Raw genomic sequence first — 72,089 nt, 5'->3', positions numbered from 1 at the left:
TTGAAGTGTGGTATTAATGATTTTTACTCTTATTGTTAAAGATAGAAATTTTACTGTCTCTTTTAATAATTTTTAACTTAAAGTCTATTTTATCTGCTCCCTTTTAACTACCATTTGCATGCAGTATCTTTTTTCTATTCCTTCATTTTTAGGCTATGTGTGTCTTTAAGTTTGAGAAGAGTCTCATGTAGATATTTATAGGTGGATCTTTTATATTATGCATTTAGCCACCTTACATCTTTTGGTGAGTTTAGTCCATTTACTTTAATAAAGTAATTATTACTTTAAAAAGGGTTGCTAATACCATTACCATTTTTACATGTTGCTTAATGTCTGTTTTGTAAATATTTTGCCCATTTTTTTTTCTCTCTTGTTTGCCTATGTGATTTGATGATTTTTGTTGATATACATTGATATTTTTCTCTGTATCTTTTTATATCTACTGTATTTTTTCTTTGCATAAAAATGTCTACAGGTATAACACACTATGTTAAACTAATAAAATCTAAACTTTGATATACAAAAACTACCCTTTTTAACTTTTATTTTAAGTTCAGTGATACATGTCCAAGTTTGTTATATAGGTAAATTCATGTCACAGAGGCTTGATGTACAGATTATTTAATCACCCAAGTATTATGCCTAGAATCCATTAGTTAGTTTTCCTGATCCTTTTTCTCCTTCTGCCTTCCAGCTTCTGGTAGACCCCAGTGTCTGCCGTTCTCCTCTTTACATCCATATATTCTCCTCATTTAGCTCCCACTTATAAGTGAGAACATGAGGTATTTGGCTTTCTGTTCCTATTTTACTTTGCTAAAGATATTGGCCTCCAGCTCCATGCATGCTCCTGCAAAGGACATAATCTCATTCTTTTTTATGGCTTCATAGTATTCCATGGTCTGTATACACCACATTTTCTTTATCCAATCTGTCATGGTGGGCATTTAGGCTGATTTCATGTTTTTGCTATTGTGAATAGTGCTGCAATGAACACTCTTATGCATGTGTCTTTATGGTAGAAGATTTTATATTTATATACCCAGTAATGGGATTGCTGAGTCAAAGGGTATTTCTGGTTTTAGGTCTTTGAGGAATCACCACACTGTCTTCCACAATAGTTGAATTAATTTATACTCCCACAAACAGTGTATAAGTATCTCTTTTTCTGTACAAACTCCCCAGCATTTTTTATTTTTGACTTTTTAATAATTTCCAATCTGAGTGGAGTGAGATGGTATCTCATTGTGGTTTTGATTTACATTTCTCTAATGATCAGTGATGTTGAGCTTTTTTTCATAGGATTGTTAACCGATTGTATATCTTCCTTGAAAAATATCTGTTCCCATCCTTTGCCCACTTCTTAATGTTTTGTTTTTTTGTTTTGTTTTGTTTTGTTTTCTTCTACATTTGTTTAAGTTTCTTATAGATGCTGGATATTAGACCTTAGCCAGATGTATAGTTTGAAAATATTCCCTCCCATTATGTAGGTGGTCTGTTTACTATGTTGATAGTTTCTTTTGCTGTGCAGAAGCTCTTTAGTTTAATTTGCTTCCACTTGTCAATTTTCGTTTTTGTTGTGATTGCTTTTGGTGTCTTTGTCATGAAATCTTTGCCCATTCCTATGTCCAGGATGGTATTGCCTAGGTTGTCTTCCATGGTTTTTATAGATTTGGGTTTTACATTTAAGTCTTTAATCTCACTTGTGTTAATTTTTGTATATGGTGTAATGAAGGGGTCCAGTTTCAATCTTCTGCTAGCCAGTTTTCTCAGCATCATGTACTGAATGAGGAGTCCTTTCCTCATTGCTTGTTTTTGTCAGGTTTGTCAAAGATAAGATAGTTGTCAGTGAATGGCTTTATTTCTGGGCTTTCTATTCTGTTCCATTGGTCTGTGTCTACTTTTGTGCCATTGCCTTGCTCTTTTGGTTACTGTAGCTGTGTAGTATAGTTTGAAGTTGGGTAGCATGATATCCTTAGCTTTGTTCTTTTTGTTTAGGATTGCCTTGGCTATTCAGGCTCTTTTTGCTACCATATAAATTTAAAAATATTTTTTTCTAAAAACCTCTAAGTTTACATTTCTCCTCCCACTTTATGTCACTGTTATCTTAATTCACTTCTTTTTATATTGTGTACCCTAACAAAAGTTTTTACTTACAGTTATTTTTAATATCTTTGGCTTGTAATTTTATATTATTATTAAAATGATTTATGAATTACCATGACTGTATTATATTACTATATGCCTATATATTTACTTATACCAGTGAGATTTATAATTGCATGCTTTTGTGTAGCTGTTTAACATCATTTTATTTCAAGTTTAAGAACTACCTTTAAAATTGTTTGTAAGTCATGTCTAGTGCTGATAAATTCCCTCAATTGTTTGTCTGGAAATATATCTTGGTTAGTAGGTATTTTTTTAAATTAGGCACTTTGAATATATCACCCTACATCCTTCAGGGCTTCCAAATTTCTGATGAAAAAATGCTTATTGTCTTCTGGAGATTTCTGTTTACATGTCAAATTGGTTTAATGTTGCCATTTTTTAAATATTTTGGCTTTTCTGGCAATGCAAGGATAGTTCAATGTACACAAATCAACAAATGTGATTCACTACATAAACAAAAACAACAACAAAACTATATGATCATCTCAATAGACTCAGAAAAAGCATTCAATAACATTCAACATCCCTTCATGATAACAGCCCTCAAAAACCTAGACATCAAAAGAACATGCTTCAAAATAATAAAAGTCATCTACATAAAACCTATAGCCAATATCATACTTAATAGAAAAAAAATGGAAATATTTTCCCCTAAAAAGTTGTACAAGACCAAGATTTTTACTTTTTCCACTTCTATTCAACGTAGTCCTGGAAGTCCTAGCCAGAGCAATCAACAAGAGAAAGAAATGAGAAATTCAGATTATCTCTGTTCACGGACAACATGATTTTATACCTAGAAACCCTAAAGACTCCCCTGAAAGACTCTTTGATTTGATAAATGATTTCACTAAATTTTCAGGATACAAAATAAAAATAAAAAATCAATAGCATTTCTGTACAGCAATACATAACCATCAAGAAGAGAACAAAATTAAGAACTTAATCTCATTTATAATAGCTACCTGAATAATACCTAAAAATGAAATTTACCAAGGAGGTGAAAGAACTCTATGAGGAGAACTACAAAACACTGATGAAAGAAATTATAGATGATACAAATGGAAAAACATCCTGTGCTAATGGATTGGAAAAATCAATATTGTTAAAATGGCCACACTGCCAAAAGTGATCTACCGATTTGATGAAATTCCTATCTAGTTAGATATATCGTTTTTCACAGAATTAGGAAGACACAATCCTAAAGTATAGATGGAATCAAGAACAAATATAAAATTGTCAAAGCAATTATAAAAAAAGGTATCTGGAGACATCACATTACCTGACTTCAAATTATACAATGAAGCTACAATAATAAAAGTAGCATGATACTAGCATAAACATATATACATAGGTTTATAGAACAGAATACAGAGCCCAGAAATAAAGCCACATATTTAAAACCAACTGATCTTTGACAAAGTTGGAAAAATCATACACTGAGGAAAAGATACCACATTCAATAAACTGTGTTATCTCTCCCAACATATAAAATTAAGTCAAAATGAATTAAGCACTTAAATGTAAGACCTGAAATTATTAAAATTCTAGAAGAAAACTATTCTGGACATTAGCCAAGGCATATAACTTATGACAAATTCCTCAAAAGCAAGCACAACAAAAATAAAATTAGACAAATGGGATATAATTAAAGTAAAATGTTCTATGGAAGATGAAATTTAGATAATTATGAAATAAATAGGCAAATATGAAAATATTAAAATTGTAATATTTTGTGAACTTGCAAAGATTGTCATAATTTACATTCCTTTCAAATTGATAATGGTGGCCTGGGATGTTGTGTTGTATCCAGGCATAATTTCAGATGAAATATAATTGTTAGTATAATTTTTTTTTATTAACTGAGAGGCTGTGTGATTATTATAAATACTCATATTTGGAACTGTTAGAGGGCTTACTCTTATTCTTCCAGGAATATATAAAAAGTAATGGTTGTCCATTGCTTAGTGAGTAGGTGACATAAAGAAAAAATATTTTCAAGAATTCTTTTTACAGAAGGTCTTTTTCTGAGTAGATTCACCAAATATTGCTTATTGGGATGCATATATAATATTCCTTCTAACCATGGTTCTCAATATTCATTGAACATAAAAACCTTTGGGAACTTGTTAGAGTGCTGATTTCTAGACTTTTTCTTTCAGAAATTGATTCTACACTTGTGAAATTCCTTCCTATGCTGCTAGGAGAGCTTACCTTTGAAATTTCTCACGAAAACAAGTCACATGAGGAAAAATACATTATTTAAAGACTATACTTAACTTTTTAAAAGCTATACTTAAAATTCAAGTGAATTTTAAAAGAGTTGTACTTTTATGATATTTTAAAACAATTATACAAATTATACAAATTTCTTGATCATCTCTTCCTCAGGAGAATTGTTCTAGTATCTGCAATTATCAACTGAAATATATTTAGAGTTTCATAGACCAGTTTATCACAACTTTTGCTTTTGTTGTTAAAAAAAGACATAATCACGACGATTTAAATATTGATTTTAATGAAGTGAAGTAAGACAAACATGAGTTTAGTAAGCTAACCTTTTAAATCAGAACCTTTACAATTCTGTTAAAGTTTAACTGTCTCTTTAAGTCTCGAGACTGGATAGAAAATCAAGCATGCACTCGTCCTGTCAACCTTCCACAGTCCTACCTAAGAAATTTGTCCAACAGTACCTTAAAAACAATATCAAAACTAGCCAACAATTGACTATGCTTATGAATTGATTGTGATTCACTGAAGACCTCCCAGAATTTAACTGAGAGTGAGATGATTGTTTACAACTCATTATTTTACTGAAGTTTTATTAGCCTAGAAAACATTGACATTTCTTTAGCAAAATAACATGGAAGCATATAGAGTAATCACAGTGCTTGAAATAAAGTAGTGATTTTGTTTTGTTTTGCTTTATTTTTAGTATATCACCACATTTTTCTGGTTATATAATAAGAAAGTAGTTGTAATTAGAACACCATGTCAGAACCATAACTCTAATTTCTTCATGCCTCCCTTTTGTCAGCTTTTGAGATATTTACTGTTTAATACTTGTCCGCTTTTGTGATAAAATAACAACAATAATTTTTGTTCATTAGAATTATTATATAGTCATTTTATTGTTGTACGTTTTGTCAAGTTCTTTTCTTTTGGCATTGTGCACACACTACAAAAGCAAAATTTAGTCCTTTCAAAGAGTTGAAAAGAAGCAATCTCTTATATGACAAATCCAACATTATCATATGTAAACCTCATTTGCTATGGAATGTCTCCCTGTTTCCAGCTCATTAATTGAATGAAACCTATTTTCACATTCTAGTAGGCAGCACTCTTCTTGAACTAATGGAATGATGTCTTTAGAAAAACAGAAAAGAAAGCAGGAATATATAATGTGATTAAATAATTCCCCAAAGGAATAGAATGAAAATATCCTGCTAGAAATATCGAAACCACAATATTATGCTAAATTAGGAAAGATAAAATTAGGATGAGGAAGTTGGTATTCTTAAGATACAAAATTATTTGCTTACTAAAATCTACCAAATATTGAATAGGCAATCAAGATGGTTTTTCTCTACTTAATTAAATTGCACCAACATGAATAAAGAAATGGTTTTATATTGAAATTATATAACCAACTGCAATACTGTTTCTTTTTTTTCTGTTGTGTGTTAAGAAACTAAAGCCTAAATCCTTTTGTTCTTTACAAGAGAAGTACCTGCCCATCTGTAATTGAGTGACTATTTTTAAAGATGTAGCTATCTAACAATGAGGCACTGTGGTGCCTCATCCAGATTTACATCCGTATATTTTATTCTAAGCCTTCCTAACAAAGGCCAAGTAGCCCTTTGTGTATAATGAGAATGCCTAAGAACTCTTGGGTAGCTTAAATTCAAAAAGACAGATAACGAAGTATTATCTCCATTTGCCCACATTGATAGTACTTCTTTACTGAAGGCTCTTTAAAAAATCTTCTAAAACCTATTAAAAACATAACAAAAACAAAACCAACAAAATCAAAACTGATTTCCAGGAGAATGAGCAAGAACACACACAGAGAGAATAATGATGAGTAGAGCAAGAGGTTTTGGTTCCACCACTTGATGATGACGATTATAATAATAATACCGTACATTTGAATAGCACACAATGCTTTTGCATATATTATCTCAATTGCTACACAACCAGAAACCACTCCATACCTTTTCTATTCCAAGACTGACCTGTTTGTGAAAAAGAGCTAGCTGAAATAATAAACTATATTAACCATACTAACATAGCAAGCACATATTGAGTTAGATACTATATCTACATAGTCTACTGTCCCTAAGAGTGATAGCAAAAGCTTTGTGAGAATGGAACAAGGCCACCAGTGTATACCAAACAGCCTAGATTTTCTTTGATATTCTATTATGGCTTTGTCATCCATAGATTTACTTAAACCATTTATGAAGCCAGTTACCTTTTAATTCCACATACTTACTTGGCATCCCAATGTACATTTCCCACTTACTTGGCATCCCAATGTACATTTCCCACTGGATATAGAAATAGTTTTTGTATTTGTCTTTTTTTGTAATTGGTAGTGCATTCACATGGTTCAAATTCAAAAGATACAAAAAAGAATATAGAGTGAAAAGAAGACTTCCTCCTTCCCACCTCCTACGCTGCAGCCACCTATATCTTCTCCTCCAAGGGAATCAGAGTTATAAATTTCTTGTGTATCTTTAGGGATAGTCTGTGTATATTTAACCAAATGCACATGCACACATTTTTAAATAAATGATAGCAGGCTTACTGCTCTGATTCTTGAGTTTTCTACTTAACAATATATATTTGAGTTAATACTCTGTAAGTAGAAAAAATTACCTATTCTTTTTTAGTATATGTATAGTGCCCCAGTGCAGAACTTCACTGCCCAGTATGGCAGTCGATAGACACATGTGGCTACTAAGCACTCGGAATAGGGCTTGTATGAACTGAGTTGTTCTTTAAGTATAAAATAAACTAGATTTCAAAGATTTTGCATAAAAATGCAAAATATTTCCAAATTTTTATGCTCATTACACTTTGAAATAATAATATATTGGACAAGTTTGGTCAATACAATACACTATTAAATCTTGTTTCACTTGTTTTTTGTTGTTGCTGTTCTTTATTATTTATTATTATTATTACTATTATTATTATTATTTTGAGATGGAGTTTTGCTCTTGTTACCCAGGTTTGAGTGCAATGGCGTGATCTTGGCTCACTGAAACCTCAGACTACTGGGTTCAAGCGATTCTTCTGCCTCAGCCTCTCGAATAGCTGAGATTACAGGTGCCTGCCAACAGGCCTGGCTAATTTTTTTTTTTTTTTTTTTTTTTTTTTTTTTTGTATTTTTAGTAGAGATGGGGTTTCATCATGTTGAACAGGCTGGTCTCAAACTTCTCACCTCAAGTGATCTGTCCACCTTAGCCTCCCAAAGTGCTGGGATTTCAGGCATGAGCTACCACCCCTGGCCTTTTTTATTCTTTTAATGTGACTATGGAAAATTTTTTAAATTAAACATATTTTTGCATTGCATTTTGATTTGACATAGCTGATATAGATGAGCTATCATTTATTTAACTAGATTTTTATTCTATTCATTTGGTATTACAAAAAATACTAAGATTAATAACATTTAAAATCGTTATGGATTGGGCAGATGGGATTCCTGGAACAAAATAAAAGCATTATATATTTTGATAAGTATAGTTAAACTGTCCCAAATTGTGTTCATATTAATTTACATCCCAAACGTCAATGTGTGAGAACGTGTTTTTTCTACACTCTAACAAAAATTATTTCAACAAATATTTTTCATCTTTGCCTGTTTAATGGGTGACATTTGATTTTCTGTTACAGTAATTTTTATTTTTCTTATTTTCAGTGAGGTAGAACATTTTTATAAGTTTTAGGGTCCTTTATATTTTATTTTCTGTATGTTCGTTCATTCATCAAATATTTATTCAGTTTATAGAATATGCCAGGTTTTTTCTAAAGTTTTGGGACACATCAACAAACAAAACACTGTTATCTCCCTTGCGTTGTTTGCATTCTAGTGAGGAAAAACCGTGTGTGTGTGTGTGTGTGTGTGTGTGTGTGTGTGTAGATAGATAGGTAGATAGATAGACATACTACTATATATAGTAATATCTTTAGTAAAAGTAGATATCTATACTATACCTAGTTCATAGTATTTATATATTTGTATAGATATGTGGATATAGTATCTTAGAAGGAGATAAAAACATGAAAAAATAAAACATACATAGGGCAGAGAAAAAGAAATTGGAAGTATAGAGTTGCAGTGGAATATAAACTGCCTATTAATTTACTTTTTTATTTTAAAAATTTTTTAGAGATGGAGTTTTGCTGTGTTGGCAAGGCTATAAAGCAGTGGCTATTCACAGGCATGATCAAAGTGCACTGCAGCCTCAAACTCTGGGGCTGAAGCAATCCTCCCACCTTAGCCTCCAAATAGCTGGGACTACAAGTTTGTGCCACTGCATCCTGTTCACTATTTTTATTTTTAAATATCTTTCTCTTAAGTTTTTAAAATTACTTTTTCTAGCATTACCCTGTCAGAAGCACACACATATACATGCATAAATTCCCCTCTTCAACATATGTGCCCTTGTAATACAGTGATTAAGAGTATGAGCTATGATATCAAACAGATCCGCATTTAAATTCAGACTCTTCCTATGACTGTGAGACTATTTGCAACTTATTTAGACCCATTGAGCCTAAATACCCTAGTAACAAAAATGGGTAATAGTAATTATACCATAGAAATGTTGTAAATATTAAATGATATAATGCATGTTAAATGTTCAACACCATGCCTTGTACATTACAAAAAACGATAAACATTTGAGAACTATTAGCTATTATCTGAAGAAGTTTGTAAATCCAAGATCTGTCTGTTTTACCACCTCTTTCACAAAATACAGACTGTAACTCTTCCCTTATGGAATAAGGAACTCTAAACTTTTAAGTATTTTTTATATAGTAGACACCATTCCATTGATCATTTTATTTGTCCTCCTCTGGTATATAAGTTGTATTATTGATGCCTGGGCCTCCAGTAATAGTTCATATTTATGTATTTTCCTCTTTAGTACTTGTAATGCCTAATGTATTTTTAGTTGTTACAAATTTCAGACAAAAATTTCCAGATCAATTATGTATGTAGGCAAAAAAAGCTTATATGCACATTCACCTGTACATTTATAGAAATACATCAATTAAAATACATATATATCTATGTCCATATTTATGTGCACACACACACACCTTTCACATTATTTAGATTAATTAACTTTCTTAAGAAAAAATCTTAGTGATTAATAGCTTAACTCACATCACTATACTATCTTTGCTTCACTGTTAAATTATCTTTTCTGGAGTTGTTTGACTTTCTCAGCTTTCCACCTTGGAAAAATAATATGCATATATTATAGCTTTAATTTTTATGTTCATTATAGCATCTAAATTTTGCCAGAAAAATTTACCAATTGAACGTATTTCCCCAAAAACAACTATGTCAGCTGGTTTGCTTGAAGTATGAGTTATTTTATTTCCTTACTACTTTCACAGACATTCCAATGTACTTGTAGCAAATGCACGTCACTCTTTTAACCCAAATTTGAGAGATTCAATAAGGGCTTGATATATTTGAATGGAGTTTACAGTATTTGTAATGTCCTATGCAGCCTTGTTAATTTTGCATTTGTTCAAATATTTGAGTGCCCAATATTAGGCATTGTGTAATATTCTGAGTATAGTATAGTGAAAAAGACAAACATACAAAAATATAAATAAAATAGCTTCCAGAGAAAAGTTGTGTTTTCTTTATCTCTTTAACTAGACAGCCATTCTCCCATTAATACCTTACAAATTTCCTGACTTAAAAGTGCTCTGCTTATTATATACACAAGAATAATCTTTGCCACGATTAACAACTATCAACTATAATATAAAATAATCTTTTAAGTGAGAAATATATTGAATCACATTAGCTTCCAGAGCTAGCAAAATTAGTTACTTAATTAACTTTTGTATCTTCCATTTTCATGTTGTCAATTTTAGCAGTAGAGAATCTTTACTCCTGTTTCTAGTTAATGTTATTATTCTTGGTAGAGTCAAAGAATTCATTGTCTATAAATTTTTATATCCTTCTCAATGCTTCCCAAATGTCTCACATGCAATAAATAGAAATATCTATGTTTGTTGTATATGACGATTTAGAATGAGTGCAAATACTTTACTATCATCAAAATATTAAAGATGCTTGTGATTATTATATGTTGAATCAGGCAATGGTGTTTTGGAAAATAGTGGAATAACATAATTTAGTATGATAGTGGTAAAGATATAATATTTATTTTAATTCAAAATAGATTGAGGTCACCACCACCAGATTGCTTCCCACCTGTGGAACCCCCACTGAACAATCCTCCCCCACAGTGCCACCACTGGAGCACTTCACGCTTGTGATACCCCACTGGAGTGCTTCCTAATTCTCCCACCCCCATCAGAATGCTTCTTGCCTGCAATGATGTTCCACAGCTGCCTCAGTGCTTCTCACCCCCACCTACACCTCCAGAGCCCTTCCTCCCCACCACAACCTCACTGAAATACTTTCTACATATGGCACCCACCTGCAGAAGCACCCCCATCTGTAACATCCTTATTGTCTCAGCCTGAGTGTCTTCTGCCCACCATGCCCACTCCTGGAGAACCTATCATTGCTAGCACCACATGCAGGATTTTTACCCACCTGTGATGCTCCCCACCTGAGTGCCTCCCACCTGTGATGCTTATGCTGCCCCCACTAGAGTACTCTCACCTGTGGTAACCCCTGCCAGAGTGCTTCCTACCCACAGCATCTCCTGCCAGAGTGCCTCCCACTGACAGCACCCCGTCACTCCTGCTAGAGCACTTTCCACACACAGTGCCTCCCACTAAAACACCCACACCAATGGCCCCCTGCCATCTGCTATAGAGTGCTGCTGTCAGCAGTCTGGGAGTATCGGGTTTCCTCCAGCACAGACAAGGCTTGATCTCAAGGAACCAGAGGTTAAAACCACTGTAACAGTTCCAGTCCCCCAGAGTTAGGACATGCAGCCCAAGAGTGTGGAGCTGAACCTTTCTCTCTAAGAGCATCCAGAAACAAAACCATTCAACTGTACCCAACAATAAAGATTATAAAAAGCAAAAAGCCATATCCAAAGGAAAGTAACTTCAAAAGATAAAATCTCATCAGATCTCATAAATGAGAAATAACCAGCACAAGAACTCTAGCGACTGTAATAGCTGGAGTGTCTTCTCACTTCCAAATAATCACACTAGCTTCCTAGCAATGAATCCTAACCAGATTGAAATGCCTAAAATGTCAGATGTAGAATTCAGAATCTTGATGGTAAAGAAGCTGTTTGATATATAAGAGAATGTTGAAATCCAATCCAAGGAAAACAGTAAAATAACTCAAGAGTTGAAAAATGGCATAACCATTTTAATAAAGAATCAAACTGAACTTATAGAAATAAAAAATTCCCTACAAATATTTCAAAATGCAATTGGAAGTATTAACAACATAATAGACCAAGCAAAGGAAAGAATCTGAAAGCTCTAAGACCACTCCTTTAAAATAACCCAGGCAAACAAAAACAAAGAAATATGAATTTAAAAATGCATAGAAGTCTGAGAAATATGGAACTATATAAAGAGACTACACCTCGACTTATTGACATTCTAGAAAGAGGAGAGAACAAGAAACTTGAAAACATAATTGAAGTTATAGTTAATGACAATTGTTCCAATCTCTAGATTGCCATGCAAATTCAAGAAATTCTGAGAACCCTGTAAGGTACTATGCGAGATGGCCAGCCCCAAGAAAAATAGATGTCATTTTTGCCAAGGTCAACACAAAAGAAAAATATCTTAAAGTCAGTTAGAGAAAAGGAGCAGGTCGCTTACAAAGGAAACTCCTTAATGCTAACAGTGGACCTTTCAGCAGAAACCTCACAAGTCAGAAGACGTTGGGGCCCTAGTTTCAAAATCCTTAAAAAAAAAAAAAAAAAAAAAAAAAAAGACTCCAAACAAGACATTCATATTTCATCAAAGTAAGCTTCATCGATGAAGGAGAAATATTTTTTTTTTCAGACAAGCAAAAGCTAAGGTAATATTTTGACACTAGACCTGCCTTGCAAGAGCTTCCAAAGGGAGTCATAAACATGGAAATGAAAAAATGATACATGCCACTACAAAAACACATTTCCCATTTACACTACAAAGCCATACTATAATCAAGTTTACATAACAACCAGCTAACAGTATGATGTCAGTGTCAAAGTATCACATACCATTATTGACCCTGAATGTAAATGAGTTAAATGTTCCAGTAAAAGGACATGGTATGGCAAGCTGGATAAAGACACAGGAAGAAACTGTGTGCTGTCTTCAAGAGACCCATCTCACAAATAATGACAACAATAGGCTAAAAGTAGAGGTTGAAAAAAAATCTACAGGCAGGGCATGGTGGCTCATGCCTGTAATCCCAGCACTTTGGGAGGCTGAGGTGGACAGACACGAGGTCAAGAGATCGAGACCATCCTGGCTAACATGGTAAAATCCTATCTCCACAAAATACAAAAAATTAGCCAGATGTGGCGGCAGGAACCTGTAGTCCCAGCTACTTGGGAGGCTGAGGCAGGAGAACGGCGTGAACCTGGGAGGCAGAGCTTACAGTAAGTCGAGATCATGCCACTGCACTCCAGTCTGGGTGACAGAGTGAGACTCCATCTCAAAAAAAAAAAAAAAAAAAAAAATATCTGTCAAGCAAATCAAAAACAAATAAAGAGCAAAGTAGCTAGACTTAGATAAAACAAAATATAAAACAACAACAGAAAAAGAGGATGAAGATATGCACTACGTACTGATAAATGGTTCAACCCAAAAGAAGACTTAAGTTATCCTAAATATACACACACGCAACATTGGAGCATCCAGAATAATAAAGTAAGATCTTCTAGATTTATGAATATTTTTAGACAACCACATAATACTTGGGAACTAACACCACGCTGACAGCATGAAACAGATCATCAAGGAAGAAAATTAACAAAGATATTGTAGACTTAACACTTTACCAATTGGGCCTAACAGATTCTATAGCATACTTTACCTAAAAACAACAGAATATACATTCCTCTCATTTACACACAACACATACTCAAAGTTCAACCAAGTGCTCAGCCATAAATCAATTATTAACAAATTAAAAAACCCACAATTCACACCAACCACACTCTTGGACCATGTGTAATAAAATTAGAAATCAATACCAAAAAGAATCTCGAAAACCATACAAATTAATAGAAGTTAAACAAACTGCTCCTGAATAACTATTGGGTAAATAAAAAATTAAGGCAGAAATAAAAAGTTATATGAAACAGATAAAAACAGAGAAACAACATAACAGAATATTTGGGAAACAACTAAAGCAGTGTTAAGAGGAAAATTTATATCACTAAATGTGAACATCAAAAATTTAGAAATATCTCAAGTTAACTTAACATTGCAGTTAGAGGAACCAGAAAAACAAGAGAAAACCACCCGCAAAGCTAGAAGAAGAAAAGAAATTAACAAAATCAGAGCTGAACTGAACAAAATTTAAATGAGAAAATCGACATAAAAGATCAAAAAGGTCAGTTCTTTGAAAGATTCAATAAGATTAATAGACTGCTAGCTAGATTAACAAAGAGAGAAGATTCAAATAAACACAATCAGAAACTACAAAGATGATGCTACAACTGAACACACAAAAATACAAAAATATCATCAGAGACTATTACAAACACCTCTAGGCACAAAACTAGAAATTCCAGAAGAAATAGATGAATTCCTGGAAACATACAGCCTTGCAAGATTTAACCAAGAAGATATTTAAACCTGGAACAAATTAATAACAAGATCTGAAGTTTAATCAGTAATGAAAGACTACCAACCAGAAAAAGCTCTGGACCAGATAAATTTCAAGCTAAATTCTACCAGACACAAAGAAAAGGTAGTAGCAATACTACTGAAATTATTCCAAAAAAGTAAAAAGGAGGGACTCCTCCCAGACTCATTCTGCAAAGCCAGCTTCATTCTGATACTAAAGTCCAGCAGAGACACAATGAATAAAGAAAACTTCAGGCCAATATGCCTGATGAACATAGACACAAAAATCCTTAACAAAATACTGGCAAAACGAATCCAGTAGAATATCAAAAATTAATTCACCACAATAAAGTACGCTTTATTCCTGGAATAAAAGGTTGGCTTAACATATGCACATCAATAAATGTGATTCACTACATAAACAATGTTAATAACAAAAACCACATGATCATTTCAACAGATGCAGAAAAGACTTGCAAAAAAATTCAACATCGCTTCATGTCAGAATTCCTGAAATTAGGCATTGAAATAACATATTTGAAAATATGAACCATAAATGATGAACCCACAGCCAACACCATTCTGAATTAGCAAAAGGTGGAAGTATTTTCTTTGAGAACAGGAACAAGACAAGAATGCCCACACTCTCACCATTTCTATTCAGCGTATTACTGAAAGTCCTAGCCAGAGCAATCAGGCAAGAGAAAAAAATAAAAGGCACCCAAATAGGAAGAGAGGAAGTCAAACCATCTCTCCTCACAGACAATGTGATTCAACACCTAGCAAACCCCATAGACTCCACCAGAAGGCTTCTAGAACTGAAACACCAATTAAGTAAAGTTTCAGGACACAAAGTCTGTGCAAAAAACCAGCATCATATCTAACCACCAATAACATACAATCTGGAAGCCAAATCAGTAACACAGTCCTATTTTCAATAGCTATGAAAATAACAAAATACCAAGGAATAAAACTTACCAAGAAGGTGAAAGAACTACACAAAGATAATTGCAAAACACTTCTCAACAAAATCAGAGATGACACAAACAAATAGAAAAACATTCCATGCTCATGGACAAGAAAAATCCATATTGTTAAAATTACCATACTGCCAAAAGCAATTACAGACTCAATGTTATTCCTATGAATCTTCCAATGTCATTTTTCAAAGAATTAGAAAAAAAATTCTAAAATTCATATGGAACCAAATAAGTGCCCAAATAGACAAAACAATCATAAGTAAAAATAATGAAGTCACAAGTATCATATTACCTGATATCAAACTGCACTATAAGGCTAGAGTAATTAAAATAGCATGGTATTAGTACAAAAACAGACACATAGACCAATGGAACAAAAAAGAGAACCTGGGGCCAGGTGCAGTGGCTCACACCTGTAATCCCAGCACTGTGGGAGGCTGAGGTGGGTGGATCAACTGAGGTCAGGAGTTCGAAACCAGAGTGGCCAACATGGTGAAACCCCATCTCTACTAAAAATACATGAATTAGCTCGGCATGGTGGTGCACACCTATAGTCCCAGCTACTCGGGAAACTGAGGCAGGAGAATTGCATGAACCTGGGAGGCAGAGGTTGTAGTTAGCTGAGATCATCCCACTACACTCCAGCCTGGGCAACACAGCAAGAGTCCTTCAAAAAAAAGAGAGAGAGAGAGAGAGCAAGAACATGGAAATAAAATCATACATGTAAAACCACCTGATCTTTGAAAAAGTTGACAATAACAAACAATAGAGAAAGGACTCACCATTAAATAAATGGTTCTTGGATAACTGGTCAGTGACGTGCAAGAAGATTGAAACTGGCACCCTTCCTTTTACCATCTACATAAATTTTTTCTGGACATCAGCCTTGGAGATGCATTTATGATTGGGTTCCCAAAAGCAATTGCAACACACAAAAAAATTGTGACAAATATGGATATAATTAATCTAAAGAGCTTCCGAAAAGCAAAAGGAACTATAAACAAAGCAAACAGGAAGTCTATAGAGTGGGATAAGTTATTTGCAAGCTATGAACCTAACAAAAGTCTAATTATCCAGACTGTGTAAGCTACTTAAATCACCAAGCAAAAACCAAATAAACCCATTTAAAAATGGGCAAAGAATATGAAAAGACCATTCTGAAAACGATATACATGTGGTCCACAAATATATGAAAAACTGCTCATCATCACAAATCCTCACAGAAATGCCAATCAAAATCGCAATGAGATATCATCTCAAACCCTTCAGAATGATTATTATTTAAAAGTCAAAGACAACTGATACTGGCAAAGATTTAGATAAAAGGGAATCTTTATACACTGCCAGTGGGAATGTAAATTAGTTCAGCCACAGTAGATAGCAATGTGGTGATTTCTCAAAGAACCTAAAACAGGACTACCATTCAACTCAGAAATCCAACTACTATGTATATACTCAAAGAAAAATAAATTGTTCTACCAAAGAGAATAACGCACATATATGTTCATTCCTACGCTATTCACAATACCAACAACATGCCATCAACCAAGATGCCTATCAACAGTGGACTGGGTAAAGAAAATGTGCTCCATATACATCACAGAAGATGACATAGCAATAAAAAGAAATGCAATCATGTTCTTTGAGGCAATATGGATGGAGCTGTAGGCCATTATCCTAACCAAAGTAATGTAGAAACAGAAAACCAAATACTTTGTGTTCTCACTTTAAAGTGAGAGCTACATATTGAATACACATGAACAAAAAGAAGAGAACAATAAGTCACTGGAGGTTGCTTGAGAAGGGAGTGTGGAGAAAGGGGTATGAGTTGGAAGGATTCCTATTGGGCAATATGCTTATTACCTTGGTGACAGGATCATTCATACACAAAGCCATAGTGACACTCAGTTTTCCCATGTAACAAGCCTGCATACGCACTCCCTCAGCTTAAATTAAAAAAAAAAAAAAAATACTGATTACCTAGAATAAACCCTAATGAATTAAGTGTTTTGATGAGAATAAAAAATATTTAGGGCAAATACATATATATTTGTATATATATTATAATATTGTATATTATTGTATTATACTATTATTTACATTATTATAATATTATGTATAACATTATACATAATATTATTATGTACTATATATTATAAAGTATTATGTCTATTATAATGTATTAATATATACAAGTATATATCATTTATATTTACATATGTATATAATGTGTGTATACATATATATACACACACACACACACACAGTGGAATACTATACTACTCATCCATAAAAAAGTATAAATTAATGGCATTTGCAGCAACCTGGATGGGATTGGAGACTATTATTGTAAGTAACTCAGGAATGGAAAATCAAACATCGTATGTTCTTAATCATAAGTGGGAGCTAAGCTATGAGTATGCAAAGGCATAAAAACATTACAATGAGCCAGGTGCGGTGGCTCACTCCTGTAATTTCAGCACTTTGAGAGGCTGAGGCGGGCAGATCACCTGAGGTCAGGAGTTTGAGACCAGCCTGGCCAACATGGTGAAACCCTGTCTCTACTAAAAATACCAAAATTAGCTGAGAGTGGTGGTGGTCACCTTTAATCCCAGCTACTTGGGAGGCAGAGGCAGGAGAATTGCTTGAACCTGGGCGGCAGAGGTTGCAGTGACCCAAGATCACACCATTGTACTCCAGCCTGGGCAACAAGAGCGAAATTCTGTCTAAAATAAAAGAATGATGTAATGGATTTTGGAGACTCAGGGGAAAGAGTAGGACAGGAGTGAGCGATAAAAGGCTATAAATTGGGTTCAATGGGATGTATTCTGCTTGGGTGATGGATGCATCAAAATGTCAAAAATCGCCACTAAAGAGCTTACACATGAGCATGTAACCAAATAACACCTGTTCCCTGAAAACCTATGGAAATTAAAACAAACAAACAAGTAAATAAATGAAATAGATATTTTGGGGCTAAAAAGCTCCTACTCCGCTTTAGGTAGAACTTCTTGAGTATTCTATAAAATGAATGCAATATCTCTACCAACTTTAACTATGAGAGTGGAATTTTTTTTCTGGTAATAAATGTATCTATAAAATATATTTTCCAAAATATTGGAGGAAAGATGTATTTGGAGCAAATAATGTATAAAATAATTTGAATTGCAATGACTAAAATGTTAAATGTACAAAGCCCTTTCAAAGAATGTAGAGATTAAACCTAAATTAGATTTTTAATGTACTGTCTTTCTCTTCTGATATTTCCTCAACTTTTATTTTGCAAAGTTGACTTATCATTTGAATTATGAAGTAAATAAGATATATTCTTTTTTTCTAACATTTGTTCATACTCGAATTTTTGTGGTATTCTGCATTCAATTTATTAGGTTCTTCTTGCCGAGTATGTTTAGTGAAGCCTACCTATCAATATTTAATGAGCTTCTGACGAAAAAAAAGGTGCGGAACAACTAACAGTGACTTTGTTGGGCCCTCTAATCAAAATGACTAATTCAACTTGTTCTATCATTGAAACCAGTCCTACATAAAGTGAAATAAACCTTTTCTATATTTGTGATTTGTTGGCCCTAGAATATTTTAGTCCCATTACACTTCCTCCACTTGCCTAAAACAGAACATGAATTCCACTTTTCCTCTCTGGGCCACTATTATAGAAGCTGTGAAGCTAAGTCAAATTCTTTCTGGCTGTCGTAGTCTGTAATTTCCATTAACCTTTTCATCTAAGCTATGAACTCGGGAGATAAAATCAGGATTGGATAAGTCAAGTATAGTGAGGAAAGGTGGAAGAAACACTTTGAGTCAGTGACTAAGACTTCAACACACCTATGGGAGAAAACTTGGGATACATTGTCGGAAAGACACATTATTGAAGTGAATGTCTTAATGTAGCTGTGCATCAGTTAAGGCATGGATCTGATGGGTAAATTCCTGGATCAAGCTATCTAAGAAACAGCATATAGCTAGGAAATAGTATCTTGTTTTGTAGACAGCGTCAAGCCATTGCCTTTTATTTTTAAACTCATTTTTTTTCTTCTCTTACCTGCTTCATCTTTTCCTAGGGTTACAAATCTTTGGGAATATTTTTCGTAACTCTGAAGTAAAGACAAGGATCTCAATAATATAAAATATTTGTTCTAAAATTGCAAACAATAGTGATTATGTAAGCTTTTATCTCACGGTCATATGTTACTATAGACACAGATAGTGTATTCTGTTCATCAAAGAAGTTGACTCCTAAGCCATTTATATCATCATATTCAGGAGTTCAAATGTGATTAGGTGAAGCATATTGTGAATGTAGTTTCCATCCAAATTCCTTACTCCCAAAGGCATGCTTTATGCATCTGTTCTTTATTTTAGTATTTTATAATTAATACATTGAAATTTCTTTACCATTTTTTCCTAAATGCAAGTGAAATTGCTTTCTGAATTGGAATTCATTATGGTGGAATATCACATTAAATAAAATATATAAGCGTGCATTTAAATCATATGCTGCTCTCCTTTTTTTTGCTCTAATCGTGAATTGTGATTTTGTGTTCATAATTTAGACATAAAAATAATTTTCAAGGGACTTTACATAATTCAGAGCTCTATGTCTGTGTCTATGTTTTGCATATGAATGGACCCATACAGATATGCATGTTTGCAAGAGAGGAACAGGGAGAGAGAGAGAGAGAGAGAGAGAGAGAGAGAGAGAGAGAGAGAGAAAACTATGAAAAAAGCAAAAGCAATGAATGTATGTTTACTTGACTTGCGTTACCTAATTTATTTTTACCTCCAAATTTAATATGCATGATATTGTTCTCTTTAAGTTAGAGACAGAAAACCTGAATAATAAGAAGTTTTTGTAACATAGTAAAGGTTAAGTAGTTAGAAATTAACAGTCAAGATTTGAACCCAGGCAGTGTCAGTCCAGGGTTCCTCAGCATTTCTCTCTTACCCACTTCTTTTCTGTTATTGGAATTTACAGATTTTCTTTAAGTTTGGGGGGTTGTTTTTGTACAAGTGCAGACACTTTCAATGCTATTTTTTGTTAATGGTTAACTTACATTTTTACTTGAGCATTTTGCTTAAGAAAGCTCAAATCGATTCAGCTCTCAATTCTCATTTTCAGTACAAGGGATTTAGAACACTTTATTCTGATGATCTTTTTCCTGAAATCTCCCATGTTGTAGTTGTTCAGTATTTTTGTATCATTTTATTTTTAAATATCCCATAGTAGTCACGGTTATTTTATAGCCAATATTTATATAGATTTAGGCACATATTTTAATAACTTACTTTGTCTCAATTGCTTCTTTTTAAAAAATGTGTCTACAGAAATGTAATTCAAATACCATATAATTAATCAATTTAATGTGTGTAATAGTGGTTTTTGGTATTTCACAAGTTATTGCTATTATCACCACAAACTTATCCAAAAATATTTCTGACATATTGAAAAAGTACATAATAAATATTGATTTACATGTTTCGTTCTATGACTTCTGACTCCTCAAACCTAAGCAACCACTAATCTACATTTCATCTCTATCTATTTACTGACTGGATACTTCTAATAAACAGAATAATACAGTATGTAGTTCATGAAAGTTTCTTTTACTTAGCAGAATAGTTTCAATGTGCATTCACGTTATAGTATGTATCATTACTTCATTCACTTTTATTGCTAAACAATATTCCTAGATAGATATGCTAATTTTTATTTACTCAGTTAGCAGTTGAGGATCGTTTAAGGTGTTGCCACTTTGGGATACTGTGAATAATGCTACTATGAGTATTTACATACAAATTTTTGAATAAATATATGCTTTTCTTTCTCCTTGGTAGATAAGGGAAATTTTGGTCATGTGGTAGCTCTATGTTAAACTTTTGAGGAACAACTAAAACAGATTTCCAAAGTGTTTGCACCATTTGCATTCTTGCCTACAAAGCATAAGTGTTCCTTTGCCAACATTTGATCTTGTCTTATTTTTAAAATACATCCTAGTGAGTAAGAAGTAGCTTCTGTTGTGGTTTCTATTTACATTTCTATTTACATTCGCCTAATGACTAATGGCATTAAACATCTTTTTCTGTGCTTATGGGCCATTTGTATGTCTTCCTTGGAGAAATATTTATTTAGACTTTTAATCATTTTCTGAGTTAGTTTTTTTTTTTAATTATTGTATTGTCAGAGTTTTTTCAGACTTATTAAGGTACAATTGACCAATACAATTTGCATATATTCAAAGTGTATGATGAAATGTTTTGTAAAATGATTTCCCATATCAGTCTAATTCCCATATCCATCACCTAACATACTTACCTTTTTTTTGGTGGTGCAAATATGGAAAATCTATTCTCTTAGTAAATTTCAAGTATAAAACACATTATTAACTATAGTCACCATGCTGTACATTAGGTCTTCAGAATTTATTTATCTTATCTCTAGAAGTTTGTAGAGTTTGAGCAACATTTTCCCATTTCCCTCACCTTCCCAACTCTGCTAAGTTTATTTTTATTGTTTTGTTATGAGTTTGACTTTTTGATTCCACATGTAAGTCTGATCATGCAGTATTCATCTTTTTGTGTCTGGCTTATTCCCTTAGCATAATACCATCCAAGTTCATACACGTTGTCACAAATTGCAGGATTTACCTTTATAGAGGACAGAAAACATTCCCTTTTATATACATGCCATATATATGTCATATATATATATCTTTTATGCATTCATCCACTGACACACATGTGGGTTGTTTTAGATCTTGGCTATTCTGAATAATGCTGCCATGACTATTTGACATACAGCTTCATACTGATATTTTTAGATGTACTGATTTTATTCCCTTGTAGCTGTATACTGAGAAGTGGGATTGTTGAATCATAAGAGACTTTTATTTTTAATTATTTAATAAGCTGTCATGTTGTTTTCAATAATGGTTTGTATTAGTTTTCATATTCCCCAAACTGGGAACAAAAAGAGGTTTAATTGAACTTATAGTTCCACATGGCTAAGGAGGCATCAGAATCATGGCGGAAGGTAAAAGGCACTTCTTACATGGCAGCAGCAAGAGAAAAATGAGGAAGAAAGAAAGAAGGAAACCACTGATAAACCCATCAGATCTCATGAATCTTATTTACTATCATGAGAAGAGCATGGAAAAGACCAGCCCCCATGATTCAATTACCTTCCACTAGATCCCTCCCACAACATGTAAGAATTCTCATAGATACAATTCAAGTTGAGATTTGGGTGGAGACACAGCCAAACCATATCATTTCACCCCTGGACCCTCTAAATCTCATGTTCTCACATTTCAAATCCAATCATGCCTTCCCAACAGTTCCTGAAAATCTTAACTCATTTCAGCATTAACCCAAAAGTCCACAGTCCAAAGTCTCATCTGAGTCAAGGCAAGTACCTTCTGCCTATGAGCTTGTAAAATTAAAAGAAAGCTAATTACTTCCTAGATACAATGGGGGTGCAGGTATTGGGTAAATATGGCTGTTATAAATGGGAGAAATTGGCCAAAACAAAGGGGTTACAGGGCCCATGCAAGTCCAAAATTCAGTGGGGCAGTCAGGTTTCAAAGCTCAAAAAATGATCTCCTTTGACTCTAGGTCTCAAATCCAGGTCACATGGATGCAAAATGTTGGTTCCCATGGTCTTGGGCAGTTCATCTCCTGTGGCTTATGAGGGTACAGGCTCCCTCCTAGCTACTGTCATGGGCTGGCACTGACTTTCTGCAGCTTTTCCAGATGCTATAAATGAAGATACCATTCTGGGGTCTGAAAGATGGTGGTCCTCTTCTCATAGCTTTATTAGATGGTGCCCCAGTAGGAACTCTGTATGGGGGCTCCCAACCCACATTTCCCTTCTGCACTGCCCTAGCAGCTGTTCTCCATGAGTACACCACCCCTTCAGCAAACATTTGCCTGGGAATCCAGGCATTTGCATACATCTCCTGAAATCTAGGCAGAGGTTTCCAAGTCTCAATTCTTGACTTCTGTGCACCTTCATACTCAACACCTCATGGAATCTGCCAAGGCTTTGGACTTCTACCCTCTGAAGCCACAGCCCGAGCTCTACATTGGCCCCTTTAAGCCACAGCTGGAGCAGATGGGACACAGGGCACCCAGTCCCTAGGCTGCACAGCACAAAGACCCTGGGCCTGGCCTATAAAACCATTTTTTCCTCCTGTGCCTCCAGGCCTGTGATGGGAGGAGCGGCTGTGAAGGTCTCTGACATGGCCTGGAGACATTTCCCTCATGATCTTGGGGATTAACATTAGGCTCCTTACTACTTATGCAAATTTCAGCAGCGATTTTGGATTTCACTTTGAAGTGTCTGTGGTGAAATTGCTCATGGAACAGTCATAGAGTTACATTCTGGAATGGGCATGGCTGAAGTTAGTGGAAGCCATCCTGAGGTTGAACAACAATGGTTCCTTCTTGGTGCTAGAGGAGCAGAGTATCTCCCTCTCTTGAGTATTGAAGGCAGTGATGGCATGGTCATTTCAGTTACAAAAGCTGCCAGTGTGAGGATCATAGTGCCTTCACAGCATTACAAATACTTTACTGTTCTTTGTTTTTAAACATCTCCCAAAATTGTTGGAGTTTCTTTTATAGTGTAGATACAGTTGCCTTATCAGATATATAATTTGTGTATTCTCTCCCATTCTGTGGGTTATCTTTTCACTTTATTGATTGTGTCCTTTGAAAAACAAAACTGTTAATTTTGATTATGTCCAATTTATCTATTTAGCTTTTTGTTGCTTAGGTTTCTGGTGTCATATCTAAAAACATTACCTGATCTAAAGTCAGAAAGTCTCTTCTTAGATTGTAATAATTTTAGTTATCAGTTATTACGTTTATGTCTTTGATCTATTGTAAATTAAATTTTGTATATGGTGTTAGTGTAGGGTCCAACTTCATTATGTGTATGTAGGTAGATATTCAGTTATCCTGGTGTCTTTTGTTGTAAAGACTATTATTTCCCCCATTGAATTTTCTTGACACTCTCCTCCAACTTTGATCTTCTTCAAGATTGTTTTGGGTAGTGTGAGTATAATAAATTTCATACCAATTTTAGGATCAAGTTTTCAATTTTGGGAAAGAGTGAACTGAGATTTTTCATAAGGATTGTATTGAATATTTAGATCAACTTGGGAAGTGTTGTTATTCTTATGTTAAGCCTTATATTCATGAACTTCAGATATCTTTCTATTTTTGTGGTCTTTTTAAATGTATTTCAACAATTCTTTAAAAACTTTCATGACAAAAGTTTTCATATCTTGAGACACTAATTTCTTTTTTTTTCTATTATACTTTATGTTCTAGGGTACATGTGCACAATGTGCAGGTTTGTACATATGTATACATGTGCCATGTTGGTGTGCTGCACACATTAACTCATCATTTACATTAGGTATAAATCCTAATGCTATCCCTCCCCCTTTCTCCAACCCTACAACAGACCTCAGTGTGTGATGTTCCCCTTCCTGTGTCCAAGTGTTCTCATTGTTCAGTTCCCACCTATGAGTGAAAACATGCGATGTTTGGTTTTCTGTTCTTGCGATAGTCTGTTGAGAATGATGTTTTCTAGCTGCATCCATGTCCCTACAAAGGACATGAACTCATCCTTTTTTATGGCTGCATAGTATTCCATGGTGTATATGTGCCACATTTTCTTAATCCACTCTGTCATTGATGGACATTTGGGTTGGTTCCAAGTCTTTCCTATTGTGAATAGTGCTGCAATAAACATACGTGTGCATGTGTCTTTGTAGCAGCATGATTTATAATCCTTTGGGTATATACCCAGTAATGGGATGGCTGCATCAATTGGAATTTCTAGCTCTAGATCCTTGAGGAATTGCCACACTGTCTTCCACAATGGTCGAAGTAGTTTACGGTCCAACCAACAGTGTAAATGTGTTCCTATTTCTCCATACCCTCTCCAGCACCTGTTGTTTCCCGACTTTTTAATGATTGCCATTCTAACTGGTGTGAGATGGTATCTATTGTGGTTTTGATTTGCATCTCTCTGATGGCCAGTGATGACGAGCATTTTTTCATGTGTCTGTTGGCTGTATGAATGTCTTCTTTTGAGAAATGTCTGTTCACATCCTTTGCCCATTTTTTGATAGGGTTGTTCGTTTTTTTCTTGTAAATTTGTTTGAGTTCTTTGTAAGTTCTGGATGCTAGCCCTTTGTCAGATGAGTAGATTGCAAAATTTTTCTCCTGTTCTGTAGGTTGCCTGTTCACTCTGACGGTAGTTTCTTTTGCTGTGCAGAAGCTCTTCAGTTTAATTAGATCCCATTTGTCAATTTTGGCTTTTGTTGCCATTGCTTTTGGTGTTCTAGACATGAAGTCCTTGCCCATGCCTATGTCCTGAATGGTATTGCCTAGGTTTTCTTCTAGGGTTTTTATGGTTTTGGGTCTAATATTTAAGTCTCTAATCCATCTTGAATTAATTTTTTATGAGTAAAGAAGGGATCCAGTTTCAGCTTTCTACTTACGGCTAGCCAGTTTTCCCAGCACCATTTATTAAGTAGGGAATCCTTTCCCCATTTCCTGTTTTTGTCAGACTTGTCAAAGATCAGATGGTTGTAGATGTGTGGTATTATTTCTGAGGGCTTTGTTGTGTTCCATTGGTCTATATCTCTGTTTTGGTACCAGTAGCATGTTATTTTGGTTACTGTAGCCTTGTAATATAGTTTGAAGTCAGGTAGCATAATGCCTATAGCTTTGTGCTTTTGGCTTAGGATTTTCTTGGCAATGAGGGCTCTTTTTTTGGTTCATTATTAACTTTAAAGTAGTTTTTTTCCAATTCTGTGAAGAAAGTCATTGGTAGCTTAATGGGGATGGCATTTAATCCATAAATTACCTTGGGCAGTCTGGCCATTTTCACGATATTGATTCTTCCTATCCATAAGCATGGAGTGTTCTTCCATTTGTTTGTGTCCTCTTTTATTTCATTGAGGAGTGGTTTGTAGTTATCCTTGAAGAGGTCCTTCAGGTCCCTTGGAAGTTGGATTCCAAGGTATTTTATTCTCTTTGAAGCAATTGTGAATGGGAGTTCATTCATGATTTTGCTCTCTGTTTGTCTGTTATTGGTATATAAGAATGCTTGTCAATTTTGCACATTGATTTTGTATCCTGAGACTTTGCTGAAGTTGCTTATCTGCTTAAGGAGATTTTGGGCTGAGATGATGGGATTTTCTAAAGATACAATCATGTCATCTCCAAACAGGGACAATTTGAGTCCCTTTTTCCTAATTGAATACCCTTTATTTCTTTCTCTTGCCTGATTGCCCTGGCCAGAACTTCCAACACTATGTTGAATAGGAGTGGTGAGAGAGGGCATCCCTGTCTTGTGCCAGTTTTCAAAGGGAAATGCTTCCAGTTTTTGTCCATTCAGTATGATATTGGCTGTGGGTTTGTCATAAATAGCTCTTATTATTTTGAGATACATTCCATCAATACCGAATTTATTGAGAGTTTTTAGCATGAAGGGCTGTTGAATTTTGTCAAAGGCCTTTTCTGCATCTATTGAGATAATCATGTGGTTTTTGTCTTTGGTTCTGTTTATATGCTGGATTACGGTTATTGATTTGTGTATGTTGAATCAGCCTTGCATCCCAGGGATGAAGCCCACTTGATCATGGTGAATAAGCTTTTTGATGTGCTGCTGGATTCAGTTTGCCAGTATTTTATTGAGGATTTTTGCATCAATGTTTATCAGGGATATTGGTAGAAAATTCTCTTTTTTTTTTAATTGTGTCTCTTCCAGGCTTTAGAATCAGGATGATGTTGGCCTCATAAAATGAGTTGGGGAGAATTCCCTCTTTTTCTATTTATTAGAATATTTTCAGAAGGAATGGTACCAACTCCACTTTGTACCTCTGGTAGAATTTAGCTGTGAATCCATCTGGTCCTGGACTTTTTTTGGTTGGTAGGCTATTAATGAATGCCTCCATTTCAGAGACTGTTATTGGTCTATTCAGAGATTCAACTTCTTTCTGGTTTAGTCTTGGGATAGTGTATGTGTCCAGAAATTTATCCATTTTTTCTAGACTTTCTAGTTTATTAGCATAGAGGTATTAATAGTATTTTGTGAAGGTAGTTTGTATTTCTGTGGGGTCAGTGGTGATATCCCCTTTATCATTTTTTATTGAGTCTTTTTTATTTTTCTCTCTTTTCTTCTTTATTAGTCTTGCTAGTGGTCTATCCATTTTGTTGAACTTTTCAAAAAACCAGCTCCTGGATTCACTGATTTTTTGAAAGGTTTTTTGTGTCTCTATCTCCTTCAGTTCTGCTCTGATCTTAGTTATTTCTTGCCTTCTGCTAGCTTTCGAATGTGTTTACTCTTGCTTCTCTAGTTCTTTTCATTGTGATGTTAGGATGTCAATTTTAGATCTTTCCAGCTTTCTCTTGTGGGGATTTAGTGCTATAAATTTGCCTCTACACATTGCTTTAAATATGTCCCAGATATTCTGGTATGTTGTATCTTTGTTCTCATTGATTTCAAAGAACATCTTTATTTCTGCCTTCATTTCATTATATACCCAGTAGTCATTCAGGAGCAGGTTGTTCAGTTTCCATGTAGTTGAGCGGTTTGAGCGAGTTTCTAAATCCTGGGTTCTAGTTTGATTGCACTGTGGTCTGAGAGACAGTTTGTTATAATTTCTGTCCTTTTACATTTGTTGAGGAGTGCTTTATTTCCAACTATGTGGTCAATTTTGGAATAAGTGCAATGTGGTGTTGAGAAGAATGTATGTTCTGTTGATTTGGGGTGGAGAGTTCTGTAGATGTCTATTAGGTCTGCTTGGTGCAGAGATGAGTTCAATTCCTGGATATCCTTGTTAACTTTCTGTCTCGTTGATCTGTCTAATGTTGACAGTGGGGTGTTGAAGTCTCCCATTATTATTGTGTTGGAGTCTAAGTCTCTTTGTAAGTCTCTAAGGACTTGCTTTATGGATTGTGTGTTCCTGTTTTGGATGCATATATATTTAGGATAGTTAGCTCTTCCTGTTGAATTGATCCCTTTACCATTATGTAATGGCTTTCTTTGTCTCTTTTGATCTTTGATGTTTAAAATCTGTTTTATCAGAGACTAGGATTGCAACCCCTGCAGTTTTTGTTTTCCATTTGCTTGGTAGATCTTCCTCCATCCTTTTATTTTGAGCCTATGTGTGTCTCTACACATGAGATGTGTCTCCTGAATACTGCAAACTGATGGATCTTGAATATTTATCCAATTTGCCAGTCTGTGCCCTTTAATTGGAGTATTTAGCACATTTACATTTAAGGTTAATGTTATGTGTGAACTTGATCCTGTCATTATGATGTTAGCTGATTGTTTTTCTCATTAGTTGATGCAGTTTCTTCCTAGCATCGATGTTCTTTACATTTTGGCATGTTTTTGCAGTGTTTGGTACTGGTTGTACCTTTCCATGTTTAGTGCTTCCTTCAGGATCTCTTGTAGGGCAGGCCTGGTGGTGACAAAATCTCTCAGCATTTGCTTGTCTTTAAAGGATTTTATTTCTCCTTCACATATGAAACTTAGTTTGGCTAGATATGAAATTCTGGGTTGAAAATTCTTTTCTTTAAGAAAGTTGAATATTGGCCCCCAGTCTCTTCTGGCTTGGAGAGTTTCTGCCGAGAGATCTGCTGTTAGTCTGATGGGCTTCCCTTTGTGGGTAACCCGACGTTCCTCTCTGGCTGCCCTTAACATTTTTTCCTTCATTTCAACTTTGGTGAATCTGACAATTACGTGTCTTGGAGTTGCTCTTCTCGAGGAGTATCTTTGTTGTGTTCTCTGTATTTCCTGAATTTGAATGTTGGCCTGCCTTACTAGGTTGTGGAAGTTCTCCTGGATAATATCCTGCAGTGTGTTTTTCAACTTGGTTCCATTCTCCCTATCACTTTCAGGTACACCAATCAAACATAGATTTGGTCTTTTCACATAGTCCCATATTTCTTGGATGCTTTGTTCATTTTTCTTTACTCTTTTTTGTCTAAACTTCTCTTCTCCCTTCATTTCATTCATTTGATCTTCAATCGCTGATACCCTTTCTTCCAATTGATTGAGTCAGTTACTGAAGCTTACGCATTTGTCACATAGTTCTTGTGTCATGGTTTTCATCTCTATCAGTTCATTTAAGGACTTTTCTGCATTGGTTATTCTAGTTAGCCATTTGTCAAATCTTTTTTTTAAGGTTTTTAGTTTCTTTGCGCTGGGTTCTTACTTCCCCTTTTAGCTCGGATAAGCTTGGTCATCTGAACCCTTCTTTTCTCAACTTTTCAAAGTCATTCTCCATCCAGCTTTGTTCCATTGCTGGCTAGGAGCTGTGTTCCTTTGGAGAAGGAGCGGTGCTCTGATTTTTTGAATTTTCAGCTTTTCTGCATTGCTTTTTCCCCTTCTTTGTGGTTTTATCTACCTTTGGTCTTTAGTGATGGTGACATACAGATGGGGTTTTGTTGTGGATGTCCTTTCTGTTTGTTAGTGTTCCTTCTAACAGTCAGGACCCTCAGCTGCAGGTCTGTTGGATTTTGCTTGAGATCCACTCCAGACCCTGTTTGCCTGGGTATCAGCAGCTGAGGCTGCAGAAGAGTGAATATTGCTGAACAGAAAATGCTGCTATCTAATCATTCCTCTGGAAACTTCATCTCAGAGGTATACTCAGCTGTGTGAGGTGTGAGGTGTCAGTCTGCCCCTAGTGGGGGATGATGTCTCCCAGTTAGACTACTCAGGGGTCAGGGACCCACTTGAGCAGGCAGTCTGTCCATTCTCAGATCTCAAACTCCATGCTGGGAGAACCACTACTATCTTCAAAGCTGTCAGACAGGGACATTTACATCCGCAGAGATTTCTGCTGTCTTTTGTTTGACTATGCCCTGACCCCAGAGGTGGAGTCTACAGAGGCAAGCAGGCCTCCTTAAGCTGTGGTGGGCTCCACCCAATTCGAGCTTCTCGGCCACTTTGTTTACCTACTTAAACCTCAACAATTGCAGGCACCCCTACCCCAACATTGCTGCTGCCTTGCAGTTAGATCTCAGACTGCTGTGCTAGGAATGAGGGAAGTTCCATGGCCCTGGGACCCTCTGAGCCAGGTGCGGGATATAATCTCCTGTGTGCCATTTGCTAAGACCCTTGGTAAAGTACAGTATTAGGGTGGGAGTGACTACAGTATTAGGGTGGGAGTGACCCGATTTTCCAGGTGTTCTGTGTCACGGTTTTCCTTGTCTAGGAAAGGGAATTGCTTTCCCCTTTGCGCTTCCCAGGTAAGGTGATGCCTCGCCCTGCTTTGGCTCTCATTTGTTGGGCTGCACCCACTGTCCTGCACTTGCTGTCTGACACACCCCAGTGAGATGAACCTCGTACCTCAGTTGGAAATGCAGAAATCACCCATCTTCTGTGTCAGTCACGCTGGGAGCTGGAGGCTGGAGCTGTTCCTATTCATCCATCTTGTCACCACCCTATACACTCATTTCTAACTATTATGTTCTCTTTGATTTCTTTTCCAGATTATACATATTCATTTGTGAATACACAACTGAATTTTATGTGTTAATTTGTATCCTGCAACTTTGCTTAATTCATTATTAAATCTGTTTTTTGTAGATGCTATACAGTTTCTAGTATATAAGTTCATGTGATCTTAAAACAAAAAGAATTTTATTTCTTCCTTTAAAATATAGAGATATTGTTTATTTAATTTCTTGTCTAATTACTCTGGTTAGAATATCCAGTACAATGTGAAATATATGTGGGTAAAGCACTTATCATTTTCTAGTTTTAGATATTAGGGTATCAGTTATCAACAATTCTACTAGCTGTGAGATTTTTTTATATGTACATTATCAGTTTAAGAAAGTTCCCTTATATTCTGAGTGTGTTGAGTTTTAATATAAAATGGTGTGGCACATTGTCAAATGCCTTTTTTTGTCTCTGTTATAAAAATGCAGATATTATCTTCAATTCCGTTAATATTGATAATTACAATACTTAATTTTTGTGTTAAACAAACCTTATGCTTCTTGGATTAATATCACTTAATCATGGTGTTTAATGTTTTTAACCTGCTGCTTGATTCAGTTTGCTAATGTTTTTTCTGCAATATCAACATCTATATTCAGAAGATAGATTCTCTAGTTATCTTATGATATCTTTATCTGGATTTGATGTCACAGATATTCATCTCATAAAATAAGTTGGGAGGTGTTTTCTATTTCTTTGAAGAGATTGTGAAGAGTTGATATTAGTTATTCCTTCAACATTTGGTAGAATTCAACAGTAAAGGTATCTGAGCCTTCATGTGTAGTTTTTTAAATTACTAATTAAATCTCTTTATTTAGTGTAGATCTTCTTGATATTATGCTTCTCCTTGGCAAGTTTCATTATTTTTGTTTCTTTGTAGAGATTTGTCAATTCCCTGAAAGTTATCTAATTTGTCATACAGCTGTTTATGGTACTCAGTTATAATCCTTTTGGACTGTACAATTGGTAGTGATGCTAACTATTTTGCTCTAGATTTTAGTAATATTGCTTTTCTCTTTTATTTCCTGGACAGTCTATTAAAGTTTTGTTGCTTTATTAATTATTACTGAGAATAAAATTTTGGTTTTATTAATTTCCTTTATTGTTTTTCTAGTAGATATTTAATTTATTCTGACTATAGTCTTCATTGTTTTCTTCCTTCTGTTTGCTTTGGGTTTAGTATTTGTTTATTTTTCACTGTGTTTGAATGAAAATTATAGTTTATTATTTGATATCTGTCTTTATTGTTAGAGCAAGCTATAACTGTTTAAATGAATATGTTTGTTTTCCCTTAAGCACTACTTTAGCTGTATCCCATAAATTTTTAAAATTTTGTTTAGTTTTACTTACTTTTATTGCTACTTATTAGATATACGTATTTCAGGGGTACATGTGATAATTTTATGTATTCAATAAACAAATTAAAGTAATCAGGATAATTTGGATATCCATCAAATCAAATATTTATTTTTTCTTTAAGTTAGTAACATTTGAATGATTCTCTTTTAGCTATTTTGAAATCTGCAATCAATTAATTTTCACAATAGTCACTTTACCAATCTACCAAACATCAGGCCTTATTTCTTCCAGCTAACAACATATTTGTCCCCAGTAATTGACTTCTCTTCCCCTCCTCCACTTATACTTCCTGGTCTCTTATAAAACGTAGTCTCCTCTGGGCTGTCATGAGATTGACTTTTTAATGTTCCACATATGAAGGCCACTGAATATGAGATTTTTGTATTTCTGTACTTTGTTTCACTTAATGACCTCCAGTTTCATCCATGTTGTTTCAAGTCACAGAACTGTATTTCCTTTTATAGCTGAATAATATTACATTTTCTATATATGCCATATTTTCTATATTAACTTATCCACTGATACACATGTAGGTTGATTTCATATTTTGGCTATTGTCAGTAGTGCTGCAATAAATGTAGAAATGCAAATATATTTTGTATGTATTGATTCTCTTTCATTGGATCTATACTCAGGAGTAGAATTGCTGGAACATATGGTAGGTTTATTTTTACTTTTTTGAGACACCTGTACACTTTTTTCCATAGTGACTGTAATAATTTACATTCACACAAATAGTGTAGGAGAGTTCTCCTTTACCCACATACATGCCAGCAGCAGTTATTCCCTGTATTCTTGATAAAATTTATTCGAACTGGAGTGAGATGATACCTCACTGTGGTTTGATTTGCATTTTTCTGATGATTAGAGTTGTTGAACAGTTTTTCATATACCTGTCAGCCATATTTATGTATTCTTTTGAGACATGTTTATTCAGATTTTTTGCCCATTTTAAAATTGGATTATTTGATTTTTTTCTGTTAAGTTATTTGAGCACCTTATATATTCTGATTTTTAATCCTTTGTCAGTTGGATAGTTTGCAAATATGTTTTTTTCTCATTCTTTGTGTTTTTTCTTCACTTTCTTGATTGTTTTATTTGCCTTGCAGAAGGTTTTTAGACTGATATAACCCCACTTATCTATTTTTGCTTTGGCTACCTGTGCTTTTGAGGTCTTACACACAAAAATCTTTGGACAGAATAATGTTCTGCAACATTTTCCCCAAATTTTCTTCTAGTAGTTTCATAGTTTCAGTTATTAGATGTAGCTCTTTAATCCATTTTTATTTTTGTATATAGTGATAAATAATGATCTAGTTTCATTCTTCTGCATATGTTTATCCACTTTTTCTAGAAGCATCTATCAAATACACTGTTCTTTCCCCTTGTATGTTCCTGGTGCCTTTGCCAAAATGAATTGGCTATAAATGCGTAGATTTATACCTGTGATTTTTATTCTGTTCCATTGGTCTACATGTCTGTTTTAATGTCAGTACCATGCTGACTTTAAAGCTTTCCATTACAATTTTGAACAAGAAAATAATGCCCACTTTTACTAATTTTATTCATCACAATACTGGAAGTCCTAGCCAGAGCAATTAGTCATGAGGAAGAAATAAAGGGCATTCAAATGGGAAAGGAAGATGTCAAAATAGCCTTGTATGCACGTGATATAATCTTATATGTAGAAAATCCTGAACACTTCACCAAAAAACTGTTAAAACTGGTAAACAAATTCAACAAAGTTACACAATACAAAATGAACATACCAAAACCAGTAAAATTTATATATGTCAGCAGCAAGCAATCTGAAAAATAAATTAAAAAATAATCACACTTGCAGTAGCTACAAAGAATATATAATACCTGGGGTCAGTTTAACTAGAGGTGTGAAAGACCTATGCAAGGAAATCAATATAACATTGATGAAATAAATCAAAAAGGATTTCACAAAAATAGAAGAATATCCTTCACTCATGGATTAGAAAAATTAATTTTATTAAAATTATAATTCTACACAAAGCAATTATAGACTTAATGCAATCCTTATCAAAATACCAATGACATCCTTTAAATAAATAGAAAAAAAATCTAAAGTGTATATGGAACCACAAAAGATCTGAATAGTCAAAGCAATCCTGAGCAAAAATCTGGAAGGCATCATACCACCTGACATCAAAATATAATACAAAGCTACAGTAATTGTATGTTTCTGTATGTTGTGTCTACCTTTTAAATTGTTTCAATGTATTTTAAAATTTTTCTCATTTTTTTGACCCATTGGTTATTCAGAAGCATGTTGCTTATTTTCAATATGTTTGTGATTTTCCAAGGTGTTTGAGGCTGCGGTAAGATATGATTGCACCACTATACTAAAGATATGATTGCACCACTATACTAAAGCCCTGGTGACTGAGTGAGACCTTGTCACACACACACACACACACACACACACACACACACACCCAGCACCAAAACTTACCACAATTACCAGTGAATTTGAAATAGCCTGGAGCTCCTTCAATTTAGTAAAGAACATCTACAACAAAACAAACAACAAAAAAGCAAACAAAAATAAGTCTGGAATATCAAAAGATTTTTGTAGAAGGAAAGAAAAAGTTGATGGGCTCATATTACTTGATTTTAAGATTTACTGTAAAGCTACACTCTTCAAAGCAGCATGGTAGTAGATAAAGATAGACTAAAAGCTAAATTGAACAGAATGTTGTCCAAAATAGATCTATACAAATATGTTTATCTGAATTTAACAAGAGTACAAAACAAATTTAATAAAGAAGGATACATTTCTTGACAAACAGTTTTGGAACAACTGGACATTTATATGCAAAATAAAAAAAATTGATGAAAACCTCACACCTTATCAAAAATTAACTGATAATAGCTCATAGATCTACATATGAAACATAAGCCTACAAAACTGATACAAGAAAATATAGGCGCAAATATTTGTGACTCGAGGTTAAGAGTTCATAGGTAATAACAAAAATAGTGACTAAAGAAAAAACTGATAAATCTTCACACGACAAACATTAAAAATGTTTGCTCTATAAATACAACTGTGAAGTGAATGAAAAGACAAACAATAGACTGGGAGAAAATATTTATAAGACACTTATCCAGTAAAGTTTTAATACCTAGAAGAATAAAGAACTCTGAGAATAACAAGAAGCAAACAAACAAGACATAATCATAATATGGGTAAAAAGCTGAAGCAAACCTTCACATATTTGTACATCAAAGAAAAAAAAGGTGATTTATATATACATATATTTAAATAAGGATATTATACCATGAGGTAGTTATTTTCATCTTCCTATTTGCAGAATGGGCAACTGAGGCCCAGAGAGGAAAGTCATTTCTTTGGAGACAGCAAGATTCAATTTCAACTCTCTCTGACTATACCAAGCTAGACTGGCTCATTCTTTATCAATCCCATCACCATGCCCTTGCCGTGAGGAGCTCATTAAAAGTGAAGTTGACTTGGGTTAGATGTAAGTTGAAGTGAGGCAGGTCTGGCCAAGTAGGAACAGACTTCAGGCCTCTTTGAGAGAACTTAGTTTCTGCCTGCCCCTTGATGGAGATCAGAGATGCCTCTATAAATTGGATTTCGGTGATAGGTGTGAGGGAGACCTAACATCAGAGCTGAGATGAGGGTGGGTTAAAGAAGTGGAATTCTGAGGTGAGTGAGAGGGTAATAGAGGGAGAAAGGGGGTAGGACATTTTACAGGATAAATGAGTGGCAGAGGTTTTAGGAGTCTAGTTTGGGTGTCTGTGTTACAATGCACAAAAGGTAGAAAATTGGGACGGTCATAGCCCATAAATTGAGGAGCAGAGCTCTGTGTTCTAGTCTGTGATGATGATGGGACTGGAAAAGATTAAAATGCACATCTAATCTTCAATAATTTGCTTATAAAGTTCTGGCTCCAGTACCTAGCTCTCTAGATGGGAGAGCGCTTCAGAGTTAGATCAGGTTTTGGAGTATGGTGGAGTAGGGAGTGTAATGGATTATACAATGGCTATCATTGAAACAAGTAAATAAGAGGCAGGGGAATGCTTTGCATAGAGGAGAATCAGTCATTCTATAGAGTAAAGACAAGGAGAGATGAAGGGCTTACAGCTGTAAGTCAGAAATAGTGAAAATTTTAAATAAATTATAACAAATTAAAACAAACACAGAAAAATGAAGCCCACTAATGACTGAAATTTAAGATGTTATCCCATCCTATTGAATTTGTACTTTTAGCTGTAGTACAATTAGCATCCTTATATTACACAAAAATAGCAGTATATGTGAATATATTTATGTAAATTTATTGTTAATATTGAAACAAGGTATATACTTTATTGACATATGGTAATATCTGAAAATTTAGAAAAACTTTAGGTACCCTTCAGCTTTGCTTTTTAGCAAATGTTCTTATCCATTTTTATATATCCCCGACTATATTTGAAATAGGTTCATGATTTGTATTTCTTTGCCTTATCTTTCTTGCTAAAGAGTAACTTACTTAGGTGGCAGAGCATCACCCCTCTCTGATCCTCTTCAATGCCTCACATACACTGTGGACTGAATAAACATTTGTGAAATGTATGAATGACTGATGTATTGAATATGTGACCTCTCATTTCCTTTCATGTTGGAAGTACTCACCAACACATGGTATTTGATATATTGTTAAACATTTACTATTTTATTATATAACATGTTTAGATACATGATCTGTAATTTCCAAAGACACTAGCAGAAGCTGCTGCTTTGGGGTGATATGAGGTGGGGGGTGGTATCTTATAGGAGCCAAGAAAGATTTTAGTTCAGCTGAGCTCTCATCGTACTGTTTGATATGGACATTCAAACTATTTTACACTTGTATTTTATGACTCAGCTACTATTATATTTCATTTGAAAATTTTCTTCTATACATTTATGTGATTTTAACAGAAATGTGATGTTTTTTTACGTACACACTCACCTTTGGTGAGGGAGGAGTTTGAACTCTCCTTGATTCTAATTGTACACCCTTTTAATCTCCCACCTTAATCAGTGATTGCCCTCATCTTTATCATGCTTATCTAGGCTCAAATTTTTTATGACTGTATTCCTGTTAAAGTAGCATTCTCAGTGATCATTTTAACTTCATTTATTTACCTCCAACCCATCATAAATTGCATGCCAGTAGCAATTATTATTGTAAAGTATTTTTAACATATCCTGCTCAATTTCAGGTGTAATATTTGTTTCCATATAATTGTTTCCAAGGGCCAATGAATCTAATTTAACCTACAAAACAAGTATCTTAAGAAATCTCCCTAATATTCCTTTATCACACCTGAAATAATTACTTTCCATTCACAACTTAAGATTAACACCTTTTGGTGTTTCTTGGGCTTATTCAAACTCCCTTTCGTAAAAAGCACAGTGATAGATAGAGGAGGGAAATAAAGTTGTGAAGACCTTGTAGAGTTGTGGTAGCCACAGTACCACCTGGATCTACCTCAAATAAATACTTTACTGTACATATACAAGGAGTGAAGTTAGCTATCAACTTCAGCTTTCATCTCTGCTTTACAAACAAGTTTGTGTCCTTCCTAGACAGTCTCAGGCAATGACTGAGCATGACAGAAGTACCTAATTTGGAATTATCTAACAAATTATTTTGCTCTGAGTTTGCCTATTGGATTGATGAAGATGCCAACTCTGTATGATGATAGGATGATACTCCTGTCCAAACATATTCCTTCCCCTTTTTATTTCACAGGTGTCAGATGAGACTAAAGACTCCCTCCTCATTTTGTCTTTCATAAGCAGTGTGCCAAATAAAACTCTGACATTACTGGCTTCATGTCAACATCTACTTTCTTGAGGTTCCAATTGACACAGGATGCAAATAAAGATTTGATTATAAAAACAACGTGTGCTAAAGAAAGGAGAGTAAGAAGAGATTTTAGTCAAATCCAAGAGCCACACTGTTAAGTAATTGTCTTTTGAGGAAAATCATTTTGACTTGGGAACAATGAGAGATAATCTAAGATTCCAACAAAAAATGAGCCTCTGTTTATAGGGCCTGTAGTTGTTGATCAAGTTTAGTGTGAATGTGGGAGTTATTAGTATTATCTGTAACAGTAACAATTATTACTAAGAGAATGACTTATTAAAAAAATAAAAAGAACAATAAAATGTCGTGAATCTGATTATTTGTTTTTCTTTATCATTAATATAAGGAGTACTGGCAGTGAAAAGTTTCCAAGGCAAGTAAAAGTCCATACCTGGCTTAGGAAAATTTAAGAAGCCGGGAATATAATTATAGTAGAGAAAATATCAAAGTATGAGTCAGAAATCTTGTGTTACTACCTCCATATGGCATCTGGAACAAGTTAGCCTCTGTCAGCTTTGTTTCCTCATCTGCAAAATTATGCAACAATCTTGTATATATTAGGATAACATAAAATCAAATATATACACATATGTATAAATGTTTATATCATGGGATTGCTGTGATGATCAAATGAAATCATGAATATCAACATATTCTGCAAACCCTAAAGCAGTGATAGTATTATCTGACTGCTGCATGGGTTGTTCTTTTTGGTCATGATTATGTTCTATAAATCTGCCTTGTTCTTATAAATCTCTTAGCTATTTTCTTCTTATCTGAGTAGTAGTTTTAATTTATAGACTTTGTAAATTAAAACAAAGTATGACATTGAAGACAATCACTGCTTTGGAAACATTAAGGAGTTGAAAATATCATAGTTTTAAATGACTATTGGTGATATGTTAGTACATAGGCAGCTATTTACATACGTGCTTTGAAGGACACTAAAGAGCTTGCCCTTATGCTAACTATTTTCCACACTAGTTTGCTTCCTTTAAAATATTTTCATGTTTTAAACATTGAAACTCTATAAAATTGTAATTGTTCAATTACAATTATTTTACTTCCATCTATCACAGTACTATATAGTACTCAAATAAGTTTATCAAATTAGTAGAGATTGGTTCAGAAAGAAAGAGGACATAGAGCAGATGAAATTCGATTGAAGTGGGGCAATTGAAACAGTGAAATGTCCAGAATGCAAATTGTTTAGTAAAAAGAGAAAGCTTAGGTGACTGGACCATGAGAAGTCCTGGACAGCTGGAAAGCAGAATGAAAGTTTTAAGTTCTTGGTGGGTGGGTTGATGGGGATTGAGAAAAGGCATAAAGGAGCACTGAAGGAAGGGTTGTAAGCCACTGAAAACAAAAGTTTTCTATTCACAAATTTGCTCATGGTAAACCTGCTTCAGAAATCCCTGAAAGTAGACATTTGCATCAATAAGGCTTTTATTAGGCAGAGATGTTATATTCTGTGTTCAATCTATTGAGAAAATCCAGCAAGTTCTCTACCTACAAAGGTTCTTTAAATGTAGTGCTTTCCTGCTAGCCTAATCTGATCGTGCAACATTAGCTGGAAATTGCAAGGAGAAAAAGCTAATAAAACTACTCTTGTAAACCCAACAATACAGGATCCACTTAAGGTAGTGCTGATCTCATAACCTACAAATTTCCATTTCATTAGTCTACTAGGTAAAACAGTGCTAAAGTGCCCTTTCAGTGACACTGGAGCTGTGAGAGGTTTTCTGACTTGATTGCAGTCCTTTCTGTTAATTATTAGTAAAGAGATCTCCTCACAAAGGCTGTTGTCTAGCTTTCCAGGCTGAGGGGCTTAGGCAGTTTGGATCCAAGAGCCCTTACTCATTGGAACCACTTAATTCAAATATCTTCTTTCAAGGTTTTGAATTCTATTGTTGGTAGGTAGGAAGAGTCTCTGAGATCAATGTGGAAAAACTATCATTAACACAAGGGCATAGGATTTTTTTAGTTAAAGCTTGGGGATTCCATCTGGCTCACATCTGAGTGGGTATGTTTTTTAATCCTCCCTGTATCTTTCAACATCAGCTCAGTAATATATTTTCATTTATAATGATGTATTTCATCTATCACACATTTGTCCTTATTTTACTATACTGTTAGAATGATAGCTAAAGTAAAACTTTATACAATTTATTTTTATTCAACACAATTTAGAAGATGTAACGCACCTAGCTGAAAAATATAAATTTTTCCAACATATTTTCAGTTTGAGTGTGAGAAACTATCTTCCATGGGTCCATTCCCCCGCCGCCCCAGATATTATTCTTTTAATTCATATAAATTGCCACTAAGTGAACAGCGATATCTGGAGCTGTGGCTCAAACTCTGAATAGCTATGTTTTCCATAGTTTTATTTTATTTGAAAACCTTAACGAGTATGTCATTGCCAGTGGACAGTTTTCAAAACAAAATACACATATTTAGAGACCTAAATATGTATTTGCTGTTGGCAAATAATTTAATTTTACAAGGTGATTTTAGCTTCTTTATATGATGAGATGGAGGTTTACTATAAAACAATAGATGTCTTCTACATCTTAAAATTTTCATTTTTACCCAGGAATTTTGTTACTTTCTTTTTCAGCAAGGTAAACTTGTTCCTATTGGTCTGCTATTTTGCTTTATAGAGTAATTCTTTTTTCTTAGGTAAAAGTGACTTTTGAGAAAGGCACTCATGCCTCACTCTAAAGGGCTTCCTGTTGTCAGGAGACCTGCTAAAAGTGAAAAAAAAAAAACAAAAAACAAAAAACAAAAAACGCATCATTCAATTATTTTAGGCCCCATTGGAACTGGTGGAAAATTGATTTGCTTGATGCTAGAGTTAGATCTTTAGAAAACAATTTTTAAGAATAAAAAAAAAAAAAAAACAGGGTATACCCAATGTATCTTCTCTGAGAAACAGTAAGGTATAATTTATTTTTGGGCTTTCTACACACTCTTTAGTGAAATATCTCTTCATGACTCTTGCTTATTTTGTAATTGGATTGTTTGTTTTAAATTGTTGAGTTTTGAGGCTTTTTAAATACTCTAGATAATCATTCTTTGTTGGATATGTGATTTCCAAATATTTTCTCCCAGTTTGTATCTTGTCTTTTCATCCTCTTCATAAAGTCTTTTACAGAACAAGTGTTTTTAATTTTTATGGGATAAAATATAACTTTTATTAATAGGATTTTACTTTTGGTATTAAGTCAAAGAACTATTCTCCTAAGCATTAAAAATTTCAGTTTACCTCATTTTTTTCAAAATAAGTTTTATAGTATTATATTCATGTGTGATCTATTTTTAGTTCTTTTTGGTTAAAAATGTGAGACTTAGGTCAAAGTTTATGACTTTTTGTTTGTTTGTTTGTTTTGCCTATGGATGGCCAACTGCTTCAGTCCCATTTGTTGAAAAGTCTACTGTTTCTCCATTGTGTTGATTCTAAACCATTGCCACAAATCAGTTCAGAATATTTCTACTAATCTATTTCTGGGTTTTTTACTCTGTTCCATTGATATCTCTGTTTCATTGATTTTTATGACTATTTCTCCACCAATATTGCACTATCTTAATTAGCCTGACTATATAGAAGTACTTGCTGTCTAGTGGAGTGATTCTTCTGACTATATTGTTCTTTTTAAAAATGTTTTTGGCGCTCTTTCCCTAAGCGGCCTGAGGTAATCTGTGAAAATGGTTCACTATTCACTTGACCCGGAGAACCCCACGAAATCATGCAAATCAAGAGGTTCCAATCTTCGTGTTCACTTTAAGAACACTCGTGAAACTGTCCAGGCCATCAAGGGTATGCATATTCGAAAAGCCACGAAGTATCTGAAAGATGTCACTTTACAGAAACAGTGCGTACCATTCCGACGTTACAATGGTGGAGTTGGCAGGTGTGCCCAGGCCAGGCAATGGGGCTGGACACAAGGTCGGTGGCCCAAAAAGAGTGCTGAATTTTTGTTGCACATGCTTAAAAATGCAGAGAGTAATGCTGAACTTAAGGGTTTAGATGTAGATTCTCTGGTCATCGAGCATATCCAAGTGAACAAAGCACCTAAGATGCGCAGGGACCTACAGAGCTCATGGTCAGATTAACCCATACATGAGCTCTCCCTGCCACATTGAGATGATCCTTACTGAAAAGGAACAGATTGTTCCTAAATCAGAAGAGGAGGTTGCCCAGAAGAAAAAGATATCCCAGAAGAAACTGAAGAAACAAAAACTTATGGCACGGGAGTAAATTCAGCATTAAAATAAATGTAATTAAAAGGGAAAAAAAAATGTTTTGGCTATTCTAGTGCCTAAAACTTTTCTTATAAATGTTAGAAGTTTGTCTATGTCTACAAAAGTCTTTGCTAGTTTTGATGAGAATTTAATTAAGCCTGTGAATCAATTTGAGAAGAATTGGCATGATATATTATATGAATGGTACTCTATTGTGTATTAGTACCACACTTTCTTTACCCATTCATTTGTTGATGGCCACTTAGGTTGCTCCTGAATCTTGGCTGTTGTGAAGAGCAGTGCAACAAACATGAGAGTGCAGACATCTCTTTGATATACTGATTTCCTTTCTTTTGGGTATATACCCAGCAGTGAGATTACTGAATCACATAGTAACTCAATTTTTAGTTTTTTGAGGAACCTCGCAACTATTCTCCATAGAGGTTGTACTAATTCACATTTGCATCAACAGTGTATGAGGGTTCCCTTTTTCTCCATATCCTTGCCAGAATTTCTTATTGCCTGTCTTTTGGATATAAGCCATTTTAAACGAGATGATATCGCACTGTAGTTTTGATTTGCATTTATCTGATGGTGAGCGACTTTAATCACTTTTTCATGTGCCTGTTTATCTTCTTTTGAGAAATACCTATTCAGATATTTTGTTCATTTTTAATTACATTATTAGATTTATTTCCATAGATTTGTTTGAGCTTCTTATATACTCTGGTCATTAGTCCTTTGTCAGATAGGTAATTTGCATTTTTTTTTCAAATTCTGTTGGTTTTTTCTTCATTTTGTTGATTGCTTCATTTGCTGTGCAGAAGCTTTCTAACTTCATGTGATTCCAGTTATCTTTTTTTTTTTTTTTTTTTTGATTGCCTGTGCTTGTGGAGTAATACTCAAGAAACTTTTACCCAGACCGATTCTTAGAGAGTTTGTCCCATGATTTCTTTTAATAGTTTCACAGTTTGACATCTTATATTTAAGTCTTTAATTCATTTTGACTTGATTTTTGTATATGGCAAAGGATAAGGGTCTAATTTCATAAATCTGCATATGGATATTCAGTTTTCCCAGAACCACTGATTGAAAAGATTGTCTTTTTCCCAGTGTGTGTTCTTGACACCTTTTTTGAAAATAAGTTCACTCTAGGTGTGTGAACTTGTTTCTGGGCTTTCTATTTTGTTTAACTGGCCTATGCGTCTGTATTTTATGCCAGTACTGTGCTGTTTTTGTTGTTGTTGTTGTTGTTGTTTGTTTGTTTTCCTATAGATCTGTGGTATAATTTGAAGTCAGGTAATGTAATTCTGCCCATTTTGTTCTCTTTGATTAAGATACCCTTGGCTACTGTGGGTCTGTTGTGGTGCCATATAAATTTTAGGATTGTTTTTCTATTTCTGTGAGAAACATCATTTGTATTTTGATGGGGATTGCATTGAGTCTTTAGATTGCTTCCAATCTGTGAACATGGAATATCTTTACAGTTTTTTATGAGCTCTCTTCAAATTATATTATCAATGTTTTATAGTTTTTATTGTAGATATATTTCACTCTCTTGGTTAAGATATTTCCTAGGTATTTTACTTTATTTGTGACTATTGTAAATGAGATTACTTTTTTAATTTGTTTCTCAGATTGTTTGCTGTTGACAGAAGCACTGATGATTTTTGTATGTTGCTATTTTATACTGTAACTTCACTGAATTTGTTTATGAGTTCTAATAGTTTTTTGTGGAGTCTTTAGTTTTTTTCAAATATAAGATTATATCATCTGAAAACAAGAAAAATTTCACTTATTTGTTCCAATTTGGATGCCCAATGTTACTTTCTTTTGCTTAATTGTTCTAGCTAGGACTTGCAGTACTATGTTGGATAACAGTAGTGAAAGTAGGAATTCTTGGCGAGTTCCAGATCTTAGAGTAAAAGCTGTCAGTTTATTCCCACTTAGCATCATACTAGCTGTGGCTCTGTCATATATGGCTTTTATTATGTTGAGGTATATTTCTTTTATGCCCAGAATTTTTTTTAGAGTTTTTTCATGAAGTGATGTTAAATTTTATCAAATACTTTTACAGCATCATTGAAATGATCACATAGGTTTTGTCCTTAATTCTGCTGGTATTAAGTATCGCATTGATTGATTTGCATATGCCCAACCATCCTTGCATCACAGGTATAAATCTCATTTGGTCATGATCAATAATCTTTTTAATTTGTTTTTTTGAATTTGGTTTGCTACTATTTTGTTGAGGACTTTTGCATCAATATTAATCAGGGAGAGGATTTTTGCATCAATATTAATCAGGTATATTGGCCTGTAACTTTTTTGATGTGTTTTTGTCTGATTTTGTTATCAAGATAATACTGGCTTAATGGAATAGGTTTTGAAATACTCCCTCCTCTTCTACTTTTCAGAATAGTTTTAGTAGGATTGGTATTTTCTCTTCTTTAAAAATTTGGTGTAATTCAGTAGTGAAGCCATCAGGTCCCAGACTTCATTTTGCTGGGGCACTTTCAATTACATCTTAGATCTGTTTACTTATTCTTGATCTGTTCAAGTTTTGGATTTCTTCATGGTTCAAACTTGGTAGGTTATATTTGTCTAAAAATTTATCCATTTCCTCTAGATTTTACAACTTATTGGCATATAGTTGCTCATAGTAACCACTAATGATCCTTTGAATTTCTCTAGTATCAGTTGTAATATCTCCTTTCTTGTTTCTGATTTTATTTACTTGGATCTCCTCCCCTATTGTCTTCATTAGTCTAGCTAAGGGTTTGTCAATTTTGTTTTCAAAACACCAACTTTATGCCTAATTAACCTTTTGTATTTTTTTCTTCATTTCAAATATATTTATTTCTGCTCTGATCTTTGTTATTTACTTTATTCTACTAATTCTGGGTTAGTTTTGCTCTTGCTTTTCTAGTTCTTTAAGATTTATCATTAAGTTGTTTATTTATAGTTTTCCTTCTTTCTTGATGTAGGTTCTTATAGCAATATATTTTTCTGTTAATCTGCCTTTACTGTATTCCATAAACTTTAGTATATTGTGATTCTATTATCATTTGTTTCAAGAACTTTTTCAATTTCATTTTTACTTTCTTAGTTGACCCGCAGTTCACTGAAGGGCACATTGTTTAATTTCCATGTGTTTGTATAGTTACCAAAATTTTTCCTGTTATTGATTTACAGTTTTATTCCACAGTGATCAGAGAAGATGCTTGATATTATCTTAATTTTTTAATATCTTAAGACTTGTCTGTGACCAAACATGTGGTCTATCATTGAGAATGATCCACGTAATGAGAAGAATGTATATTCTGCAGCAATTGGATTACATGTTCTATAAATGTTTATTAGATCAATTTGTTCTATAGTTCAGGTTAAGTCAAATGTTTCTTTGTTGAGTTTCTGTCTCAAAGATCTGTTCAATGCTGATAGGGGGTTGTTGACATCTCCAGCTATTATTGAACTAACATCTCTCTCTCTCTTTAGCTCTAATAATACTTGCTTTAAAATAAACTAGAAAATCTGGAAGAAATGGATAAATTTCTAGACACACACATCCTCTCAAGACAAAACCAGGAAGAAATCAAATCCCTGAATAGATGAATAACAAGTTCTGAAATAGAGGCAATAATTAATAGCCTACCAACCCAAAGAAGCCCAGGACCAGATGGATTTGCAGCCAAATTCTACCAGGGGTACAAAGAGGATCTGGTACCATTCATTCAAAGAATTTAAAAGGAGGAACTCCTACCTGACTCATTTTATGAGTCCAGCATCATCCTGATACCAAAACCCGGCAGAGACACAACAACAAAAGAAAACTTCCGGCCAATATTTCTGATGATCATTGATGAGAAAATCCTCAATAGAATACTGGCAAATCAAATCCTGCAGCACATCAGAAAGCTTATCCATCACAATCAAGTCAGCTTCATCCTGGGGTGCAAAGCTGTTTCAACATACACAATTCAATAAACATAATATGTCACATAAGTAGAAAAAAAATGACAAAAACCACACGATTATCTCAATAGATGCAGAAAAGGCTTTTGATAAAACTCAACATCCCTTCATGTTAAAATATCTCCATAAACTAGGTATTGGTTGAACATATCTCTAAATTATAAGAGCTATTTATAACAAACCCATGGGCAATATCATACTGAATGTGCAAAAGCTGGAAGCATTCCCTTTGAAAACTGGCATAAGACAAGGATACCCTCTCTCACCACTCCTATTAACATAGCATTGGAAGTTCTGGCCAGTGGAATCAGGCAAGAGAAGGAAATAAAGTGTATTCAGATAGGAAGAGAGAAAGTCAAATTGTCTCTGTTTGCAGATGAGATGATTTTATATTTAGAAAACCCCATCATCTCAGCCTAAAAACTCCTTAAGCTGATTAACAACTTCGGCAAAGTCTCAGGATACAAAATCAATGTGCAAAAAGCACAAGCATTCCTATACACCAATGATAGACAAGAAAAGAGCCAAATCATGAATTAACTTCCATTCACAATTGCTACAAAGAGAATAAACTGCCTAGGAATACAATTTACAAGAGATATGAAGGACTTCTTCGAGGTAAACTACAAACCACTGTGCAAGGAAATAAGAGAGGACACAAACAAATGAAAAAACATTCCATGCTCATGGATAAGAATCAATATTGTGAAAATGGCCTTACCACCTGAAGTAATTTATAGATTAAATACTATTGCCATCAAACTACCATTGATATTCTTCACAGATTTAGAATAAACTACTTTAAATTCCATATAGAACAAAAAAGAGCGCATAGAGCCAAGACAATCCTAAGCAACAAGAACAAAGTTGGAGGCATCACACTACCTGAATTCAAACTATACTACAGTGCTACAGTAACCAAAACAGCATGATGCTGGTACCAAAACAGACATATAGACGAATGGAACAGAACAGAAAACTCGGGAATGACACCACACATCTACAACCATGTGATCTTCAACAAACCTGACAAAAACAAGAAAAGGAGAAAGGATTTCCTATTTAATAAATGGTGCTGAGAAAACTGGCTAGCTATATGGAGAAAACTGAAACTGTACCCCTTCATTACAACCTATACCAAAATTAACTTAAGATGGATTAAAGACTTAAATGTAAAACCCAAAACCATAAGAACCTTAAAAGAAAACGTAGGCAATACCATTCTGGACATAGGCATGGGCAAAGACTTCATGACAAAAACACCAAAAGCAATTTCAACAAAAGCCAAAATTGACAGATGGGATCTAACTGAACTAAAGAGCTTCTGCAAAACAAAAGAAACAATCATCAGAGTGAACAGGCAACTTACAAAATGGGAGAAAATTTTTGCAATCTACTCATGCGACAAAGGACTAATTTCCAGAATCTACAAGGATCTTAAAGAAATTTACAAGACAAAAAAAAAAAATCCCATTAAAAAGTGGGCAAATAATATGAACAGACACTTCTCAAAAGAAGACATTTATGTGGCCAACTAACATTTTTAAAAAAGCTCATCACCACTGATTATTAGAGAAATGCAAATCAAAACCACAGTGAGATACCATCTTATGCCAGTCAAATGATGTATATTAAGGTTAAGAAACAATAGATGCTGGTGATGCTGTGGAGAAACAGGAACACTTTTACACTGTTGGTGGGAATGTAAATTAGTTCAACTATTGTGGAAGACAGTGTGAAAATTTGTCAAGGATCTAGAACCCAAAATATCATTTGACCCAGCAATCCCATTATTGGGTACATATCCAAATGAATATAAATCATTCTGCTATGAAGACACATGCACATGTATGTTTATTGCAGCACTGCTTACAATAGCAAAGGCATGGAACCAACCCAAATGTCCATCGATCATAGACTAGGTAAAGAAAATGTACATATACACCATGGAATTCTATGCAGCTATTAAAAAGATGAGATAATGTACTTTGTAGAGACATGGATGAAGTTGGAAGCCATCATCCTTAGCAAACTAACACAGGAACAGAAAACTAAACACCACATATTCTCACTCATAGGTGGGAGTTGAACAATGAGAACATATGGACATAGGGAGGAGAATAGCACACACTGAGGCCTGTTGGGGAGTTGAGGGGTAAGGGGTGGGAGAGCATTAGGACAAATACCTAATGGATGTGGGACTTAAAACCTAAGTGATAGGTTGATAGGTGCAGCAAACCACCATGGCACAAGTATACCTATGTAACACACCTGCATATATATATATATATGCACACACACACACACACACACACACATAGTTACTCTAATTAACTCTTTCATAGATATGCTATTCTAGAGTACTATTTTTTCCTTAGGATTTTAAATATGTCATGCCACTCTCTCCTGACCTGTATGGTTTCCACTCAAATGTCTGCTGCCAGGCGTATTGGAGCTCCATTGTATGTTGTTTTTCTTGCTGATTTTAGGATTTTTTTAATCCTTGATTTTTTAGTGTTTGACTATTAAATTTCTTGAGGGAGTTTTATTTGGGTTAAATTTGCTCAGTGTTCTATAACCTCCTCATACTGGAATATTGGTAGCATTCTCTAAGTTTGAGAAGTTGTTTATTATTATCTTTTTGAATAAACTTTCTACTCCTATCTCTCTACCTCCTCTTTAAGGCCAATAACTCTTAGATTTGCCCTTTTGAGGCTATTTCCTAGAACGTGTAGGCATCCTTCATTGTTTTGTTTTTCTTTTGCCCTATCTAACTGCATCTTTCCAAATAGACTGTCTTCAAACTAACTAATTCTTTCCTCTGCTTGATCAATTCTGCTATTAAAAGACTGATGCATTCTTCAATATGTCAATTGCATTTCTCAACTCCGGAATTTCTGCTTGATTCTTTATAATATTTCTATCTTTGTTAAATTTATCTGATGGAATTCTGAATTCCTTTTCTGTGTTGTCTTGAATTTCTTTGAGTTTCCTCAAAATAGTTATTTTGAATTCTCTGTCTGATAGGTCACATATCTGTTTCTCCAGGACTTTTCCCTGGTTTGGTGAGGCTCTGTTTTCCTGGATAGTGTTTATGCTTGTAGATGTTCATCGATATTTGGGCATTGAAGAGTTACATATTTATTGTATTATTTGCAATCTGGATTTTTTGGTGCCCGTACTTTTTGAGAAGACTTTCTGAGTAGTTGAAAGTACTTGGACCCCAAGCCCAATAACACTATGGTTTTGATAGACTTGTAGAGGTACTGCCTTTGTTGTCTTTAATATGATATGGAAGAATTCTCTAGATTACCAAGCAGAGACTTTTGATCCTTCCAATTACTTTCTCCAAAAGAAATGGATTTTTTTTTCTCTGTGTTGAGCCACATAGAACTGAGAATGTGGTGATGCAAGCACCCCTGTGGTTACCACCACTAGCACTTTGCTGAGTCAGACCTGAAACCAGAATAGCACTGGGTCTTGCCTAAGGCCTGCTATAACCACTAGTTGGCTATCAGCTATGTTCACTCAAGGTCCTAGGACCCTACAGTCTTCAGGTGGTGAAGCCAGCCAAGTTTGTGTCCTTACTTTCAGGAAAAAAGGAGTTTCCACAAACCTGGGAAGGTCCAGAGATGCTGTCTGGGAACCAGGGGTTGTAGTCAAAAGCCTTAGAAATTTGTCCAACGTTGTACTCCATAAGAGCTAAGCTGGCACTTGAATCACAAGACAAAGTCGTTCCTTTTTTTTTTGTCATGAAAAAAATTGTTTTATCCCATGAAAATATTCTCAACAGAGAACCCTATCTTTAAATGAAGGATTTAACATTAAGAAATCAACATGTGCACGAAAAGAGTAAAAATTACCAAAAAATTAAAGATTTTTTGGGATAATTCACATGTTCAAAATTTAAGAATGATTTAAACTGTGCAAGTATAAATGTATTTCCTATTATAATAGCCCATATACAGATTGCACTATTCCATGTCAAGGAACTTGCCTCCTACGGAAGTAAATCCTGCTTTTAGAAAAACATCCTTCTTACTCTTTCCTCCCCTTTCCACAGGCAAATAATCCTCTCGCTGTGGGCATCACAATCACCACACTGCTGTGAGTTCTGCCAGGTTACTACCAATGCTCACTTAAAGCCGAAGGTCTCTTCAGTCAGCTTGTGGTGAATGTTGCCAGGCCTGGGACTCACCCTTTAGAGCAGTAGCCTCCCCTCTGGCCCGGGGCAGGTCCAGAAATGCTGTAAAGAGCCTCAGCCAAGACTCAGAGACCCAAGAGCCTGCTTGTTGCTCTACCCAACTGTAACTGAGCTGGTACCTAACGTGCAACACCAAGTTCTCCATACATTTCCCTCTGCTTTTCATAAACAGGAGTGTTTCACCACATTCACTAGAACTGGGAATGTGCTGGAGCACACCTAATGTGAGCATGTCTTAAAGCCCAAGGTCCGCTTCGTACTATCTGGATATCACTTCTAGTTATTCAGAAAGCAAAGGTTCTTTCGTCAGCAGGTGATGACTCCTACCAGGACAGGTTCCTTCCCTTCAAGGCAATGAGTTCCCTTTTGCCCAGGGCATGTCTAGAAATGTCATCCATGATCTAGGTCCTGGAAGGGGTTCTTCACGACTATGCCTGGTGCCCTATTCTACTGTGGCTGTGTTGGTATCTAAGATGCAAGACAAAGCCCTGTTTACTTTCTATATTAAATAAAAGCTAGGACCATGAGAGAGTACAGAGTCAATCACAGCCATTTCACTTATACAGAAGAGTCTGAAACATTCTTAGTTTGAGGTTGTGTTTTGTATATCTGGGGTTATTACATGAGTGATGCAGTTCTCTATTATTTGTTGAAAATCTGCAGTGACATGGTCACTCCTAATCCTCATATTATCTAATTCTATATTGTATCACACTTTATGAATTTCCAAATTTGTTGGCTTTTACAGGTACATTGTATTAAGGCCAAGATTTGCTTTACTGTTTCACCTAGAAATCTTATTATTAATAATATAACATTTTCTAATAGAATAATTTGATAAATTTAACTACATATTAAGTAAATAATAATGATCATGACTTGCATATACTGAAAAATTTTTGATTATGGGATTTCAATGACTGAATTTTGGAAAACACTGCTCTAGTGTGTGAAAAAATGTATTCTAAAATTTTAAAGCATATGTGGACAAATCTTCACTATCTAAAACTATTACACAACTAGAAGAAATACTGGCAATTCAAGGTAGTCTGGTGAATTTTCGTATGTTTGCTTGACACAACATTTTCTCTTCTCTCTCTTTCAGTTGTGATGATTGTGGTTATTGCTTTATTTCTTCTGGTCTTCTTTGGCAATTCCTATTCAATCTGATAAGAGAATCACTAACGATTTCTTCCTCTTTGCTGATCATGATTCACATGATCTTTCACTTTTTCTCCCCAGTATATGGAATGGATTCAACCTGCAACCATATAAAACTAATAGTGGGAATAGACAATATAAAGAATAAAATAAAATAAACCCAAATTACTGATTATTGTGTTACATGTTTAGGTATGAATGTGCATATGTGTAAATCACATTACCATTGAAATGGGAGAAAAAAAGAATATTAAAATGAATTATTAGCAATATCCCCTGGTTAAGATGGTTATCATTATGAAAGTATAAAACAAGATAATTAGTTGGACTCGGGGCCACACACACTTACAACTTGGTGAGAACTTTGATAATTATTTCCTGGATTTACTTGGGCATGAAAGTGACATTTACATTTACAGTATATTCATTTCCATGGTCATTTTTTTTAGTGAAAATTACTGAGCTTAAAACCTATAAATTTAAACGTAAGTTTAAGCATTAAAAGAGATAGTGGTTTCGTTCACAATGACAGCCATCATAATAATACTAAGTGTTGTACTACAAAGATAATATCTTCTTTTTCATTTATTCTCTGCCTGCTTTATTCCACCTTTCTGGTACCTAATTATTCTTGGTATCGCATATGATACAAAGCATCTCTGAAAATTTCTTTAAAGATGCAAATGTAAATGTTTAATTCTACAAATTATTGTTCACAGAACTATGCATTTCTCTTCTGAAGGATTCCTCTAATAATTTGGCAGAGACTAAAAACCCAGGAAGACTATGATCTAGTATGAGCTGACACGAGTTATAAGTGTAGCATAGCAAAAATTATTTGTAAAGACAAGTAAATTTAAGTACTAGTTTTAGTCGCTGTGTGACCTTGGGCAACTTTTAAACCTCTTTGGTCTATAGATAGCATTGAATATTGTAACTGAAAATCACTTTGGAAATTATGCAGTAACTATTAACTTCTAAATGAAAGATCCTGATTATAATAATGTTGGAGGTTTCAGAAGTTTTGAAAAGGTATTTTTATTTTCCCAAATATTTCAACAAATGGGTCATATTTAGTGTTAATAAATTACTCAGGCCAAATTATTTTTTTAATTTGACTTTTTACTAGAATTCAATTAATCTGGTAGATATGTCTTAAGTTAGAAACTGAATACAAAACTTTTACCAGCAAAACATTTCAGGATAAAGGATCAATGGGGTAAAATGCAATAAAAAATCATTATTGGTGGTAAAATATTAAACATAAGGATTTAAATTAATCTAGTGGCAATATTGTGTAGTGGTACAGAGTCAAGGTTTTCTAGTTAGATTTCCCTGGGCTTAGATCCTGACTGTCCTTGAGTGAGCCACTAAATTCCTGTAAGTCCCAGTATTGTGAAAATAACACTATTAATGTGTGCTAGGGATTAATTTAAAATATATATATATATATATATATATATATATATATATATAAAGGATGTTTTATACAATATAAAATACTACATAAATGTAATCACGATTATTGTTCTCTTTCATAAGGTTTCTCCATAACTCTGAATCTTCTGTATACATACAACACCAGAACTTTTTTTATTTGCCTTCATCTTGCATGACAAGGGACTTTATCCTTTGATATTGCTGGAAGTCATAATCCTTCTAAAGCTGGCAGTTTAGAAAGAAACTTACCTACAGTAGGTTTGTTCTTTTACATGTTTTATTTTGTTGTTTGAACACTGTCATTTTTATTTAATTTGTATTTGAAACTAGCTAACAGAATTCGGCTTTATTTTACAAGTAATTTTCCCCAAGGTTCTTTAATCTCTTTTATAGAAGTTGCTAGTTTCTTTGTAAAAATGGCTCTTTCATTCAGGAGCTTTGATTGAAAACAATCTTTACAGAAGCCCAGTAGAATTTAGTAGTATAAAGGATTAGGTCCCTTTTACAGGCCTGAAGTGGCTGTAAGAATTGTTTGTATCTATTTCAACTGTGGTTTGCCCACATTATCTGAAGAAGATTTTGCAATTTGGTTTGGTTGATCAAAAATTCCTTGATGCTCTAATTGTTAATTGTCAAAGTTCACAGTCAATGCTGATAAGGATGTAAATATAACCAGGCTTTGATAGCTCTGCCACTTCATGGCCAGGGAATTTTATCATTACTAGTAGACAAACAAAGGCTGAATCTGAGAGCAAGTAGGACAGAATGGGCAAGGGTGTTAGGGGCACAATGATGGAAGCCTAACCTCCCAACCCCATAGTATCACAGACATGATTTGTCATAGACAGGGGAGATTTGAAAACATGTGCATTTCCACTTCTATGTATAGGATATACTGACATTGTACAAGACAAGAAAATAAAGTTACAAGGATTAGAAAATAAAAAAAAAAGAAAACATGTGCATTTGTGCTTATTAAAATGAACAAAAAAATATTGGAAATATATTTACCAAAATGTTAGCAGGGGTTATGTCTGCATAATGAGGTTTGGATAACTTTTGTTTTATTTTTACTGTTTTCCTGAATACTTTATACATTCTGTGTAAAGTATGAATTATTTTTAAAATGGGGTAGAAATAAAGAATACTAAATTTTAAATGGGAAAGGATATATAAGACTAGCTTTTCTGCTCATTTTTGTAAGCCTCAAAATGAGGAGTTTTACTACCAATTGTAGGTTATATAGGAAATTTAGATGACATTTTGCAGTTGATATTTTCTTCCTGAATTAAATAATGATATAGACCTCCTGCCTTTGTCACCATAATTCAAAAGGAATTTAAATGGGTAGTGAAAATTGCTTGATTGTATAATGATCTGCTTGGCAGCCTGTTCACACAGCCCAGTAACCTTCCTAGCTAGAGCCACATAACTATCAACCGGGACCCAAGCTAAAGTTCGGCCTCTAGTGAGTAGTGGGGTGGGGATTCTCAGATGCCCTAGGTAGTGTGAAAGAAAAATAAATCTTGGGGCCCCCAAATCTCTAAGTTAAAAGAAAAATTCAACCTGGGAATGGCTTAGGGCAAGCCTGCCTCCCTTCCTATTCAAAGTCATTCCTCTGCTCACTGAGATAAATGCATATCTCGTTGCCTCCTTTGGAACGCCTACTCAGAAATTCAAAATAATGCAAACATTTGTCGCTCATCTACCTGTGACTTGGGAGGCCCCTCTTTGTTTCAAGCTGTCCTGAGTTCCAGAGGGAACCAATGTACATCTTACTTATATTGATGGATTTCTCGTGTCTCCCTAAAATATATAAAATCAAGCTGTGCCCAACCACCTTGGGCTCATGTCATCAGGACCTCCTGAGGCTGTTGTGGGTGTGCGGTCCCTAACTTTGGTAAAATAAACTTCCTAAATTGACTGAGACTTGTCTCAAGTATTTGGGGCTCACAGTAAATAGCTCACTGTCTCATCAAGTCTGACACTGCAAGTACTGCTTCTCTCTTGATGGGGTGCTCTATGTAGTAGAGCTTTGAAAGCAGAAAAGCTTAGTTTCATAAATCTAGCTTCCCTGTTTTCTTAGCTGTTTGAACTTGAGTAAGCCACTTTAAAATTCTAGACTGCAGTATTTTCCCCTGAAAAATAAAGACAGTAATGACACTTATCTTATTGGGTTTTAAGCATTTAATGGAACAACATTGACATTGTGTTTTGCCTGGTCCTTCCTACGTAGTAGGTGCTTAGTAAATGGTAGCTTTTAATGTAAAATATTTAAACTGATTGATAATGGTGATATTTATGATTATCATAATTAGTATTATCCTCATACTGTAAGGATATATACCATTAATATTTAGAGGCTTAATTTTCTCTGTTGAAACTGGTGAAAGGTATTTTCTTTTTCTCCCTTTTCTCTGAGCATTTACCTTAGAAAACTTGTGAATATTGTCTGATCTCCTTCAAATGCAAGCACATTGAGAGCCATGTTCTTGAAGTGTAAACAAGAGAGATGGCTCTCTACCTCCCGTTTTCTGTGGGAAGGTTAAATCCTAACTTTGGTGAATGTCTTGCTATAATTTGCAAACTACCTTACGTTATAAAGACACATGAAATTCATTTTTTCTTTGGATAAAGCCAGTAAGCTAATGTAGATGGTCATTCCAATTACCATGTGAAATTAAGATGAACTATTTATGAAAGAGGGTGCTGTCAAGTCTTCTTGCTTGAAGAGTATTGTTTATTTCAAAAACATATATGTAGTACATATCTGCTTGGAAATATAAGAGAGTTTCTTTTCTGTCTTTGCAATCACCTAACAAAATGCCTGTAATGTGCATCACAGTCTGGATTAATGCATATTCAATAACAAAAGTGGTTTTTTTCTCTACCACTTTTGTGAAGAGGATTTCTGGATTGAGAGAATGTTTTTTCTTTCCCTGAGGCTAAAGGAATTCCTGTCTGACTTGTTCTGCTACTGCCTGAACCAAGCTTGTCTAACCCGTCGCCCATGGGCTGCATGTCACCCAGGACAGCTTTGAATTTGGCCCAACACAAATTTGTGAACTTTCTTAAAATATTATGAGGTGTTTTTTTGTTTGTTTTTGTTTTTTTGTTTTTGTTTTTTTTTGGTTGTGTGTGTGTGTGTGCGCGCGTGACTTTTTAGCTCATCAGTTATTGTTAGTGTTAGTCTATTTTATTTGTTGTCCAAGACAATTATTCTTCTTCCATTGTGGCCCAGGGTAGCCAAAATATTGGACACCCCTGAAACCAATGCTCCTTAGAATAATTTTTTCTTGAGCTTTTACTGCAACTTTTGAATATCTTTTTGTCTTCTTAATATATTTCAATAAACCAACCCATGCAGTTGTCTTCCAGTCACTTATTATTTTTTATAACCCACTGATAGAGTCAGGAGGCTGACAAATCCTAGGCAGACATGGGTAGGTCCCTAGTGAAATTCATCTTCAAGCTAAAGACACTTTAAAGCCTGAAAGCCAAGCTACAAGTCAAATCAATGGACTGGACTGAGAACATCTCTTTCCATCTGCTGAACTTTCCTCTGATTGATCCCAACCCTTTACCTATTTTATATAGACCTACCCTTCCCTAAATGTTTTTTTACACTGTTGTGCCCATCTCTGAATGGTGCCTTAGCTTCAACATTTATTGCATACTCACAAACCAATCAGCATACACTCCCCCATTCTGAGCCCATAAAGCCCCCGACCCAGCCACACTGAGAGAGAGACCACCCAACTTTGTGTGGGGTACAACCCTTGCTTTTCCTCTCTGCTGAGAGTCATTCTGTTGCTCAATAAAATTATTCTTCACCCTCTTCACCCTGAGATTGTCAGTGTAACTTCATTCTTCCTAGGTGCAGGACAAGAATTCGGGAGCTGCTGAAAGCAAGTACAAGCCATAACACAGGTGGGCTGGGGCATGCCCAGATGGCAGAAGTGGCCAAAAAAAATTCTGCATAACCACAAAAAACAATTCAACCACTCTACCACCCATTTTCCACCCTTTGGTGCTTACTTTCATTCCTATTTTTTAGTTGTTTCACCATTCTCATTTTCACCCTCCAAGAGATATATTCTTTTCGTTAGACAAATATGAACATTTGTGGATATATGTAAGTTCTAAGATATATGTTCTAAATATTAGGTATGTACTGAGTGATGGTATACCTCAGAGACAGGAGAAAGATTCAACCAGTTGGTGCATCAGATTCACATGGTAAGTTTCCCTTTACTCAACTTTTTATTTTGAGTGAAAAGTCTATAGGAAAACAGAAATAAATAATGGAACAATGAGCACTATATACCCATCAACAAGATTAATCCATTTTTAACATTTTGATTCATTTGTCTTCTCTCTCTCCCTGCTTTCTGCTTCCTTCCCTCTCTCCATCTTTCTTTTGCTGTGTCCACATATACATGCAAACACATACACATTTTTGTTTATTTATTTTAAATGAAGTACTTTAGAATTTTGACATTTCCCCCTAGACACTTCATAGGATAATTATTGCACCTGAAATATTAACATTTATTTCCCACATATTTCTAAAACATATTTTATAGTGTGTGTGTGTGTGTGTGTGTGTGTGTGTATGTGTGTACATTTTAAATTGAGGTTCTAATCAGATTTCTTTCATTGAATTTAGTTTTTTTTTTTTTTTTTTAGTGTCTTTTTTATTTTTATTATTTTTTTGTGAGACAGAGTCTCATTCTGTCACCCAGGCTGGAGTGCAGTGGTATGATCTCAGCTCACTGCAACCTCTGCTTCGCAGGTTCAAGTGATTCTTCTGCCTCAGTCTCCTGAATAGCTTGGATTACAGGTACATGCCACTACACCTGGCTAATTTTTGCATGTTTAGTAGAAACAGGGTTTCACCATGTTGGTCAGCTTGGTCTCAAACTCCTGACCTCATGATCCGCCTGCCTCAGTCTCCCAAAGTGCTGGGATTACAGCAGTGAGCCACCACACCAGGCCAATGTAAGCAAGCACTTCTTTTAAATTTTTCTAGTTTATAAATTTGTCTTCTATGGTATTTATGTTTAAGAGACCAGAATAGTTGGGCAGAAATATCCAACATTCTGATCTTGATAACTTATTTGAGATTAGATTCAGGTTAAACATTTTTGTGAAATACGTAAATGATTGATCATATCAGAAAACATATTATATCACATTATACCAGCTTTTCCCAGTTTTGGTACTGCTAAGTTTGATCATTTGATTAAATTGGTCTCTACCATATCTATCCATTTCGTAGATACATTTTTTTCTTTTGTATCTAGTAGGCAATCTTTGAGGATGGAAAGCTTTTATAAATACAGATTCCCATGTATCACACTTGGAAATGATTCTGCAATTGTGAGGTAGTCTTGGCAATCTGTAATTTTACAAAGCTATTCAAGATTTTTGATGATCATCCAATTTGGGGAATTCCTAATGCTGTAATGGTGACGTAATATCAGATGAAACTGGGATTAATTAGCACCTCAGTCATTCATTTGCTTTGGGAAATTTTACAAGTTATTTAGATTCGTTGAGCATTAGTTTTCTTGTAAAATTATGGTGATAGTATTGCCTATTACTTATAATTATTGTGACAATAAATTAAATTAGACAATACACCAAGACAGTTTTGTCTATTACTTGAAATATAAAAAATATTTAAATGCCAACTGTCATTAATTGTATACTTGTGGTTGGCTCTGCATGAATGATAGCCATGATGACTTATTAGAATCTTCACAGGTTAATCAGAGGGAATAAATTTATCTGTATTTCTCAGAATTTCTGATCTCTTCTCCCTTTCTCTACCTATTTCCACAAAATAACAGGAATAGTGATATTTTGCATATCATAATAAATTATTATTTTGTTCAATGTAATGACATACAGATTTTTTACCAAGCAATTTGTTAGTAGCCTTTCTTGATATTTAAGGAAATTTCCAAAGTTGGACCATCACTTGAACAGTCCATTGTACATTTCTATTCAACATAGTCATTTGGTTTAGAAATAAAAACTAGCTTCTTACAGGCTAGTGTTATATATTATTTTCACATTTAAAATATACCACAAATATCTATATATATGTGTTAATTATTGCATATAAAATTAAGGTTGATTCATTGCTTACTTGAATATAAAGTCCAGTGAAGAAATGGATGTAATAATTTGTAAACTAGTCACCTGGAATTAATGAAGCTGCTATTATTTTTACTTTCAAGTGTAGAATTTTTAGATTTAAAAACATGCTAGCAAGTACATTATAAGTGACAAGTTTTTACTAAGTACATTTTCAATCTCAGCATATTTCACACACAAGATTCTAGAGCATAAAATAAAATCCCAAATCTTCATTGGAACACCATGAGCTACTGTGCTAATTTTTATCAGGCTGTGCACATTTAGTTTATTTGCTATGGGTTACAGAGTTTGCAAAAATATTGTTTGAATAGTATCTTTCAAATAATCTTCACACTGATAAGCCAGTACATGATAAAGACATGCCATTTTGACCCCCAAATGTGATATTAGGTCAGCTATTTTGAAGCAATTCCATAGACAATTTTCAAATTTGGCTAGTTCTTCAAATGTAAAAAATGTAGATTTAATGTCCACCTTTGTATTAATGGAAACACCTTAAAATTTAAATATTGCTATTTAGTTCTCAGCTTTATGTCAACCACTCAGATACGTTTATCCAACTATTTCATTCAAGGAAGGTTATTCTTCCCTTTATGCTCAACTCTGTTCTGTTTGTTTGTTTTATTCACTGTCTTTATTTCAAATTAATAGTTTTTGTTTGTTTTTTTCTTGCACATTTTTTGGGTTTCTTTCCACACTAGAATTTAAGTTCCATGAGAAAAATCACCATATTTCTCTTTTTCAGCATTGTATGTCCTGTGCTCAAAACAGAGCCTGATACAAGGCCTCAAAAATATTTTTATGAAATGAAGGAACGAACAGATTGAAATTGTATAAGCTTACATTATGTAGAAAATTTTGGTTTACTTAATAAGATTTATTTACTCTGTTTTACTTAATTCCAACTCTATTTCAACATATGTGGAAATTGCTATATTTATCTTTTAAAGTTAATAATTGACTTTGCATTGATATTGTTACTACAAATGTACTTAGTATGAGGATTAGTTCTCCTGTTGGCCTTAGGCTCATTGAAGAGTTGTGGGAAACTGAAGTTCAAAAAAGGAGTGTGCTACACAAAGATATAAAACAAATTTCTGAAAGAATGAAGACTAGAACTCAGCTATCTTAATGTATGATGTATGTTAACTGCAAACCCATTCTTCCTTTAACTTTTTTTGATTTAGAGGTCATTAAATATATTACTATTTGCGTATTATTGAAAAACTCAATGCACTTATGCTGACGTTTTACTATGGAGAAATAGATTAGCTTTTTACATCTTCCAAAAACATTTAATATTTAAGACATACATCTATGTCTGCATTAATCAAGCCACATCTTAAAACACATGCAACTCTTCCTTTATAAAACATTTTATTTGCTGACTTCAAGGGCTAAAACATGACCAATTGCATAGTCAAATATAATAATAATGGAGCAATATCCTGTGATTTTTTTTTACTTTATAAGCTGCAGCCCACACATCTTCCTAGAATCAGAAAAAATTGCTCAATCGTTTTTTTTTGGTGATATCACAAATCTTCCACTATCACCGTTATGTGAATGACTCCAAAATTCATATCTCTGGCACCCACACGTCTGCCTTCTAACTATAGCTCTTAGTAACAGATATACGAAGTTGTATATTTAAGTGTAGCTTTGAAGAAATCCAATAAAACTTGATGTCCTGATACTTTAAATTCACTATTACATTTCCCATTTCTAATCTCCCAAAGAAACAAGCTCTAATAACTTGCTACATCTATCTCTCTTGTGATTATTTTCTCTCCAGTTTCTCTGGCTCAAATTTTTAAATCACCTTGAATTCTCCTTTTCTCTTATTCTCTACATTTATTTCCCAAGTCTCATAATTTTCTTCCACAGCGCATTTTTTTCTTTCATCTATCTTTTCACTTATACTATGACTAAGAAATAATTTGAGACTCAGTACATGAAGGGCTTTAAGTTACAGCCTAAGGAGCTTAGACTATGTTTGTAGGAAGCTGGGAACTAGTAATGGATTATAGTCAGAAGAGCAGGGCTCTCCAAGGAATGTGGCTAGTATTATCAAACAGGGTCTCATGTTCATAAAGGTCCTGTGCTTGAGTTTAATAATATATGGTTGTAATCTTTAATTCTTAACAATTTTATCTTTGGATTTTTTTTTATGTAAATGAAGCTGGGCCTGGAGGCTGGAAGACCTTTTTTATGCATAATCCAGCCTCCCACAGCTTCATCATCTTTCCAGTACAATCCCTTTAGAGTTTAACCACTACTCATAGTGATGAAATAAGTCTATGGGAGGGAACATGCCTGACTCAACTTCTTTACCCTGGCTGAGGCATGGCATGCCATTACAATAATTGGTAAGTGGAAGAACTCGGTAGCCACTGGGTCACACACAAGTGCCCAGTTGCAGGATGGGTTTTTTGGCTGTTTGAGGATCTGTACTTGTACCTCAAGTCTTCCTATACCTAAAAAATCAGTAACTTATATAGAAGGTGAAAAAAAAAATCTTGTCAAGTCAAGAGACTTTGGAATTAAAAAAAGTATTTATATTTTAGTACCCAAATGTCATTTTTCTGCCTTTCGAACATTTTTAAAATTAAAATCTTGACAATATCCAAAGTTTCATAGATTCAGAGCATCACAAGTGTTAAAGCATTTTTTATGCTCAATAGTTTTACCAATGTTAAGGCAAATCTTTAAAGAGCTTATATGACATGTCTGAGATTACTTTAAAGACATGTCTGAGACTTGAACTCAAATCTTTTGGGTCATGATCATAGAGCACTGCTTCGTGAGGTGTATTGTAATAACAAAGGAGATGGGTATCTTGTGGAGGACCATAACTGAAGGCAGGGATATTTTTTACCTCTCAAGATATAAGAAAACTAAGAATCTGTGTACTTTGAATGCAAAATATTAAAAATATATACAAGGAGAGGGAAACACTAAACATACCAGAGAAAAATGAGCTATTTGATGAAATAAAATTCTAGAAGTGAATGAGATGAATTCACTGTATATCGCATATGGTGTCCTCTCATAGAAAGAGGAAGATATATAAATTGGACTAGGAATAGGACATAGAATAGGAATAGGACAGATATAGAAATTGCTGAATGGTAGTCTCATTTCAATGAGGCCAATATAGATGAAATACAAACATTAAAACATGGTTTAAAACATTACTCTTTGACTTCCGCTTCAGACAAGATGGAGTAGACATATTTTTTCTTACACCTTCTAATAAGTACAGATAAAAACCATAAACACTATATACAAAACAAAATTACAACAATCTAAAAGTAGGGGAGAAGAAGGCAGATATACTTACAGACCTTGGAACCAGAGGAATGGCACAGTGGTGAATTCCGTGGTATTCTCTTTGCCCCATACATCCATGGTAGTATTGGAGAAATTGGAACCCTAGAAACACAAGAAGGGTGATAGCTCTTTTCTTTGAAAAAATGTTTTGCTATGTCTTTTTGGCTTCCATAGTTTCTGAGGAGACATTTGTGGTCATCAAATTGTCTTTTCCCAATAAGTAAGTTGTAATTTATCTTTTGCTGCTTTCAGCAATTTTTCTTCACTTTTAGTCTTCATAAGTCGAACTATGATGTGTTGTTTGCTTGTTTTGAATATTCATGCCCTCCCCTTCATATTTATAAATTGAAATCCTTAATGTGAAAGTGATTATATGAAGGGGCAAAGCCTGTAGCAGGTGATTAGGTCATGGTGGTAAAGCCCTCATTAATGGAACTTGTGCTCTTACAAAAAAATGCCTGGGAGAGATCCCTTGCCAACCCCTGCCCACATGCTTACACATAGAGAAACATGACATCTATGTACCAGAAAGTAGATCATCAACAGACACTGGATGTGCTGGTGCCTTGATCTCAAACTTCCAAGTTTCTAAAACTGTCAGAAATAATTTTTTTCAGCTGTGTGTAAGTCACTCAGTGTATGGTATTCAGTTATAACTTTCCAAATACATTGACATTTAGCATAAATTTATTTGGATTTATCACGTTTGGAGTGAACTCAGTTTCTGGAATGTGTAGGTTTCTGTCTTACCAAATTATGTGTGTATGCACACAAACACACACACACACACACACAGATGTACACTGATTTAATATTTGTCAGTCCCTCTCTTTCATCTATTTCTGGAAGATAAACTTAAAAGTAGTATAGAAAACGGAATTGAATTATAAAAGAAATGTTAAGGTTATATGCAGCAATGTGGGGAAAAGAAGACAGAAATGAGAAAGAAACAGAAAAAAGAATGTCAAACTTGAAATCAAAAGCATCGATAATTACAATAAGTGTATGTTGTCTAAATCAAATCATCTCAATAAAAATCAAATGATCTCTGTCCAACCAAGGCACAGGGTAGAATCCTTCCTATGATTAACCAAAAAGCTCTACATTCCTATGTCAAGGACGTCATATCTAAAACACCAAAAGCAATGGAACCAAAAGCCAAAATTGACAAATGGGATCTCATTAAACTAAAGAGCTTCTGCACAGCAAAAGAAATTACCATCAGAGTGAACAGGCAACCTACAGAATGGGTGAAAATTTTTGCAATCTACTCATCTGACAAAAGGCTAATATCCAGAACCTATAAAAGAACACAATCAAATTTACAAGAAAAAAACAACCCCATCAAAAAGTGGGCAAAGGATATGAACAGACAGTTCTCAAAAGAAGACATTCATACAGCTAACAGACACATGAAAAAATGCTCATCATCACTCGCCGTCAGAGAAATGCAAATCAAAACCACAATGAGATACCATCTCACACTAGTTAGAATGGCAATCATTAAAAAATCAGGAAACAACAGGTGCTGGAGAGGATGTGGAGAAATAGGAACACTTTTGCACTGTTGGTGGGACGGTAAACTAGTTCAACCATTATGGAAAACAGTATGGCAATTCCTCAAGGATCTAGAACTAGATGTACCATATGACCCAGCCATCCCATTACTGGGTATATACCCAAAGCATTATAAATCATGCTGCTATAAAGACACATGCACACGTATGTTTATTACGGCACTATTCACAATAGCAAAGACTTGGAATCAACCCAAATGTCCATCAGTGACAGACTGGATTAAGAAAATGTGGCACATATGCACCATGGAATACTATGCAGCCATAAAAAAGGATGAGTTTGTGTCCTTTGTAGGGACATGGATGCAGCTGGAAACCATCATTCTCAGCAAACTATCGCAAGAACAGAAAACCAAATACCGCATGGTCTCACTCATAGGTGGGAACTGAACAATGAGATCACTTGGACACAGGAAGGGGAACATCACACACTGGGTCCTATTGTGGGGAGTGGGGAGCAGGGAGAGATAGCATTAGGAGAAATACCTAATGTAAATGACGAGTTGATGGGTGCAGCACACCAACATGGCACAAGTATACATATGTAACAAATCTGCACGTTATGCACATGTACCCTAGAACTTAAAGTATAATAATAATAACGAAAAAAGAAAATTGAAAACAAAAAGCTCCACATTCATTTTGTAGTTTTATACTTTATCTCTGGACTATAATATAGATAGGTAGAAAGGCCTATGTTCAACAAAGTATGTATGTATTCCACAGAATAAGTTTAAAGCAGGTAAGAGGAGTACAGATACACATAGAACAAAAAAGTAATTGCTTACATCTGAATTTCAAAATACGTGTTTTAATGTTTACAACATGGCTAGTTTTCTGTTCTTTTTTTGTTCCCAAGCTTTTAAAAAACATTAAGGATGAAAACCTAATATAGTGAGCACAAAGTAACCTTTAAGTAAAAAATCGCAAGAGTGCGGCAAGGGTAAATGCGTCATGAAGTTAGAAAATCTTTTCCATCGTAGAGAAGAGATAACTAAAATATCAAAATGGAAGGATAGACTATGGTTATCCTGTTGTGGAAAGAAGTAATATGATAGAAATAACTAGATAAGAGAAATATTATATCATGAGGATTCTTACTTGTTTACTCCTGCATCGTCTTCATGAACATGAATTCACATTCTATACGGCATCTGAAAAAAGAGCAGAAACAGTTGAATATGTTTTTTCTGGTTATGTATCTAAGATTATATGTGATTTCTCTGGGTTTGTACTCTTATGTAGTTGATGAAGATACTCTCACAATTCTCAGTGTGAGGACAGAAAGTTAGTTAAATTACAAACAAACAAGCTTTGTTTGAAATAAGAGATCATCATGGTGAGGGGGGAACTGTGGCATATTAAAGAAGGTCAAGGGGAAAGCAGTCCAAATCAGAACAAAGGAATCACGGCCAGTTCAATATGTTTCAGTATAATTGCCTTTGAAAGAAAGGTCCAAGATAATATACAAAAGAACAAGAGTTTGGCTATAATGAAAAATAAAAATGATTACACTCATCACCAGTAGTGAGCGCTTCAGAAGCAGTTGAAGGAAGAAAAAATGTTAATGTCTAAAGCATAAACAAGGTCAGGTGTACGGGAGTGAGCAGAGAAAATAGCACACACAGATAAGACCTTATTTTTCAATGTCATGAAGATATATGAATTCCTATTTTTAAACTAGGACAAACAATCCCAAGGAAAAGGAAGTTTTAAATTGAAAGAATTGATGATACTTTCATGGCAAACCAAGTGTTCTTCAGCAGCAGTACGACTTTTTACTTGAAACAACTAAGTAATGGTTAAATATTTAGGCTGTGGAGTTAAACTACAGTATTTGAGTTTACCTCTTGGCTATGTCACTTGCAAACGAGTTTTTGTTTGCTTGTTTATTAGTTTTTACCTAAAGAAAGCTCTTCTTTTTTTTTTTTTTCTATCGAACATTTATTTTTTATTATTTTTTACTTTTTATTTTTATTATACTTTAAGTTCTAGGGTACATGTGCATAACGTGCAGGTTTGTTACATATGTATACTTGTGCCATGTTCCTGTGCTGCACCCATCAACTCATCAGCACTCATCAACTCGTCATTTACATCAGATATAACTCCCAATGCAATCCCTCTCCCCTCCCCCTTCCCCGTGATAGGCCCCGGTGTGTGATGTTCCCCTTCCCGAGTCCATGTGATCTCATAGTTCAGTTCCCACCTATGAGTGAGAACATGCGGTGTTTGGTTTTCTGTTCTTGCAATAGTTTGCTGAGAATGATGGTTTCCAGCTGCATCTATGTCCCTACAAAGGACACAAACTCATCCTTTTTTATGGCTGCATAGTATTCCATGGTGTATATGTGCCACATTTTCTTAATCTAGTCTGTCACTGATGGACATTTGGGTTGATTCCAAGTCTTTGCTATTGTGAGTAGTGCCACAATAAACATACATGTGCATGTGTCTTTATAGCAGCATGATTTTTAATCCTTTGGGTATATACCCAGTAATGGGATGGCTGGGTCATATGATACTTCTAGTGCTAGATCCTTGAGGAATTGCCATACTGTTTTCCATAATGGTTGAACTAGTTTACAGTCCCACCAACAGTGTAACAGTGTTCCTATTTCTCCACATCCTCTCCAGCACCTGTTGTTTCCTGACTTTTTAATGATCACCATTCTAACTGGTGTGAGATGGTATCTCATTGTGGTTTTGATTTGCATTTCTCTGATGGCCAGTGATGATGAGCATTTTTTCATGTGTCTGTTGGCTGTATGAATGTCCTCTTTTGAGAAATGTCTGTTCATATCCTTTGCCCACTTTTTGATGGGGTTGTTTGTTTTTTTCTTGTAAATTTGTTTGAGTTCTTTGTAGGTTCTGGATATTAGCCCTTTGTCTGATGAGTAGATTGCAAAAATTTTCACCCATTCTGTAGGTTGCCTGTTCACTCTGATGGTAGTTTCTTTTGCTGTGCAGAAGCTCTTTAGTTTAATTAGATCCCATTTGTCAATTTTGGCTTTCGTTGCCATTGCTTTTGGTGTTTTAGACATGAAGTCCTTGTCCATGCCTATGTCCTGAATGGTATTCCCTAGGTTTTCTTCTAGGATTTTTTTGGTATTAGGTCTAACATTTAAGTCTCTAATCCATCTTGAATTAATTTCCGTATAACGAGTAAGGAAAGGATCCAGTTTCAGCTTTCTACTTATGGCTAGCCAATTTTCCCAGCACCATTTTTTAAATAGGGAATCCTTTCCCCATTTCTTGTTTTTCTCAGGTTTATCAAAGATCAGATGGCTGTAGATGTGTGGTATTATTTCTGAGGACTCTGTTCTGTTCCATTGGTCTATATCTCTGTTTTGGTACCAGTACCATGCTGTTTTGGTTACTGTAGCCTTGTAGTATAGTTTGAAGTCAGGTAGCATGATGTCTCTAGCTTTGTTCTTTTGACTTAGGATTATCTTGGCAATGCGGACTCTTTTTTGCTTCCATATGAACTTTAAAGCAGTTTTTTCTAATTCTGTGAAGAAACTCATTGGTAGCTTGATGGGGATGGCATTGAATCTATAAATTACCTTTGGCAGTATGGCGATTTTCACAATATTGATTCTTCCTATCCATGAGCATGGTATGTTCTTCCATTTGTTTTTGTCCTCTTTTATTTCACTGAGCAGTGATTTGTAGTTCTCCTTGAAGAGGTCCTTTACATCCCTTGTAAGTTGGATTCCTAGGTATTTTATGAAAGCTCTTCTTTAATGTTTACCATTTTGTAAATTTTTTGAAGAAAACATTTCTGGCCAGTGGCTCAAGCCTGTAATCCCTGCACTCTGGGAGACTGAGGGTGAAGGATCACTTGAGGCCAGAATTTCAAGACCAGCCTGGACAACTTTATGAGATCCCATCTCTACAAAACAAATAAACCAATGAAAAACAACAAATATATTTCAAAAAAGTGTTTCAATAATTAAATGAGTTAAAACCAATAAAATGTTTAGATGGTGCTCTAGAACCTAAGGAGCACTTAATTAGATAGCATTGTTATCATTAGGAATAAGATTTTATAAGTCACATGTTTATATGTTTATTATTAGACATTGTTAAAAACAAACCTTACTAGCTCATACATATGTATATCTGCTATTATATATACATTTTATATAAGCTATTGTATATATTTATAGGTATGCTGTTATATATATGCTACTATATATATTTATATATGCTAGTATATATGCTATTGTATATATTTATATGTATGCTATTGTAAATATTTATATACATGGTATTATACATATATGTATGCTGTTAGTGACACTGGTTAGTTTTTTGTTAAGTTTCTAATATGCTCAGTAATCTTGTCACATATGCTAGCTTTCCAACCCATTACTGGATGTAGCATGCAGAGTAATCTAAATGAGCAGTACTTGTAAAAAGATGTTATATAATTGTATATGACATAATATAAAAACCCTCCAATAATACATAGAAACATTGTTCTATTAGGTCATACAAGCATTCAATAGGGTTTTTTTTTTTCAGACTATTTTGTGTGCACTACTGTATTTCAACATTGAGAGATTGTCCTAGGTTAGAAATACATCTCTTCTGCTGGAGAGTCAGATTACAGAACTTTTTAAAATATTTTATTTAATTTTCAGCTCAAAAGATGTTAAAAAGCTGATATCAAAGAGCAACATATGGCTAAGTTAAAAAGTTATTGTATCCCCAGTGAATAATTAGATTTATATACATCGAATAACAAGTATACTTCTTTCTTTAAAAGGTTAAAATATGAGCAGTCATTTTGACTAATGTTTATTAGATAATAATATTTAAAGTCATGGTTCTTTCATATAAAAATTATTTTTAAGTTCTTCAACTGACCTAATTCTCTAAGTTCTAGTAGATATACTTAGAACCTAGATTAATTTGCTTTATTTAGTAACTGAGACAGGATATTCAATGAGGACATTTCCATTTAGAACCGATGTGTAATAAAGTTTAATAAGCTCTGTTCTTCTCACAATGTAAAATTTCAAGTGAAAAGAGGTGGAGGTCTGGTAAGCTATTCTTTCAGAATAACAAGCCAGAAGATGCATGACATCTCTTCAGAAGCCTCTAGTATTTCAGTTATAGAAAAGATGGCCCCTGGGTTCATGTATCCCAAAATTATTTTACAATGAGGTAGAGTCTCTCAAACTTTTGACTAGAGAGGTAAGGATTGTCTGTGTTCATATGTGTATGTTGTCATGGGGTAAGGATTGCCAGAGAAGAAGTATGGAATAGTATACCATTTTATACTTTTATTTCAATCAGTTTCACTGCCTAGTTCCCATTGCTTCTGATCATTATCTTTTTTGTAGCTAGAATACTCTATTCTTCCTCCTTTATCCTATAGCCCATATTTAAAATTTATCTAAACCAAATTGATGCAAACTATAACCTGTACTGTTAAGTTTTCCTGGATCCTTCAGTTAAAAGCATCCCTTCACCTCCTGTAAATTTCCATACCAAAAGTTCTGTACTTCTCTTCAGCTGCATCATATATATAATCTTGTATTGTAATTACTTGTATACATGTTTGCCTCCTTTACTAAACTAAAATTACTAAGAGCAAGAATTCAAGAATTACACATTACAATCCATAATATAACCCATATTAGTTGCAAATAAATATTCAAGTGAACAAATTGTTCTCTGTGTGTGCACATATTTAATGAAGGACGAAGTAGCTCCATTTTGCATGTAATTTTAGAACCACTTGATAATGGTTTTAAAATCTGCATTCAACAGAAGTTGTTATAGTTACCTCCTATGTGTTTTAAGCAATTTTCTTGGTCTCTGCTGAGATTAAAGTGCCTTGCTTGACTGACTCATTTATTGGGGGAAGAAATATATTTGGTGCAAGGCATTATGTTGTGGATTATATTGTTTATAGAAATCTCATTGAATCACATGCATGGTTTCAATTTTCTCTTCAAAACTTAGATCAAGCATGGCTGTCAAAACACACTCCTTTAATTCTGAATATTGTTTGGATTCCAGCATTTGTAGATAGCTTTGGGGACATGTTTTCTAATAACCTAACTACAGAAACCTTTTGTAATACTCTTACTGGTTTGCATAAGTTCACTAAAATAACAGCGTATAAATTCCAGTTATCTACAAATGACTGTTTTACAGATTTATAATTGTCAACGATATAATCACGGAGTCTGATATAATCACCAAGTCTGATATAATCACCAAGTCTGGAACAGTAATCAAGTTGCAGTTCAAATCTCAATGAACACTATAATGCAAAATGAAACCAATAGGTGGAATTATGAGCAAATTAAAACAGTCCCTAATGTTACTGTCTTCTTCTATAATGATTATTTTTCTAATGTTAAATTTTATAGATACTCATTATTTTAAAAAAGTAGCAAAGCAACCAAAGAAAAAGGAAAATTACCTGTAATTTCACAACTACAGGCTAATTGGTAATATTGTGATAGATTTATTTTCAGGTTAAATATAGCTATGATTTTTACTTGAGGCTGAAATTATATAAAGTTTATTTTCTTTTAGAAAATATTATACATGAACAGTTTCTCATTTCCATATTACAAAAAACATTTTCCTGATTGCATGCTAAGCCATTCTTTTAATTTAACCTTCCTTATCTTATCTTAAACTCATTGCTACTCTACAAATGTTGTAGCAAAAAATATCCTTGTGCATAAATCTTTTGACACTGCTCTGATTATTGCTTTTGGATAAATCTTATAAGTAGAATAATTAGGTTATGTGATATAAAAATTCTAAGGTTTGTAATTTGTACCACTAAAATTCATTTTTTTCAAAGCTGTATCTGAAATTATGATTCAAGATTGTTGACTGCAGGTATCTGGTACTCAACTCCTCCAGAAAGAAGAATGAAAATAGTGAGTAGATAATCAAACTTTGAATACATCACCTAAGAGAGAATGTTGGAATTCAACATATGACAAGAAACAACTACAGCAAGGAAGGAGAGGGAAGAGAAGCAGCCTGCTCAGAGGCTTAACAATGTGGGAAAAATATAAGTGAGTGACTCACATGGTCCACATTAAAAGCACAGAATCCTGAAATCTTAGCTCTCAGAGACTACTTAACCCATGTAATCCCTGAGACTGACATAGGGAGCTACCTGAAGATCATATGACAATATTGGTCGAGGGAAAGCTTAAGATGTTTCTCACAGTCCCCTGAGTCTTAAACAGATGCATCAAAGTACCATTTAGATAGCAAAGACCAAACCAGACTACATCCTGCTCTGGGGCCCAACTACCCCAAGCTCCACATTCCTGGAGCTCCTTTTATGTACTGTATTAGTCCGTTCTCACATTGCTAATAAACACATACCCGAGACTGGGTAATTTATAAAGGAAAGAGATTTAATTGACTCACAGTTCACCATGGTTGGGGAGGCCTCAGAAAACTTAAAATCATGGTGGAAAGGAAAGCAAGCATGTCTTTCTTCACGTGGGGACAGGAAGGAGAAATGACCACCTAAGGGTAAAGAGCCCTTTATAAAACTATAGGATCTCATAAGAATTCACTCACTATTATGAGAACAGCAAGAGGGTAAATGCCCATGATGCAGTCACCTCCCACCAGTCCCTCCCACGACATGTGGAAATTATGAGAACTACATTTCAAGATGAGATTTGGTTGGGGACACAGTCAAACCATATCATTCCACCTCTGGCCTCTCCCAAATTTCATGTCCTCATATTTCAAAACAAAATAATGCCCTTCCAACAGTCTCCCAAAGTCTTAACTCATTCCAGCATTAACTCAAAAGCTCAAGCCCAAAGTCTCACCTGTGACAAGACAACTTCCTTCTACTTATGAGCCTGTAAAATTGAAAACAAGTTAGTTGTTTTCTACATACAACTGGGGTACAGGTGTTGGATAAATACACTTGTTCAAAATGGGAGAGATTGGACAAAAAAGGGGGTACAGGTCCCACGTGCATCCAAAATCCAATGAGGCAGTAATTAAATTTTAAACTTCCAATATGATCTCCTTCAA

The 72,089-nt window shown here is 34.5% G+C and overlaps 1 pseudogene; it reads left to right on the top strand.

The window, feature by feature from the left end:
- The first annotated feature begins 41,612 nt into the window (after window positions 1-41,612).
- LOC103232268 (large ribosomal subunit protein uL22 pseudogene) lies at window positions 41,613-42,239 on the top strand (annotated as a pseudogene).
- Window positions 42,240-72,089: the final 29,850 nt, after the last annotated feature.

Source organism: Chlorocebus sabaeus, chromosome X, assembly GCF_047675955.1.
Source record: "Chlorocebus sabaeus isolate Y175 chromosome X, mChlSab1.0.hap1, whole genome shotgun sequence".
NCBI classification, from domain to species: Eukaryota; Metazoa; Chordata; class Mammalia; order Primates; family Cercopithecidae; genus Chlorocebus; species Chlorocebus sabaeus.
This window is presented reverse-complemented; position numbering and strand designations above follow the sequence as displayed.